Source organism: Haematobia irritans, chromosome 4 (genome assembly GCF_050003625.1).
Source record: "Haematobia irritans isolate KBUSLIRL chromosome 4, ASM5000362v1, whole genome shotgun sequence".
Lineage (NCBI taxonomy): Eukaryota > Metazoa > Arthropoda > Insecta > Diptera > Muscidae > Haematobia > Haematobia irritans.
The window spans coordinates 12,147,653-12,219,741 of record NC_134400.1 but is presented as its reverse complement, the minus strand read 5'-3'; the positions used below and the strand labels follow the sequence as shown (position 1 = coordinate 12,219,741).

The following is a 72,089-nucleotide window of genomic DNA, read 5'->3' as shown; positions in this document are numbered from 1 at the left end:
ATGGTAGCTCACCTCCATCCGACAGTCTAAAATTTCCAATAACTATAAAGCTTTGTTGAGATCTATGCCACTAATGGACTCGAATTATTGGTTGCATTGAAAAAAGAATCCACGATTCCCTTCTCATTTTGGCTCCCATACATCTAAGCCTGCATTCGGTTTATTGTGCTCTATAACTTCTTCTTTCTATCACATCCCTCTGTTAGCTAAGAAACTCGGTGTCTTTAAAGGATTTCCCAAGGTAACACCAATTCCTATTTCCAAGCTGGACCAAGTGTCGAATGACCTCTTCCCTGATATAATGGGCTCTCTATTTTAGGAAAGAAGTAGGACAGTGACATAGGCGTTGCCGTATCTAGACATTTTTAACCAGGGGGGCTATAGCCCCCCTATCTATACTACCGTAACAATATATAATGGAAAATCATATATAGGTTTTCACATTCTAGGGGGGGCTAATTTTTTTCTGGAGGGGGTTAAGACCTCCGCCCAGAGGTCTTACGACGCTTATGGACATAGGTAGTTCTACAGTGTTTCCTTCTCTCTCACTGCTCCTATTTTGCACAGATGTGCTCTCATCGGTAGGTGCCTGGTTATGATTCCCACGTTCCTTCTGATTGTCGTCTTATTGTCTTTCAGCGATTCTTCGGTATTAACGTCATCCTCCGACCGTCGCACTGGACCAGATCGTTGTATGTGACTCCAGAGCTTATTCATCCATTTCGGTTCTCAAAGTCTCTACAGCTAATGTAACTTCCCTTTGTGTCTGTTATAGCTTTTATTGTCCTGCAACTATCCTTGGAAAGGATTACGTTCTCCGATTCCCATGAGCGATCCCCGCTCAGTCCCGTACTCACATCTATCTTAGATCCATAGCAGTAATTTCTCTATCTATTTCTCTCCAGTATCTGTTCTGTTCTGTATGCATTCAGTCCCGTCCGCAAATTCATCTTCGACTCATAGAAGTAAGATTTATTTCCCTCCGGTTTCTGGATCGATCCATACCGATCCATAGGAGTAAGAGTTATTTTCCTCCAGTATCTGTTCTGTTCCGTATCAGTCCAGACCTGTCCGCACACCCATCTTCGATAGATAGGGTTGTTTGCCTCTGTTGTCCTCACACCCATCTTGGATCCATAGGTGTAAGAGCTATTTCCCTCCGGTATCTGTCCGATCTTTGTACGCCTAGTCCCGTCCGCACACCCATCTTCGATCACTAGTTGTGAGTTATTTTCCTCCGCACACCCATTTTCGATAAATAGGTCTATGAGTTTCTTCCTCTGGTATCTGTTCTCGGCTGTATGCGTCGACTCCCTTCCTCGTACCCATTTCCAATCCAAAGGAGTAAAAGCTGTTTTCCACCAGTATCTGCTCTGTGCTGTTATGTGTCAAGTCCCGTCCGCACATCCATATTCGATCCATAGCAGTAAGAGATATTTCCCTCCGGTATCTCTTATGTATGCGTCGAGTCCCATCCTCTGTATGTGTCGGATCCCTTCCTCACACCCATCTTCGATCCAAAGGTGTAAGAGTTATTTCCCTCCGGTATCTGCTCTGCTGTATATGCGCCCAGTCCCGTCTTCACACACATCCCCTTTCCCTCTGGTATCTGTTATGTTCTCTATGCGTCCAGCCCCGTCCTCACACCTATCTTCGATCCATAGGAGTAAGAGTTATTTCCTTCTATCCATAAGAGTAAGAGATATTTCCCTCCGGTATCTGTTATGTATGCCTCGGGTCCCATCTTCTGTATGCGTCGGGTCCCATCCTCAAACCCATCTTCGATCCATAGTTGTAAAAGTAATTGCCTCCTGTATCTGTTCAGTTCTATATGCGTCCAGTCCCGTCTGCACACCCATCTACGATCCGTAGGTGTAAGAGTTGTTTTCCTCTGGTGTACGCGTCGAGTCCGTCCTTACATCCATCTTCGATCCATAGGTGTAAGCGTTATTTTCCTTTGATATCTGTGATATCCGTATGCTTCCACTCCCGTTCGAATCTTTGGTATTTGTTCTGTAGTTGCTTTCACGCAGCACTGTCGTTTATGAGTCAGATGGTCACACTTGGCGGTCGGAATCACTTTACGTACGAAGTTATGAATTGTCTCTTTGCCCGCCGCTTGAGATAATATCCAACTTCTTATCTTGGAAAATAAATTTTAGACCTACGAAGTTTTCTTTTGTTGTTCAAAATGTTTGCCTGTATTGTAGCTGACTGCTGGAGTAATATGCCTGTATACAATATGACATTAAGGGAATCTGTACCTGGGATAAAAGCGGCGTCATTCGCTGAACTTTATGTAAAATCTTCGTATGCTGATGAAATGTCCTTAGGTGGAAAAACTGTTCATACCAACATTTCAACGTTGTAATGATAACATTCCTCTTTCGGGAGAAACTCTGTTCACATACCTTCGAAGGTAGGCTTGTCCTAGAGTGATTAAGATTTGTTACTTTCTTCCCTACCCTTCATTTCAATTGACGTTGGCATGATTAGGTTAAATGTTCCACAACCTTCGTTATTCCCTCTACGAAACCACTGTCCACTTCATATTACCTATTCAGTTTATGTGACCGTAAACGCGTAGAAAATCATCATAGAGATATGACCAAGCGGATAACATTCGACACATGCGTCGATTTCTTTTGATTTGACTCGAAGAGTCAAATTACCAGTCAGTACCTACTTTGGACTCATGCTCTGCAACAACTCCACAACATTCCACATAGACAAATGGATTTACTGGCTCTCTACTTGCCAAGATTCAATTGTGAATGGACAGCGAAATGTATTGCAAGGCGTGGCAAACTTAACATGAAGATGAAGGGAAAGACGACGATGGTTATTCTGATGGTGGAGCTAACAAGCATTTTTTGGATATTTGCAATAGACTTCAGTGCATATGATTTAGAGCGAATGAAACATTTCGCTTCTTGTAGTTTTGATTGGAGACCGAGCATAGGCTAGCTAGTCTGTTTCTGGCGAGTATGGCCATAACACATGCGTAACAGGATATAAGTTGAACATAATGCTTTCGATTAATGTTAGTTAGGTAGCATTTTTGCTTTTCTTCATACGTAAAAATGTCTACTAAACCTACTTACAATGGATTAAGCTGATGTCTAGGGTATTCAGTGGGCGAATAGTTATTCGATTAATCGATTGAAAGATTAAACGGGTCGAATTTTAATTTGGATTAGGTGGAAAAGAAGAGTCTGTCAGACTCTCTGCCTCAAAGGCCTAAGCCCTACGAGACTGGGAACATTCATTGTGGAGTTACCCTTAATATTTTTAAAAAGACATTCCTACGAGTTTGGGATACCAGATTCCATGGAGGTAAATTTTCTAGAGGACGACATTTGGAACATTCATTGTGGATCCAGACGCCGTGATCATATTCCGTTTGCCACAGAACAATCCAGCAGGCGGAAGTGGGGATGAGGTGAGAGGCCAAGGATGATGAAAATACCATGGAGTGGTCCAAACAAAAAAGACTAGGCTACTCTTTCCTAGTATTTTTCCCTTACGATGATTTTGCATTAGACGGTTATGTTTTTAATGGATTATTCTGGTATTTGGTACTCTGGGTATTTGGTACCCTGGGGCTCAGATACGAGAGGGAAATAACCATTACTCCTATGGATGGGTGAAGGACTGGAGGGCGCATTCAATGTGGATTCAGCCACCGAGACCCTATTCCGATTGCCGGACAAACACAAAACAATCCTCCAGACAGAAGCGGGGGTGATGACAGATCAAGGCTCTGCAACGAGTGGCCGTGGGAATCACGACAGGTACTCTGGGTATTTGGTACCCTGGGGCTCAGATACGAGAGGGAAATAACCATTACTCCTATGGATGGGTGAAGGACTGGAGGGCGCATTCAATGTGGATTCAGCCACCGAGACCCTATTCCGATTGCCGGACAAACACAAAACAATCCTCCAGACAGAAGCGGGGGTGATGACAGATCAAGGCTCTGCAACGAGTGGCCGTGGGAATCACGACAGGTACTCCGGGTATTTGGTACCCTGGGGCTCAGATACGAGAGGGAAATAACCATTACTCCTATGGATGGGTGAAGGACTGGAGGGCGCATTCAATGTGGATTCAGCCACCGAGACCCTATTCCGATTGCCGGACAAACACAAAACAATCCTCCAGACAGAAGCGGGGGTGATGACAGATCAAGGCTCTGCAACGAGTGGCCGTGGGAATCACGACAGGTACTCTGGGTATTTGGTTCCCCTGGGGCTCAGACACGAGAGGGAAATAACCATTACTCCTATGGATGGGTGAAGGATGCGCCATCCTATTCCGATTGCCGGACAAACACAAAACAATCCTCCAGACAGAAGCGGGGGTGATGTCATATAAAGGCTCTGTAACGAGTGGCCGTGGGAATCACGACGGGGTACCTAGAGTTGATGGTACCATTATATCAAATATGAGCAGCGGAACCCAAAAAAGAACGATCCTGGGAGTTTGAAACCCCAGAACTAATACCAGAGTGAAAATAACATTACTCCTATGGATAAGAGGAGGACTGGAGGTCTGGATTTAGACAGCGAGACCCTTTTCCTATTTTCGGAGCACAAAAAATTCTCGGAGGATTGAGCAGCGACCCTTGAAAACGATCCTGTGAGTTTGGGACCCCAGAACAGATACCACAGAGAAACAACTATTACTCCCATGGATGGGAGAAGAACTCGTGGACGTGACGGATTGCGCATTCAATGTGGGTTTAGACATCGAGACGATATTCTCATTGTCGGACCACAAGAAAATCTTGAAGTGGGTGTGACAATAGATAAGGGTTTTGCAATAACGGGTGGCCGTGGGAATCACCACCGGATTCCTAGAATTGAAGGTATCATTATATCAAATATGAGCAGCGGAACCAAAAAAAACGAACGATCCTGGGAGTTTGGAACCACACAACAGATAGCAGAGGGAAATAACTATTACTCCCATGGATGGGAGAAGGATTGGAGGAAGTGACGGAGGGCGTATTCAATGTGGATTCACACAACGAGAAATCTACCAAAAATGGTAGATTTGATACTGTTTGGTAGAATTCGTGATGTTTTGGTAGATTTTGCGTCTCCAACTAAAATGTCCTATCATTTTCAAATTTTGACAAAATTTTCTATAAAAATAAAATTTTGAAAAAGTTTTTTATAGAAATAAAATTTTGACAAAATTTTCTATCGAAATAAAATTTTGACAAAAGTTCTTTATAGAAATAAAATTTTGACAAAATTTTCTATCGAAATAAAATTTTGACAAAAGTTCTTTATAGAAATAAAATTTTGACAAAATTTTCTGTAGAAATAAAATTTTGACAATATTTTCTCTAGAAATAAAATTTTTTATAGAAATAAAATTTTGACAAAATTTTCTATAAAAATAAAATTTTGAAAAAGTTGTTTATAGAAATAAAATTTTGACAAAATTTGCTATCGAAATAAAATTTTGATACAATTTTCTATAGAAATAAAATTTTGATACAATTTTCTATAGAAATAAAATTTTGACAAAATTTGCTAAAGAAACAAATATTTAACAAAATTTGCTAAAGAAATAAAATTTTTACAAAATTTTCTATCGAAATAAAATTTTGACAAAATTTTCTCTAGAAATAAAATTTTTACAAAATTTTCTCTAGAAATAAAATTTTTACAAAATTTTCTCTAGAAATAAAATTTTTACAAAATTTTCTCTAGAAATAAAATTTTTTATAGAAATAAAATTTTGACAAAATTTTCTAGAAAAATAAAATTTTGAAAAAGTTTTTTATAGAAATAAAATGTTGACAAAATTTGCTATCGAAATAAAATTTTGACAAAATTTTCTATCGTAATAAAATTTTGACAAAAGTTCTTTATAGAAATAAAATTTTGACAAAATTTTCTATCGAAATAAAATTTTGACAAAAGTTCTTTATAGAAATAAAATTTTGACAAATTTTTCTGTAGAAATAAAATTTTGACAATATTTTCTCTAGAAATAAAATTTTTTATAGAAATAAAATTTTGACAAAATTTTCTATAAAAATAAAATTTTGAAAAAGTTGTTTATAGAAATAAAATTTTGACAAAATTTGCTATCGAAATAAAATTTTGATACAATTTTCTATAGAAATAAAATTTTGATACAATTTTCTATAGAAATAAAATTTTGACAAAATTTGCTAAAGAAACAAATATTTAACAAAATTTGCTAAAGAAATAAAATTTTTACAAAATTTTCTATCGAAATAAAATTTTGACAAAATTTTCTCTAGAAATAAAATTTTTACAAAATTTTCTCTAGAAATAAAATTTTATATAGAAATAAAATTTTGACAAAATTTTCTAGAAAAATAAAATTTTGAAAAAGTTTTTTATAGAAATAAAATGTTGACAAAATTTGCTATCGAAATAAAATTTTGACAAAATTTTCTATCGAAATAAAATTTTGACAAAATTTTCTATCGAAATAAAATTTTGACCAAAGTTCTTTATAGAAATAAAATTTTGACAAAAGTTTTTTATAGAAATAAAATTTTGACAAAATTTTCTGTAGAAATAAAATTTTGACAATATTTTCTCTAGAAATACATTTTTTTATAGAAATAAAATTTTGACAAAATTTTCTATAAAAATAAAATTTTGAAAAAGTTGTTTATAGAAATAAAATTTTGACAAAATTTGCTATCGAAATAAAATTTTGATATAATTTTCTATAGAAATAAAATTTTGATACAATTTTCTATAGCAATAAAATTTTGACAAAATTTGCTAAAGAAACAAATATTTAACAAAATTTGCTAAAGAAATAAAATTTTTACAAAATTTTCTATCGAAATAAAATTTTGACAAATTTTTCTCTAGAAATAAAATTTTTACAAAATTTTCTCTAGAAATAAAATTTTTTATAGAAATAAAATTTTGACAAAATTTTCTAGAAAAATAAAATTTTGAAAAAGTTTTTTATAGAAATAAAATTTTGACAAAATTTTCAATCGTAATAAAATTTTGACAAAATTTTCAATCGTAATAAAATTTGCACAAAATTTTCTATAGAAATAAATTTTGACAAAATCTTTTAAAGAAATAAAATTTTGAGAAAATTTTTTATAAAAATAAATAAAATACAATTTTGACAACAATTTCTATAGAAATAGATTTGTTTTTTTTTTAAAAATTTGGTAGATTTTTGGTAAAATTTTCTTCATTTTGTTCGGATGGCAGTGGAACCTAGAGTTGACGGCAACATTATAGCAAATAGGAGCAGCGGTACTCGGTATATTTTGAGGTGTTGTGAGACTGGGGAATCGAAAGGTAGTATGTGACCCGAATTTTGCATATTTAGCTCATATTCGAACAACAATTAATCGTATATTCCACAAATATGCAAAATTGGGCACCCTAGCATCAATTCTTCTGCAGTGGCATTCGAAGCCCCCTCCCCTCTCTTTGTAGTAAGATCTTCAGAGTTGGTTGCCACTATCATAGCTATCAGGTTGCTTTTGTGGCAGTATTGCGGTGGTTTCAGAAGTGTGGCTAGGAACACCACATTCGATTCGTTGGTCTCTCTTTCACTTCTCCTCCTCCTCCTCCTCCTCTATGTGGCTTATGTGATAGAATGTCGTGTGGCATAAGCGTGACTTTTGTTTTGGCGTGGTTTTGGTTGGACTTGTGGCCATGGATTAGTAGCAATTGCAAAGAGCTTGCGCGGCTTTCATTTCTTTAGCTTACCAAGAATCGCTAAGAGGGCCATTCGGCGGCGGTGGCAGAGGCGGAAAGTTAATGTTAACATTTTGTACTATTTCAACTTCACACAGAAACACATACAGACATACATGGCAGAATCCAAAGTAGTGGTTTCGCTTCAAAGTTAATAGTTTGATTGTCGTTGTTGTTCTTGTTATTTTAACTGACATTTGAGTTATGTTGCGGTTGCCGCTTTCCTAGGATGACTGGCCAAGAGATGGCCAAGCTTGGTGTTGTGCGTTTAGCGTTTGTTATCTCTGCATTGGATGATTGTAATCAGTTTGGCCCGAGGACTCATTAGCATATTAATGGGCATTTCTATCCATTGGATTCCAATTAAATGTGTGCTCATGTTTGGCCAGATGATAACAAACGCGGCTTTACAATTGATTTGCGTTTGCTTTGGGATTTTCTTGTGAATGTGTCATAATGTCAAGTGACATTAACCACTCGTGCATGAGGTAGGAAATGAGAATCGTGTTGAGGAGATTTCCGTTAAGGAAATTCCATGAAAATTTCCTATGGAGATAAACATGATGATAAAAATCTTACAAGGAAGTGATCATTGTATTCAGGCAGTAGAAAATTTTGTCAACATTTTATTTCTATAAACAACATTGCCAAAATTTATTTCTAGAGAAAATTTTGTCAAAATTTTATTTCTAGAGCAATTTTTGTAAAAATTTTATTTCTATAGATATTTTACTAAAATTTTATTTCTATAGAAAATTTTTGCAAAGTTTTATTTCTATAGATAATTTTTGCAAAATTTTATTTTTATAGAAAATTTTTGCAAAGTTTTATTTCTATAAATAATTTTTGCAAAATTTTGTTGCTATAGAAAATTTTCTCAAAAGTTTATTTCTATAGAAAAATTTCTCAAAGTTTTATTTCTATAGATATTTTCCTCAAAGTTTTATTTCTATAGAAGGTTTTGTCTAAAATTTATTTCTATAGACATTTTTTGTCAATATTTTATTTCTATAGGAAATTTTCTCAAAATGTTATTTTTATAGAAAATTTGATGAAGATATTATTTCTGTAGAATATTTTGTCAAAATTTTACATATATAGAAAATTTTATTTCTAAAGAAAATTTTCTGAAAATTTTATTTCTATAGAAAGTTTTCTGAAATTTTTATTTCTATAGAAAATTTTCTGAAAATTTTATTTCTACAGAAAATTTTATTTCTGTGGAAGATTTTGTCAAATTTATTTTTCTATAAAAAATTTTGTCAACATTTTTTTTCTATAGAAAATTTTGTTAAAATTTTATTTCTACAGAAAATGTTTGACAAAATTTTATTTCTATAGAAAATTTTTGCAAAATTTTATTTCTACAGAAAATTTTTGCAAAATTTTATTTCTATAGAAAATTTTTTGGAAAAATTTTACATCTATAGAAAATTTTATTTCTATAGAAAATTTTCTGAAAATTTTATTTCTATAGAAAGTTTTCTGAAATTTTTATTTCTATAGAAAATTTTCTGAAAATTTTATTTCTGTGGAAAATTTTGTCACATTTATTTTTCTATAGTAAATTTTGTCAATTTTTTTTTTATAGAAAATTTTGTTAAAATTTTATTTCTACAGAAAATGTTTGACAAATTTTATTTCTATAGAAAATTTTTGCAAAATTTTATTTCTACAGAAAATTTTTGCAAAATTTTATTTCTATAGAAAATTTTTGCAAAATTTATTGTGTTTAGAAAATTTTGTTAAAATTTTATTTCTGTAGAAAATATTGTCAAAATTTGATTGATATAGAAAATTTTGTCAATTTTTGTTTCTATAGAAAAATTTGTCAAAATTTAATGTCTATAGAGAATTTTGTCAACATTTCTATAGAAAATTTTATTTTTTTGAAAATGTTGTCAAATTTTTATTTCTATAGAAAATTTTGTCAAAATTTTTGTCTATAGAAAAATTTGTCAAAATTTTATTGTTATAGAAAATTAAAAAAAAAAAATCTATAGAAAATTTTGTCAAAATTTTATTTCTGTAGAAAATTTTTGTGAAAATTTTATTTCTATAGAAAATTTTTGTGAAATTTTTATTTCTATAGAAAATTTTGTCAAAATTTTATTTCTACAGAAAATTTTTATGAACATTTTATTTCTATAGAATGTTTATTGAAAATTTTATTTCTATAGAAAATTTTATAAAAATTTTATTTCCATAGAAAATTTTATGAAAAGAAAGTTGTGTCAATATTTTATTTCTACAGAAAATTTTATTTCTACAGAAAATTTTGTCAAAATTTTATTTCTACAGAAAATTTTGTCATAATTTTATTTCTATAGAAAATTTTGTCAAAATTTTATTTCTATAGAAAATTTTGTCAAAATTTTATTTCTGTAGAAAATTTTGTCAAAATTTTATTTCTGTAGAAAATTTTTGTGAAAATTTTATTTCTATAGAAAATTTTTGTGAAATTTTTATTTCTATAGAAAATTTTGTCAAAATTTTATTTCTACAGAAAATTTTTATGAACATTTTATTTCTATAGAATGTTTACTGAAAATTTTATTTCTATAGAAAATTTTATAAAAATTTTATTTCCATAGAAAATTTTATGAAAAGAAAGTTGTGTCAATATTTTATTTCTACAGAAAATTTTGTCAAAATTTTATTTCTACAGAAAATTTTGTCAAAATTTTATTTCTACAGAAAATTTTGTCAAAATTTTATTTCTACAGAAAATTTTGTCATAACTTTATTTCTATAGAAAATTTTGTCAAAATTTTATTTCTATAGAAAATTTTGTCAAAATGTTATTTCTATAGAAAATTTTGTCAAAATTTTATTTCTGTAGAAAATTTTTGTGAACATTTTATTTCTATAGAAAATTTTGTCAATATTTTATTTCTACAGAAAATTTTGAAACAATTTTATTTCTACAGAAAATTTTTATGAATATTTTATTTCTATAGAATGTTTATTGAAAATTTTATTTCTATAGAAAATTTTATAAAAATTTTATTTTCATAGAAAATTTTATGAAAAGAAAGTTGTGTCAATATTTTATTTCTATAGAAAATTTTGTCAAAATTTTATTTCTATAGAAAATTTTGTCAAAATTTTATTTCTGTAGAAAATTTTTGTGAAAATTTTATTTCTATAGAAAATTTTTGTGAAAATTTTATTTCTATAGAAAATTTTTGTGAAAAGTTTATTTCTATAGAAAATTTTGTCAAAATTTTATTTTTATAGAATATTTTGTCAAAATTTTATAAATAAAACTATGTTTTTTTTTTGTGTTAAAATTTCTAGATTTAATTTTGTCTTTTAATTAAATAATTTGGTGATGATGAATAACAAAACAATGCCAAATGGAAAATGAATAACAAAATGATGGAGAATTCCTCAATCATTTACCAAGCACGCAATTGTAGAGGAACTCCAGAGGTAATGGGGGCTAAAGTATAAGGTTGTTGGACAAACGTGGGCGTAGCTACAAAAGCGGCACTTGGTGTTGTGGGCAAAAATGCTTTAGGAGCTGCCAATAAGGCAGCTGCTTTGGGAGCAGCTACAAATGCAGCAGTAGGAGCAGCAGAAGCAACATAGGCTCCATTCACCGGTTGAACAAAACTAAAAGCTCCTGCTGGATAATAAGCAACAGTTGCTACTGCCTGCGGCTGGTCTGTAGCCTTTTTGGTTTCTTCCTTTTTATTGACAGTTTCTATATCGGCATTAGGATTTATGGTATCCTCTTCATCTTCTTCATCCTCACGATTATCTGTTAAACGAGAAGATTGTCCAGACACGACGGTTGTTAAACGTCCCGATTGTGAGCTTGTAAACATTCTAGGGAATTGTTGTAAGCGGGCGGGAGCTTGTCTTAGACGCGAAGGAGCTGCATATAGGATATTGGGACGTTGTTGTGTCTCTCCCAGATTGTCGAAACCAGCAGAGTTGCCTGCTTGAGGTTGCTCAAAATCTTCCTGTTGAGGATTACGGCTTGGGGTCTGGTAAAGGCCATTGGGACGTTGTCCTAATTCAGAGAAATTATCGAAACCATTGGAATTTTGATTTTGTCCTTGAAATGATGGATGAGCTACATTGTCCTGTTGTGGAGCAGCATATGTTTGCTGGGGAGCACGATAGACTTGTTGTTGCAAACGAGCTGGAGTAGCTTGTCGCAAACGAGCTGGAGCGCCATATGTATTTCTAGGTGTTTGGGGTTGAGAAAGCACTGCAGATCCTCCTTGACTATTATCGAAGAAATGGGGATTTGTATCCGCAGGAAAAACTGGTCTCTCACGTGGCAAACCAAATTCTCGATTGGGTCGATATCCTGCTGCTGGATATGGTGTAGGATTACTCTCGAGACGTTGCAAACGTGTCGTTGAGGGTCTTGTATAACGATTATAACCCAAATGCGATACATCGGCCTCAGCAAAGGAACCACTTAGGGCCAATACCAGAATTACTACAATAGCTAAGGAAGATGCCATGCTTGTTACGTTTTATGCCGTTCACCCACAATATTTGGTTTTTGGCGATTTTAGCCCGATACAGAAAATGTCAAACTAATATTCAAATTCAAAATGTGTGCGATTTTATAGCAAACTTTTATTTTCTTGATGGTTATCGATCGAAGCTTTTGACAAAAAAAAAAAAAAAACAAAAATAAATTAATAAAAACCCCCAACAAAAAATAATGGCAATTACAAGTTCAGAGGTTTTGGTGTAAAATCAAAAATAAAAAACCATCACAAAATTACAAAAAAAAAAACAAAAAAATAACTAAATTAAATTTAGAATTCAGGCTTCGTATTATAACTCAGCCTAACGTGATTTATAATATTCCCCTATAATATAAGAGGGTTAATAAAGAGAAAGAGAGAGCTAGAGCGAGAGAGCGCTTGTGAATCAGGGATGGAAAATCCAATTTTTAAGCAAATACAAAAAAAAAAAATAAACTTTTGACAAAATTTTCTACAGAAATAAAACTATGACAACATTTTTATAGAAATAAAATTTTGACAAAATTTTCAATAGAAATAAAATTTTTACAAAATTTTCTATAGAAATAAAATGTTCACAAAATGTTCAATAGAAATAAATTCTTGACAAAATTTTCTATTGAAATAAAATTTGAAAAAAAAATTCTATAGAAATAAAATGTTGACAACATTTCCTATAGAAATAACAACATTTCCTATAGAAATAATAAAATTTTGACAAAATTTTCTATAGAAATAAAATTTTGACAAAATTTTCTACAAAAATAAAATTTTTGACAAAATTTTCTATAGAAATAAATTTTTGACAAAATTTTCTATAGAAATAAAATTTTGACAAAATTTTCTATAGAACTAAAATTTTGACAAAATTTTCTATAGAACTAAAATTTTGACAAAATTTTCTATAGAAATAAAATTTTGGAAAAACTTTCTATGGAAATAAAATTTTGACAAAACTTTCTATAGAAATAAAATTTTGACAAAATTTTTTATAGAAATAAAATTCTGACAAAATGTTCTATAAAAATAAAATTTTGACAAATTTTTCTATAAAAATAAAATTCTGACAAAATGTTCTATAAGAATAAAATTTTGACAAATTTTTCTATAAAAATAAAATTTCGATAAAATTTTCTATAGAAATAAAATTCTGATAAAATTTTCTATAGAAATACAATTTCGAAAAAATTTTCTATAGAAATAAAATTCTGACAAAATGTTCTATAAACATAAAATTTTGACAAAATTTTCTATAAAAATAAAATTTTGACAAAATTTTCTATAAAAATAAAATTTTGACAAAATTCGATACAAATAAAATTTTGCGAAAATTTTCTATAGAAATAAAATTTTGACAAAATTTTCTATAGCAATAATTTTTTTAAAAAGTTTTCTATAGAAATAAAAGTTTGGAAAAATTTTCTATAGAAATAAAATTTCGATAAAATTCTCTATAGAAATAAAATTTTGACAAAATTTTCTATAGAAATACAATTTTGACAAAATTTTCTATAAAAATAAAATGTCGATAAAATTCTCTATAGAAATAGATAAAATTCTCTATAGAAAAATTTTTTATAGAAATACAATTTTGACAAAATTTTCTATAGAAATAAAATTTCGATAAAATTTTCTATTGAAATAAAATTTTGACAAATTTTTCTATAGAATTAAAACTTTGGCAAAAAGTTCTATAAAGATAACATTTTAACAAAATTTTCTATAAAAATAAAATTTTGACAATATTTTTTATAGAAATAAAATTTTGACGAAATTCGATAGAAATAAAATTTTGCGAAAATTTTCTATAGAAATTGGACTTCATAGTTTGCCAAACATTTTGAATGAATTTTATGAATTTGAATTTGAATTTTATTTCTATAGAGAATTTTATCGACATTTTATTTTTATAGAAAATTTTGTCAAAATTTTATTTTTGTAGAACATTTTGTCAGAATTTTATTTCTATAGAAAATGTTGTCAAAATTTTATTTCTATAGAAAATTGTTCCAAAATTTTATTTGTATATTTGCATAATTATCGATTTCTTGAATTGTTTATGAACTTATCTATTTTGAATTGTATTTACCAAAGTTCGCTGAATTGATATCGATAATACCTATTGTAAATATTATTGTTGTAAAATTTTAGTACACTAAGCCTTAAGATCCTAGCTCTTTTTTTCACTTCTTCTCCAACTACCCGACGGTAAGCATTATACTACTTTTACTGAGCTCTCTTCTCTATCGCTTTTCCCATAATATGCTTGTAAATAAATATTGTTAATTTGTACATTGAAACTGAAACCTCCTCTTTTTATTTGTTGTTCCTTTTCCGGTTGGGTTTCACTCCATCAACACTTTGTTTATTATTTCTCATTACTTTGAGAAATAATAAATCAAAGTACACACACACAACCTTATACAGTCCACTCATCTCATACAGGGGATCTCATCTATCACATTGGTTCTCTACTGTCATCTGTCGCAATACCCCCACAAACCTGTGCACAAATAAAATTTTGACAAAATTTTCAATAGAAATGAAATTTTGTATAGAAATAAAATTTTGACAAAATTTTCTATAGAAATGAAATTTTGTATAGAAATAAAATTTGACAAAATTTTCTACTGAAATGCAATTTTTTCAAAATTTTCTATAGAAATAAAATTTTTATAAAATTTTCTATAGATATAATATTTTGAGAAAACTTTCGGTAGAAATAAAATTTTGACAAAATTTTTTTATAAAAAATTAAATTTTAACAATATTTTCTATAAAAAATTAAATTTAACAAAAATTTTTATAAAAACAAAATTTTGACAAAATGTTCTATTGAAATAAAATTTCGATAAAATCTTTTATAGAAATAAAATTTTGACAAAATTTTCTATAGAAATAAAATTTTGACAAAATTTTCTATAGAAATAAAATTTTGACAAAATTTTCTATAGAAATTAAATTTTGACAAAACTTTCGTCACAAATAAAATTTTGACAAAATTTTCTATAGAAATAAAATTTTTCAAAATTTTTTGACAAATTTTCTATAGAAATAAAATTTTGACATAATTTTCTATATATCGAAAAAAGTACTATAGTACTGCATTTTCCATCTCTGTGAGAGTGCGTTTGTGAATGAGCATTTAACTCTTTGCTCTATTGCTTAGGGTTACCATCCCACTAAACTCAGTTTTATTACTATTGACATTGACCCTTATTGTTGTCATTCTCGGTAGAGGACAATCCTCTGGCCAGCCAAGTCATGTTAATCTATCAGACGATCGATATTTGTTTCGAATTTAAAAAAAAAAAAACTAAAACAAATAAAATTGTAACGATTATTTATGAATGTTATTCTTCAATTGTAAGATATTGTTTTGGACTTTATATGATTGCATTTATTTTATTATTGCTAGCTGGCTATAAAAATTTAGAATTCCCCCAACGTATTTGGTCATTTGGTATTCAATTGTGGCGTTGCGTTATCAAAAATTTTTTTTTTGTTTTGGCTTTTAGCCCAGACATGCCATAATATTAAATTGTTGGTGGTTAATGTTTTTGTAACCATTAGACGATTATGGCTTAAATAGACCACAAATGCAATGTAATTATTTTCTATATAAATTTTTTTGTATACCCTTCATCACAACTACGATAAAGAGGGCATTTCAATATGAAATCCCCATAGGGGAGGTCATCGAATCGTCTCGACATGCCCCTCTATACTAGAGTATGCAATAGGAATAAAAATAAACGAATTTCGACCATTTAAAACTTTGGAAAAAGTCGATTTATAAATTGCCCCCATATGAGAGGCGTCCCCTTTTACAAGTGTCCAACGTTGACAGGTTCCACTGTACTTCCAACCGGCCCATCCCACATAGTGACATAGGGTATTAAAATAACAAGAACATCAACATTACATCCAATACTGGACATAAACAACATCAACTCTTGTCACACTTTTGGCAGGGTTTGGCGTCAATTTGAGTGATTCACTACATTCTATGGCTATGCAATTTGGCAAGGCAATTGGATGGACTCAGTCCATCCAAGTTGGCAGGGTGTAAAGCCCCAATCGGGTTGTACAGACGACTCATTGGCTTCAATTAACCCGGTTTTTGTTAGTGGTATTATTTGTTTTATAGAAGAAATAAAAGTCAGCAATTTATTGATATTTTGATGGTCATGAATTGTTAAAGAAATTGAGGTGATAACATTTCTGTATGGCTGTCTATCTCTTGTATATCACACAGGCTTTTATTTCTATAAAAATTTTAGATTTTTTATAGAAAATTTTTGTAAAATTTCATTTTTACAAAAATTTTTGGAAAATTTGATTTCTATAGAAATTTTTGGAAAATTTGATTTCTATAGAAATTTTTGCAAAATTTGATTTCTATAGAAATTTTTGCAAAATTTGATTTCTATAGAAATTTTTGCAAAATTTGATTTCTATAGAAATTTTATTTTTTTGAAATATTAGTAAAAATTTAACCGAAATTTTATTGCATAGAAAATTTTTGTAAAATTTTAAATCATATAGAAAATATTGTCAACATTTTACTTCTATAGAAAAATTTATGAAAACTTTCAATTTTATAATTTTTTTAAATTTTATTTCTGTGAAAATTTTGTCAACATTTTTTTTTGCAAAATTTTGATTTCAATACATGTTTTTTACAAAATTTTAATTCTATAGCAAATTTTTGCACAATTTGATTTTTATACAAATTTTTTGGAAAATTTTGATATTAATAGAAATTTTTATTTCTATTGAAAATTTTTGCAAAATTTTGCAAAATAGGGCTTTGCCCAAATAAATTTGACAAACCTTATTTTCCTCTGTTGGTTAAGCTGCACTTGTAGTTTAGTCAATGCATGGTTTTAAGCTGAAAAAAAAAAACAACAACAAAGTTTCTGTAGAATGTTCTTGCAAATTTTTTTCTATAGGAAATTTTTGCAAAATTCTACTTCTATAAAAAAAAAAATATTTTAAAAAACTTTTTGCCAAATGTTATATTTGTAGAACTTTATTTCTTTAGAAAATTTTTATTTCAATAGAAAATGTTTGCAAAATTTTGATTTCTATAGAAAATTTTGTCAAAATTTTATTTCTATAGAAATTTTTTTCAAAATTTTATTTCTATAGAAAAGTTTTGTAAAATTTTATTTCTCTAGAAAATTTATGTAAATTTTTAAATCGTATAGAAAATTTTGTCCACATTTTACTTCTATAGAAAAATTTATGCAAAATTCTATTTTTATAGATTTTTTTTACAATTTTATGTCTGTAGGAATTTTGTCAAAATTTTATTTCTACAGAAAATTTTTTCAAAATTTTATTTCTATAGAAAATTTTGTCAAAATTTGATTTCTACAGAAAATTTTTGCAAACTTTTATTTCTATAGAAAATTTTCTCAAAATTTTATTTTTATAGAAAATTTTCTCAAAATTTTATTTTTATAGATAAATTTGTCAAAATTTTATTTCTATAGAAAATTTTCTCAAAATTTTATTTTTATAGAAAATTTTCTCAAAATTTGATTTCTACAGAAAATTGTTGCAAACTTTTATTTCTATAGAAAATTTTCTCAAAATTTTATTTTTATAGAAAATTTTCTCAAAATTTTATTTCTACAGAAAATTTTTTCAAAATTTTATTTCTATAGGAAATTTTGTCAAAATTTTATTTCTATAAGAATTTTTTGTAAAATTTTGATTTTTACAGAAAATTTTTGAAGATTCCATTTTTATTAAACTTTTTGCAAAATTTTATTTCTATAGAAGTTTTTTGTAAAATTTTGATTTCTATAGATATTTTTTATAAAAAAATGTATTTCTATAGATATTTTTATATAAAATTTTATTTCTTTTGAAAATTCTTCATAGATATGATTTCCATAGAAAAATAATTTGCAAAATGTTGATTCCTATAGAAAATGTTTGCCAACGCTTATTTCTATAAAGTGAGTCATTCCTTGTGCCGTATTCCTATATCCCATAAAAGATGATGGGTCGTTCTAGGCAAAATTAAGTTCCTTCATTTGCATTCACAAATTGTTTGAGCTTCCAACTTCCACAACTGCACCTCTCATCCCATTTTTCTCTTGGCCTTCCTCACCTTAGACAATGGCAATTGATTATACAAACAATGGATCATCATCATCATCGAAGTCATAGAGTGGAACAAAGATGAGTAGTATGACCATGGCCATACCTGAACCAACCTCAACAAAGAAAGAATGCCGGGAAATAAAAAGTGAGGGCATTGCAGGTTGCATCATTCGATTGTTACTCCTTTTGTTTATTTTGGCTTAGCAGCCTTAAGATAATTTCGTATTTAAACAATTTTTTAGGTGTTTGTAGAAAATAAGCTTGAGGAAAACATTGTCAGTTAGGAAATATTCATTGACCTAATGAATATGTTCCTTTATGTGAATGAAAAAAAAAATCGTTGTCTCAATTTCAATGAAATTTTCTTTGCTAGGTCCCATAAAACTAAATCTACGATCTAGAATCGATTTCAAAAACGCCGGCTGAATTCACCCTTTTTAATGTCTACTCATGTGAATCTTAGTGACCTCTTCTTTCTGGGCACTTTAATTTGTAATCAAATATCCAGTGGAATTCTTGTTATCATTTTCTTCACTCAATTGCTACACAAGTACAAGCATTGATGTCTGTGGAAGTGTGGAAAGTTACTTTAACCATAAGAATTCCAATCAACAATTAAAAGGAATGAGAATTTTTTATCTGGTAACTCTTCTTTACCAGTAGGCAAAAAAAAGTTAAACTCATCCTTGAGGGCCTTTATTAAAATAGAAGATTTAAACTAGAAGATTTCACTTATTCGCAATTATTTTTTATATAGAAACAAAATTTTGCAAACATTTTCTTTACAAATAAAATTTTGCCAAAATTTTCTATAGAAATAAAGTTGTGTCAAAATTTTCTATAGAAAAAAATTTTGACAAAATTTTCTATAGAAATAAAATTTTGACAAAATTTTCTATAGAAATAAAATTTTGCAAAAGTTGACTACATAAATAACATTTTGCAAAAACTTTCTATAGAAATAAAATGTTGACCAAATTTTCTATAGAAATAAAATTTTGACAAAATTGTCTATAGAAATAAAATGATGACCAAATTTTCTATAGAAATAAAATATTGACAAAATTTTCTGCAGAAATAAAATTTTGAACAAAATTTTCTATAGAAATAAAATTTTGACAAAATTTTCTATAGAAATAAAATTTTGACAAAATTTTCTATAGAAATAAAATTTTGACAAAATTTTCTATAGAAATAAAATTTTGCAAAAATTTTCTTTAGAAATAAAATTTTGCAAAAACTTTCTATAGAAATAAAATTTTGCAAAAACTTTCAATAGAAATAAAATTTTGTCAAAATTTTCTTTAGAAATAAAATTTTGCAAAAACTTTCTTTAGAAATAAAATTTTGCAAAAACTTTCAATAGAAATAAAATTTTGTCAAAATTTTCTATAGAAATAAAATTTTGACAAAATTTGCTATAGTAATAAAACTTTGACAGAATTTTCTATAGAAATAATATTTTGAAAAATTTTCTAGAGAAATAATATTTTGAAAAATGTTTTATAGAAATAAAATTTTGTCAAAATTTTCTATAGAAATAAAATTTTGACAAAATTTTCTATAGAAATAAATTTTTGATAAAATTTTCTATAGAAATAAAATTTTACAAATATTTTCTTTACAAATAAAATTTTGTCAAAATTTTCTATAGGAATAAAATTTTGCAAAAACTTTCTATAGAAATAAAATCTTGTCAAAATTTTCTGCAGAAATAAAATCTTGACAAAATTTTCTATATTAATAAAATTTTGACAAAAATTTCTGCAGAAATAAAATTTTGTCAAAATTTTCTATAGAAATGAAATTTTGTCAAAATTTTCTATAGAAATAAAATTTTGTCAAAATTTTGTATAGAAATAAAATGTTGACCAAATTTTCTATTGTAATAAAATTTTGACCAACTTTTCTATTGTAATAAAATTTTGACAAAATTTTCTATAGAAATAAAATTTTGACAAAATTTTCTGCAGAAATAAAATTTTGACAAAATTTTCTATAGAAATAAAATTTTGACAAAATTGTCTAACGAAATCAAATGTTGACCAAATTTTCTATAGAAATAAAGTTTTGACAAAATTTTCTATAGAAATAAAATTTTGACAAAAGTTTCTATAGAAATAAAATTTTGACAAAATTTTTTATGGAAATAAAAGTTTGACAAAATTTTCTTAAATAGAAATAAAATTTTAACAAAAACTTCTATAGAAATAAAATTTTGACAAAATTTTCTATAGAAATAAAATTTTGCAAAAATTTTCTTTAGAAATAAAATTTTGTAAAAACTTTCTTTAGAAATAAAATTTTGTAAAAACTTTCTTTAGAAATAAAATTTTGTCAAAATTTTCTATAGATATAAAATTTTGACAAAATTTGCTATAGTAATAAAACTTTGACAGAATTTTCTATAGAAATAATATTTTGAAAAATTTTCTATAGAAATAAAATTTTGTCAAAATTTTCTATAGAAATAAAATTTTGACAAAATTTGCTATAGTAATAAAATTTTGACAGAATTTTCTATAGAAATAATATTTTGAAAAATTTTCTATAGAAATAAAATTTTGTCAAAATTTTCCATAGAAAAACAATTTTGACAAAATTTTCTATAGAAATAAAATTTTGACAAAATTTTCTCTAGAAATAAAATTTTGACAGGATTTTCTATAGAAATAAAATTTTGACAGGATTTTTTATAGAAATAAAATGGTGACAAAATTTTCTATAGAATAAAATTTTGACAAAATTTTTTATGGAAATAAAAGTTTGGCAAAATTTTCTTAAATAGAAATAAAATTGGAGAATAAAGTTAACAAGTAATCAAAAATCGTAAAAAGGATTTTTTTTTTAAAAGGACCTCAAGCCGAAATAATAATAAAATAAAATAGAAATAAAATTTTGACAAAATTTTCTATAGAAATAAAATTTTGCAAAAATTTTCTTTAGAAATAAAATTTTGCAAAACTTTTGTATGGAAATGAAATTTTGACAAAATTTTCTATAGAAATGAAATTTCACAAAATTTTCTATAGAAGTACATTTTTTCAAAAATCTTCTACATAAAGAAAATTTTGCAAAATTTTCTATATAAATAAAATTTTGACCAATATTTTCTATAGATATAAAATTTTGACAGAATTTTCTATAGAAAAAAATTTCAGAAAATTTTCTATAGAAATAAAATTTTGTCAAAATTTTCTACAGAAATAAAATTTTTTCAAAATTTTCTATGGAAATAAAATTTTGACAAAATTATCTATAGAAAAAAAAATTTTGTCATAATTTTCTATTGAAATAAAATTTTGTCAAAATGTTCTATAGAAATAAATTTTTGCAAAAATTTTCTATAGAAATAAAATTTTGACAAAATTTTCTATGGAAATAAAATTTGGAAAATTTTCTGTAAAAATAAAATTTTGACAAAATTTTCTATAGAAATAAAATTTTGAGAAAATTTTCTGTAGAAATAAAATTTTGAAAAAATTTTCCATAGAACATAGATAGAAATAAATTATATTTAAATTCTATATAAATTTTGTTATTTTGGCATGGCGAGTAACTCTCCCTTTCAGGCCTTCTAAAAGGTCTTCACAAGACATCTTAATATTCACCACTGGATTGTTGTTCTTATATTCAAAGTGGCTATGGATAGTGTGGCGTTGGTTGGTTTCTTTGCTCTTTGCCTTTAATTGCTTATCAGCACGATTGTGGGTATGCGCTTGATTGGTTAAGGTCATTGTCTAGGAGCGCTTCAATAAATTTTAAACATATACATAAATGATTTATTCTTGTTTTTATTTTTTTTTTTTTTAGTAGGGACTTGGGGTATGTTTTGAAAGTTGAGTATGGTAAGTTACACGTTGTGGAATGAGTTTCCAAAGCGAAAGGGAAATAAACAAAAACTGACGATCAATAGACCTCACTTTTATTTTGGAAAAGCAAATAAAAAATGAATTAATGATAGGGTTTCATACATTTTCTACTTGATACTGATATCATTTTCGAACTGAAAATCGGATTCTATAGGTATATCTATCTTGCAAGGCTCTCCACCATGGTTTTTAACCTTTGGAAAATCTTCAATAATGAAAGAATGCAGGAACAAAAAACGTTAATCTGAACCGCTTCTCTGTGTGCCTATCTCTTGACTCTCAACCCGGTATCGTCCACCGAATTCCATGGGTGTATCTATCTTCAATTTTGTAAAAAAAAATATTTCTATAGAAAATTTTGTCAAAATTTTATTTCTATAGAAAATTTGGTTAACATTTTATTTCTATAGAAAATTTGGTTAACATGTTATTTCTATAGAATATTTTGTCAAAATTTTATTTCTATAGAACATTCTGTCAAAATTTTATTTCTATAGAACATTTTGTCAAAATATTATTTCTATAGAACATTTTGTCAAAATATTATTTCTATAGAAAATTTTGTCAAAATTTTATTTCTATAGAAAATTTTGTCAAAATTTTATTTCTATAGAACATTTTGTCAAAATTTTATTTCTATAGAACATTTTGTCAAAATATAATATTTTTACAAAATTTTGTCAAAATTTTGGAAATAAATATTAAAACAAATCAATAATCGATTGTTTCTATGACCTCAAGCCGAACAAAATTAATAATCAGAATAAATTTTATTTCTATAGAAAATTTTTACAAAAATTTAATTTCTATTGTTGTTTTTTTGTTTTTTGATCTCAGCTTAAAGCCATGCATTGACTAAACTACAAGTGTAGCTTAACCAACAGAGGAAAAGTATGCTTGTCAAATTTATTTGGGCAAAGCCCTATAGACTGCAAGATGGTTGGATGTACAGCTGTTTCGGAATTTCTATAGAAAATTTGGTTAACATTTTATTTCTATAGACAATTTTGTCAAAATTTCATTTCTATAGAAAATTTTGTCAAAATTTTATTTCTACAGAAAATTTGGTTAACATTTTATTTCTATAGACATTTTTGTCAAAATGTTATTTCTATAGAAAATTTTGTCAAAATTTTATTTCTATAGAAAATTTGGTTAACATTTAATTTCTATAGAAAATTTTGTCAAAATTTTATTTCTATAGAAAATTTTGTCAAAATTTTATTCCTATAGAAAATTTTGTCAACATTTTATTTCTATAGAAAATTTTGCCAAAATTTTATTTCTATAGAAAATTTTGTCAACATTTTATTTCTATAGAAAATTTTGTCAAAATTTTATTTCTATAGAAAATTTTGTCAAAATTTTATTTCTATAGAAAATTTTGTCAAAATTTTATTTCTATAGAAAATTTGTCAACATTTTATTTCTATAGAAAATTTTGTCAAAATTTTATTTCTATAGAAAATTTTGTCAAAATTTTATTCCTATAGAAAATTTTGTCAAAATTTTATTTCTATAGAAAATTTTGTCAGCATTTTATTTCTATAGAAAATTTGTCAATATTTTATTTCTATAGAAAATTTTGTCAACATTTTATTTCTATAGAAAATTTTGTCAAAATTTTATTTCTATAGAAAAGTTTGTCATCATTTTATTTCTATAGAAAATTTGGTTAACATTTTATTTCTATAGAAAATTTTGTCAAAATTTTATTTCTATAGAAAATTTTGTCAGCATTTTATTTCTATAGAAAATTTGTCAATATTTTATTTCTATAGAAAATTTTGTCAACATTTTATTTCTATAGAAAATTTTGTCAAAATTTTATTTCCATAGAAAATTTTTACAAAAATTTAATTTCTATAGAAAATTTGGTTAACATTTAATTTCTATAGAAAATTTTGTCAAAATTTTATTTCTATAGAAAATTTTGTCAACATTTTATTTCTATAGAAAATTTTGTCAAAATTTTATTTCTATAGAAAATTTTGTCAAAATTTTATTTCTATAGAAAAGTTTGTCATCATTTTATTTCTATAGAAAATTTGGTTAATATTTTATTTTGTCAAATTTTAATTTCTATAGAAAATTTTGTCAAATTCTAATTTCTATAGAAAAGTGTTGTCAAATTTTTATTTCTATAGACAATTTTGTCAAAATTTCATTTCTATAGAAAATTTTATTTGTACAGAAAATTTGGTTATCATATTATTTCTATAGACATTTTGGTCAAAATTTTATTTCTGTAGAAAATTTCGTCAAAATTTTATTTCTATAGAAAATTTTGTCAACATTTTATTTCTATAGAAAATTTTGTCAAAATTTTATTTCTATAGAAAATTTTTTCAAAAATTTAATTTCTATAGAAGTTTTTTTTCTATAGAAAATTTTGTAAAAATTGCATTTCTATAAAAAAATTCTCAAAATGTTATTCCTATCGAAAATTTTGTCACAAATTTATTTCTATAGAAAATTTTGTCAAAATTTAATTGCTATAGAAAATTTTGTCACAAATTGATTTCTATAGAAAATTTTGTCAAAATTTAATTTCTATAGAAAATTTTGTCAAAATTTAATTTCTATAGAAAATTTTGTCAAAATTTCATTTCTATAGAAAATTTTGTCAAAATTTCATTTCTATATATATTTTGCAAAATCTACCAAAACATCAAGAAGTCTACCAAATAGAAAAAAATCTATCTAAAAATCTATTTTTGGTAGAATTCTACCAAATGTGGTAACCGTGGTTGCATTCTCCCAGAATCGTCTTTCTGAAGTCAGAATATTACACTCGGTAGTCATGGTCACTTCTGGTATACGTTGGTAGATTGTTGCGACAATCCCCCATCGTATTTATTCCTTGATCAGATAATACCGTCTAACCTTCTCAGTCTCCTAATTTCTTATGCATGCGACATTGGAAGCAATTCAAGGCCTGTGAAGTGCATGTGTCCAGTTACCATCAAACAATTGATCGACTATACCAGTGAGGAGAGAATACAGGCGGCATTCTCTTATCCGCCAAATGATTATGCTGTGGTGCGTCAATCGGAATTCCATCGTGGTATCTGCTTCCACTAAATATGCATCCTCTCACTCATCTTCGGTTGAAATATCTTCCTCGAATGACGAATTTCAGAAATATAATGAAGCTTTTTCTATCAGTGCCTCATCTGTCCTATTATTCTTTGTTCGTTCGTCATACTTTGGGTTTCCGTTTATTCTCACAACATTTTCAAGCTCAAAGACGCCATCTTGTCCACGCTGTTCTTCTGTATCGCTAGAGGTCTATATTAGGTCCAGTATCATATCCAAAATACTGGTTGTGAAAAAATTTTCTATAGAAATTAAATTTTGACAAAATTTTCTATCGAAATAAAATTTTGACAAATTTTCTATAGAAACAACATTTTTTATAGAAATAAAATTTTGACAAAATTTTCTATAGAAATAAAATTTCGGTAAAAATTTCTACGGAAATAAAATTTCGAGAAAATTTTCTATGGATATAAAATTTTGAAAAAAAAAATTATAGAAATACATTTTTGAGATATACTTGCCCCGGTTATGGCATTGGATCGTTCTTAATCCTTACGATACGGACAAACTAAAAACGTTCGCCATATGACCATCATTTGCCATGGGACTTACTTAACCAGTACTTAGTTCACGTTTATTGAACCTTTGACAATACGCGATACACAAAGTTCTATACAATTGCTTATCTTTCCTATGTCCATTTACCATTATGGTGACAATTAAGTCCATAACCAATAGCGATGATGATCATCCCAAGGGTGCCATAAGAGAACCTAGTGTCCTACTATAGACTTTGCTAAAACACACAAAACTCATATAGCACCAATAACTGGCAGCAATATTCCATCGATCATAAATGGGAAAGCTTAATAGCAAAGGGGGAATATAAACAACAACGAGACAGCAATAAAAGATCCAAAGTCAATGAACGATCAATGAATACACAATTAAATGGCAATGCATTTTCCATGGTTGTAAACATGGTCGTGTTGTGTCATTGCCCGCGATAACGTTACTGATGAAGCTACTCCAACATCATAGTGGAAATGTCTATCTTTAACGATCAATATTCATTGTCAACTCATCAATTATTCAATATTTGGGGGACACAATCTATGGCAGAGCCACGAGGAGTATAGAAAAAAAATTGACAAAATTTTCTATAGAAATACAATTTTGACAAAATTTTCTATAGAAATAAAATAAAAAAAAACAACAACAATGTTTAAAGAACAAAACCAACAATAACAAAACAAAAAGAATAGAAAAATAAACCCAGCCAACTGAATTCAAATCGACGATTTGACAGTGGCATAGGAAAAGAGATATGTTTGTTTTGAATTTATTTCGGCATAAGCCGGCTATCAATGTAAAACCTTTTTTCGGAGGGTTCAAGTGTTGTTTATAGTTGGGTTTAATAAACTGCTTGAATTTATTCTGATAATTGGTTGATAGTTTTGCTGCAAGTAGAGGATGCTGATGAGGAATGTGGTAATTCCGAAACGTGCGTCCATCCAACCATCTTGCAGTCTATAGGGCTTTGCCCAAATAAATTTGACAAACATTCTTTTCCTCTGTTGGTTAAGCTACAATTGTGGTTTAGTCAATGTATGGTTTTAAGCTGCAATAAAAAACAACAACAATGCTTAAAGAACAAAACCAACAATAACAAAACAAAAAGATTAGAAATAAAATTTTGACAAAATTTTCTATAGAAATAAAATTTTTAAAAAATTTTCTATAGAAATAAAATTTTCCAAAATTTTTCTAGAGAAATAAAATTTTGCAAAAATTTTATCTAGAAATAAAATTTTGACAAAGTTTTCTATAGAAATAAAATTTTGTCAAAATTTTCTGTATAAATAAAATTTTGACAACATTTTGTATAGAAATACAATTTTGACAAAATTTTCTATAGAAATAAAATATTGACAAAATTTTCTATAGAAATAAAATTTTGACAAAATTTGCTGTATAAATAAAGTTTTGACAAAATTTTCTATAGAAATACATTTTTGACAAAATTTTCTATAGAAATATAATATTGACCAAATTTTCTATACAAATAAAATTTTGACAAAATTTTCTAGAGAAATAAAATTTTGCAAAAATTTTATCTAGAAATAAAATTTTGACAAAGTTTTCTAGAGAAATAAAATTTTTACAAAAATTTTCTATAGAAATAAAATTTTGTCAAAATTTTCTATAGAAATAAATTATTGACAAAATTTTCTATAGACATAACATTTTGACGAAAATTTTCTATAGAAATAAAAGTTTGACAAAACTCCAGAGCCACGAGGAGTATAGAAAAAACATTTTGACAAAATTTTCTATTCAAATAATATTTTGACAAAATTTTCTAAAGAAATAAAATTTTTGACAAAATTTTCTATAGAAATAAAATTTTTGACAAAATTTTCTCTAGAAATAAAAAATTTGCTGTATAAATAAAATTTTGACAAAATTTTCTATGGAAAGAAAATTTTGACAAAATTTTGTACAGAAATACAATTTTGACAAAATTTTCTATAGAAATAAAATATTGACAAAATTTTCTATAGAAATAAAACTTTTGACAAAATTTTCTATAGAAATAAAACTTTTGACAAAATTTTCTATAGAAATAAAATTTTTAAAAAAAAATTCTATAGAAATTAAATTTTGACAAAATTTTCTGTATAAATAAAATTTTGACAAAATTTTCTGTATAAATAAAATTTTGACAAAATTTTGTATAGAAATAAAATATTGACAAAATTTTCTATAGAAATAAAATATTGACAAAATTTTCTATAGAAATAAATTTTGCAAAAATTTTCTAGAGAAATAAAATTTTGCAAAAATTTTCTAGAGAAATAAAATTTTGCAAAAATTTTCTAGAGAAATAAAATTTTGACAAAGTTTTCTAGAGAAATAAAATTTTACAAAAATTTTCTATAGAAATAAAATTTTGACAAAATTTTCTATAGAAACAAAATTTTGACAAAATTTTCTATAGAAACAAAATTTTAATAAAATTTTCTATAGAAATAAAAATTTGACAAAATTTTCTATAGAAAGAACATTTTCTATAGAAATAAAATTTTGCAAAAATTTTATCTAGAAATAAAATTTTGGCAAAATTTTCTAGAGAAATAAAATTTTTACAAAAATTTTCTATAGAAATAAAATTTTGACAAAATTTTCTATAGAAATAAAATTTTGACAAAATTTTCTATACATATAATATTTTGACAAAATTTTCTAAAGAAATAAAATTTTTGACAAAACTTTCTATAGAAATAAAATTTTTGACAAAATTTTCTCTAGAAATAAAAAAATTGCTATATAAATAAAATTTTGACAAAATTTTCTATGGAAAGAAAATTTTGACAAAATTTTGTACAGAAATACAATTTTGACAACATTTTTTATAGAAATAAAACTTTTGACAAAATTTTCTATAGAAATAAAATTTTTAAAAAAAATTTCTATAGAAATTAAATTTTGACAAAATTTTCTGTATAAATAAAATTTTGACAAAATTTTCTATGGAAAGAAAATTTTGACAACATTTTGTATAGAAATAAAATATTGACAAAATTTTCTATAGAAATAAAATATTGACAACATTTTCTATAGAAATAAATTTTGCAAAAATTTTCTAGACAAATAAAATTTTGCAAAAATTTTCTAGAGAAATAAAATTTTGACAAAGTTTTCTAGAGAAATAAAATTTTACATAAATTTTCTATAGAAATAAAATTTTGACAAAATTTTCTATAGAAACAAAATTTTGACAAAATTATCCATAGAAACAAAATTTTAATAAAATTTTCTATAGAAATAAAAATTTGACAAAATTTTCTATAGCAATAAATTACTGACAAAATTTTCTATAGAAAGAACATTTTCTATAGAAATAAAATTTTAACGAAAATTTTCTATAGAAATAAAATTTTGACAAAAATTTTCTATAGAAATAAAATTTTGACAAAATTGCAAAGCCACGAGGAGTATAAAATAAAATTTTGACAAAATTTTCTATAAAAATAAAAGTTTGGCAAATTTTTCTATAGAAATAAAATTTTGCAAAAATTTTATCTAGAAATAAAATTTTGGCAAAATTTTCTAGAGAAATAAAATTTTTACAAAAATTTTCTATAGAAATAAAATTTTGACAAAATTTTCTATAGAAATAAAATTTTGATAAAATTTTCTATAGAAATAAAATGTTGACAATATTATATATAGAAATAAAATTTTTATAATATTTTCTATAGAAATAAATTATTGACAAAATTTTCTATAGAAAGAAAATTTTCTATAGAAATAAAATTTTGACGAAAATTTTCTATAGAAATAAAATTTTGACAAAATTGCAGAGCCACGAGGAGTATAAAATAAAATTTTGACGCTTGCAATGAATGACTCCAAGCGAGATGGGACAACCAATACTGAATTTAGTGGTTCCAGAGATCTATGAAAATGAATAACGATCAGTGGTGTGTTATTATTGCTGGATTTCTGTGGAATTGCACTGACATCGATCGTTTTTATTTGCGCTTCTATGTTACAGTGAGTAGGCGGTGTGACTCAGACACAGTCACGTACGTATTTTATTCAAATGTTTGCTTGGCTCCTGCATTTGTAATTCCTTTACAGTAAGCGCATGCGCAAACACATCGTTGCTTTTGCTGCATGCGTAAAAGGCTATTGTGCTGTTGCGGTAGACGCATTTTATGGCACAATATAATAAACGGCGGCTCGTAATTAAATGCATACGCAAATGTGAGCTCTTTCGATTTGTTGTTATTTTTATTTTGCATGACCAGCTTTAAAGTTTTTCAAGGTTATTTCGTGTGTATGTGCCAATGTGTGATTTTTTGCAAGGGGCTATTAAACTCTGCTGTCAACAAATAATAAATCAACATGACAGGACAGGGGAATATTAACAGTTGGACACATAAGAACTCTGATCAGCTATGGTTAAAGGCAAAATTTGAAGTCGTATCTGGGAATTTGGAAGGGAAAAATTTCACTTTCAATGGTAAGGAGTTGCCATAAGAACGTCTAACGAATATTTTAATACTTTTCACGGCCAAAGAAAAAACGAAAGCAGTTCATGAAATCGGGAACGCTCGTGGACAAATTTTATTTCTATAGAAAATTTTGTCAAAATTTTTTTCTATAGAAAATGTTGTCAAAATTTTATTTCTATAGAAAATTTTGTCAATATTTTATTTCCAAAGAAAATTTTTCTCAAAATTTTATTTCCATAGAAAATTTTTCTCAAAATTTTATTACTATAACACATTTTGTCAAAATTTTATTTCTACGGAAAATTTTGTTAAAATTTTATTTCTATAGAAAATTTTTTCAAAATTTTATTTCTATAGAAAATTTTTTCAAAATTTTATTTCTATAGAAAATTTTTTTAAAATGCTATTTCTATAGAAAATGTTGTCAAAATTTTATTACTATAGCACATTTTGTCAAAAATGTATTTCTATAGAAAAATTTTCAAAATTTTATTCCTATAGAAACAATTGTCTATATTTTTTTTTCTTAATTTTCTTAAAATTTTATTTCTATAGAAAAATTTGTCAAAATTTGATTTCTATGGAAAATTTTGTCATAAATTTATTTCTATAGAAAATTTTATTAAAATTTTATTTCTATAGAAAATTTGGTCAAAATTTTATTTCTACAGAAAATTTTATCAACATTTTATTTATATAGAAAATTTTATCAAAAATTTTATTTATATAGAAAATTTTATCAAAATTTTATTTATATAAAAAATTTTATCAAAATTTTATTTATATAGAAAATTTTATCAAAATTTTATTTCTACAGAAAATTTTGTGCAAATTTTGTTTCTATAGAAAAAGTTGTCAGAATTTTATTACTATAGCACATTTTGTCAAAAATTTATTTCTATAGAAATAAAATTTGTCAACATTTTATTTCTATAGAAAATTTTTCAAAATTTTATTTCTATGGAAAATGTTGTCAAAAATTTATTTCCATAGAAATATTTTCTCAAAATTGTGTTTCTATAGAAAATTTTCTCAAAATTTTATCTCTATAGAAAATTTTATCAAGATTTTATTTCTACAGAAAATTTTGTGCAAAATTTTGTTTTTATAGAAAATGTTGTCAAAATTTTATTTCCATATAAAATTTTGGCAAAAATTTTATCAAAATTTTATTTTTATAGAAAATTTTGTCAAGATTTTATTTCTACAGAAAATTTTGTGCTAATTTTGTTTTTATAAAAAATGTTATAAAAATTTTATTTCCATATAAAATTTTGGCAAAATTTTATGAAAATTTTATTTTTATAGAAAATTTGGTCAAAATTTTATTTCTATAGAAAATTCTATCACAATTCTATAGAAAATTTTCTTCCTATAGAAAATTTTGTCAAAATTTTATTTCTATAGAAATTTTTTTCAAAATTTTATTTATATAGAAAATTTTATCAAAATTTTATTTCTACAGAAAATTTTGTGCAAATTTAGTTTCTATAGAAAATGTTGTCAACATTTTATTACTATAGCACATTTTGTCAAAAATTTATTTCTATAGAAAAATTTTCAAAATTTTATTCCTATAGAAAAAAATTGTCTATATTTTTTTTTCTTAATTTTCTTAAAATTTTATTTCTATAGATAATTTTGTCGAAATTGGATTTCTATGGAAAATTTTGTCATAAATTTATTTCTATAGAAAATTTGGTCAAAATTTTATTTCTATAGAAAATTTTATCAAAATTTTATTAATATAGAAATTTTTATCAAAATTTTATTTATATAGAAAATTTTATCAAAAATTTTGTTTATATAGAAAATTATATCAAAATTTTATTTATATAGAAAATTTTATCAAAATTTTATTTATATAGAAAATTTTATCAAAATTTTATTTCTATAGAAAAATTTGTCAAAATTTTATGTCTATAGAAAAATTTTTCAAAATTTTATTTCTATGGAAAATGTTGTCAAAAATTTATTTCCATAGAAATATTTTCTCAAAATTGTGTTTCTATAGAAAATTTTCTCAAAATTTTATCGCTATAGAAAATTTTATCAAGATTTTATTTCTACAGAAAATTTTGTGCAAAATTTTGTTTTTATAGAAAATGTTGTCAAAATTTTATTTCTATAGAAAATTCTATCACAATGTTATTTCTATAGAAAATTTTCTTTCTATAGAAATTTTTGTCAAAATTTTATTTCTATAGAAAATTTTTTCAAAATTTTATTTATATAGAAAATTTTATCAAAATTTTATATCTATAGAAAATTTTATCAAGCTTTTATTTCTACAGAAAATTTTGTGCAAATTTTGTTTTTATAGAAAATGTTGTCAAAATTTTATTTTTATAGAAAATTTGGTCAAAATGTTATTTCTATAGAAAATTCTATCACAATGTTATTTCTATAGAAAATTTTCTTTCTATAGAAAATTTTGTCAAAATTTTATTTCTATAGAAAATTTTTTCAAAATTTTATTTATATAGAAAATTTTATCAAAATTTTATTTATATAGAAAATTTTATCAAAATTTTATTTCTACAGAAAATTTTGTGTAAATTTAGTTTCTACAGAAAATGTTGTCAAAATTTTATTACTATAGCACATTTTGTCAAAAATTTATTTCTATAGAAAAATTTTCAAAATTGTATTCCTATAGAAAAATTTGTCTAAATTGTATTTCTTAATTTTCTTAAAATTTTATTTCTATAGAAAATTTTGTCAAAATTTGATTTCTATGGAAAATTTTGTCATAAATTTATTTCTATAGAAAATTTTCTTTTTTGGTCAAAATTTTATCAAAATTTTATTTATATAAAAAATTTTATCAAAATTTTATTTATATAGAAAATTTTATCAAAATTTTATTTCTACAAAAAATTTTGTGCAAATTTTGTTTCTATAGAAAAAGTTGTCAGAATTTTATTACTATAGCACATTTTGTCAAAAATTTATTTCTATAGAAATAAAATTTGTCAACATTTTATTTCTATAGAAAATTTTTCAAAATTTTATTTCTATGGAAAATGTTGTCAACAATTTATTTCCATAGAAATATTTTCTCAAAATTGTGTTTCTATAGAAAATTTTCTCAAAATTTTATCTCTATAGAAAATTTTATCAAGATTTTATTTCTACAGAAAATTTTGTGCAAAATTTTGTTTTTATAGAAAATGTTGTCAAAATTTTATTTCCATATAAAATTTTGGCAAAAATTTTATCAAAATTTTATTTTTATAGAAAATTTTGTCAAAATTTTATTTCTATAGAAAATTTTTTTAAAATTTTAATTATATGGAAAATTTTATCAAAATTTTATATCTATAGAAAATTTTATCAAGATTTTATTTCTACAGAAAATTTTGTGCTAATTTTGTTTTTATAAAAAATGTTATAAAAATTTTATTTCCATATAAAATTTTGGCAAAATTTTATGAAAATTTTATTTTTATAGAAAATTTGGTCAAAATTTTATTTCTATAGAAAATTCTATCACAATTCTATAGAAAATTTTCTTCCTATAGAAAATTTTGTCAAAATTTTATTTCTATAGAAATTTTTTTCAAAATTTTATTTATATCGAAAATTTTATCAAAATTTTATTTCTACAGAAAATTTTGTGCAAATTTAGTTTCTATAGAAAATGTTGTCAACATTTTATTACTATAGCACATTTTGTCAAAAATTTATTTCTATAGAAAAATTTTCAAAATTTTATTCCTATAGAAAAAAATTGTCTATATTTTTTTTTCTTAATTTTCTTAAAATTTTATTTCTATAGATAATTTTGTCGAAATTGGATTTCTATGGAAAATTTTGTCATAAATTTATTTCTATAGAAAATTTGGTCAAAATTTTATTTCTATAGAAAATTTTATCAAAATTTTATTAATATAGAAAATTTTATCAAAATTTTATTTATATAGAAAATTTTATCAAAAATTTTGTTTATATAGAAAATTTTATCAAAATTTTATTTATATAGAAAATTTTATCAAAATTTTATTTATATAGAAAATTTTATCACAATTTTATTTCTATAGAAAAATTTGTCAAAATTTTATTTCTATAGAAAAATTTTTCAAAATTTTATTTCTATGGAAAATGTTGTCAAAAATTTATTTCCATAGAAATATTTTCTCAAAATTGTGTTTCTATAGAAAATTTTCTCAAAATTTTATCGCTATAGAAAATTTTATCAAGATTTTATTTCTACAGAAAATTTTGTGCAAAATTTTGTTTTTATAGAAAATGTTGTCAAAATTTTATTTCTATAGAAAATTCTATCACAATGTTATTTCTATAGAAAATTTTCTTTCTATAGAAATTTTTGTCAAAATTTTATTTCTATAGAAAATTTTTTCAAAATTTTATTTATATAGAAAATTTTATCAAAATTTTATATCTATAGAAAATTTTATCAAGCTTTTATTTCTACAGAAAATTTTGTGCAAATTTTGTTTTTATAGAAAATGTTGTCAAAATTTTATTTTTATAGAAAATTTGGTCAAAATGTTATTTCTATAGAAAATTCTATCACAATGTTATTTCTATAGAAAATTTTCTTTCTATAGAAAATTTTGTCAAAATTTTATTTCTATAGAAAATTTTTTCAAAATTTTATTTATATAGAAAATTTTATCAAAATTTTATTTCTACAGAAAATTTTGTGTAAATTTAGTTTCTATAGAAAATGTTGTCAAAATTTTATTACTATAGCACATTTTGTCAAAAATTTATTTCTATAGAAAAATTTTCAAAATTGTATTCCTATAGAAAAATTTGTCTAAATTGTATTTCTTAATTTTCTTAAAATTTTATTTCTATAGAAAATTTTGTCAAAATTTGATTTCTATGGAAAATTTTGTCATAAATTTATTTCTATAGAAAATTTTCTTTTTTGGTCAAAATTTTATCAAAATTTTATTTATATAGAAAATTTTATCAAAATTTTATTTATACAGAAAATTTTATCAAAATTTTATTTCTACAGAAAATTTTGTGCAAATTTTGTTTCTATAGAAAATGTTGTCAAAATTTTATTACTATAGCACATTATGTCAAAAATTTATTTCTATAGAAAAATTTGTCAAAATTTTATTTCTATAGAAAAATTTTTCAAAATTGTATTTCTATGGAAAATTTTGTCAAAAATTTATTTCTATAGAAATATTTTATCAAAATTTTATTTATATAGAAAATTTTGTCCAAATTTTATTTCAATAGTAAATTTTGTCAAAATTTTATTTCTATAGAAAATTTTGTCAAAATTTTATTTCGTTAGAAAATTTTGTCAAAATTGTATTTCTGCAAAAAATTATGTCAACATTTTATTTCTATAGAATATTTAATATGATAAAATATTAATATTAATTAAGTAAATTATTAAATATAAAATAAAATTCATGTAGAATATTTAAAATTAATTTCGATTTACCGTATGTTAGCCTTTTACTTGTGTTATTTTTTCGTATTTAATTGTCATTGCCATAAAGTCATTGGCGACACAGCTAACCCACACTTGAGAGTTAACACACCATAATGCCTATGACAATTGCATTATGACACGTGCCAACTTATTATATCTGTTTTGCTTATCCCTCAAACCTTCGTTGAGCACGTCATTTTTTATAATTTCTTTCCTACGCCAATGTACAAATGCTGATTTGGTTTCTGGTTTTGCAAAAATCTTGCAGTAGAGGAACCCTCTTTTAAACCCTTACGCAAGAGTTAATAGTCACAAACTGCTTTCAAGGGTGTAAGTGCTGGTTTAAATGCATAAAATTGTGAATTGTATATAATTAAAAGCACTTATATACATGGCCTATTGAGCTTAATTCCTTTCTAAAGACGAAACAGATTTGGGGGTGGCTGAGAAGTACTCTGCCTAATTATGCCATAGATAGGATGTTCTATACTTCCGCTCTTAATAAGATGCTGATAGTGAAAGGAAGGTGCAATGAGCCAAGACTCGCCTCCCTCTACTTTTGGCTAGTCGTTCCTGACGGTAAAAACTAACTATCAACCTTCGCCGAAATAAATGGGTCGATTTCATTCTCTGTTTGCGACTTTTCTATGTCTAAAGGAGCTCCTCGATCCGCCATTACTGTTTATACTATGCAGATTTAATTTAAGAATTACTGTTAATCACTAAAGGAAATGGATATTGGTTTCAGTTTCGTCACTATTCTCCGCTAGAGGCGCTGATGTGTTATTTATATATTAATAGCTTGTTTTCTTTGCTATTATTGTTGGTGTTAGTGAAGCTTTATCTCGCCACTGTAGCAAAAATGTTCTCCTTGGTTTCCTTCATTTCAAACGCTGAGGCTAATTACTTATAAGACTACCCTCCTGGTGGTATGGTGAAAAACAATAAAAACTAATTAATGGCAGAGAACATTTGCCAAACAAACTTTGATGGCGAACACTTCACACATGGATGATTTTATACATCAGTAATTGTTGGTTACAAAAAAAAGAGGAAAATAGCTTAAGTTAATTATTAGATTATCTATTTTATTTTCTTACACGTACAGAAAAATTTGTCCAAATTTTTCTAATTTTATTTCTATAGAAAATTTTCTCAAAATTTCATTTCTATAGAAAATTTTGTCAAAATTTTATTTCCATAGAAAATTTTGTCAAAATTTTATTTCTATAGAAAATTTTTGCTAAATTTTATTTCTATAAAAAATTTTTGCAAAATTTTATTTCTATAGAAAATTTTTGCAAAATTTTATTTCTATAGAAAAATTTGTCAAAATTTTATTTCTATAGAAAAATTTGTCAAAATTTTATTTCTATAGAAAATTTTTGCAAAATATTATTACTATAGAACATTTTTGCTAAATTTTATTGCTATAGAAATTTTTTGCAAAATTTTATTTCTATTTGGAATTTTGTCAAAATTTTATTCCAATATAGAAAATGTTGTCAAAATTTTATTTCAACAGAAATTTTTTCAAATTTTTATTTCAACAGAAATTTTTTTCAATTTTTTTTTTTATAAAAAAAATATTGTTAACAATTTATTTCTATAGAAAATTTTATAAAAATTTTATTTATCTAGAAAATTTTGTCAAAATTTTATTTCTCTAAAAAATTTTGTCAAAATTTTGTTTCCATAGAAAATTTTGTCAACATTTTATTTCTATAGAAAATTTTGTCAAAATTTTATTTCTGTAGCGAATTTTTTTTTAAATTTTGATTTCTATAGAAGATCTATAACTGCTACTGACTAAAAATTGGTATACGAAATAAAAATTCCGCAGTCGGTAGGATTCGAACCTACGCTCCCAGAGGGAATCTGATTTCTAGTCAGACGCCTTAACCGCTCGGCCACGACTGCTTATAAATAATCAATTTTTTGTTTTCTTTTTGAGAAAAATTAAAGCGAATTTGAAAATTTTCTATGGGAATAAAGTTTGACAAAATTTTCTATAGTAATAAAATTTTGACCAAATTTTCTGTAGAAATAAAATTTTGACAAAATTTTCTATAGAAATAAAAATTTTGATGAAATTTCTATATTGTGTCGCCTGAAAATAGGCAAAGAAACTTAAATGGTTCAACGGTTACCAAATTGATATACGATATAAAAATTACTGATTTCTAGTCAGACGCCTTAACCGCTCGGCCACGACTGCTTATAAATAAACGATTTTTTGTTTTCTTTCTACAGAAATTAAAATTTTGGCGAAATTTTCTATTGAAATAAAATTTTGACCAAATTTTCTGTAAAAATAAAATTTTGACAAAATTTTTTATAGAAATAACTTTTTAACAAAATTTTCTATAGAAATAAAATTTTGACAAAATTTTAATAAAAATTTCTAATGAAATAAAATTTTGAAAAAATTTTCTATTGAAATAAAATTTTTAAAAGATTTTCTATAGAAATAAAATGTAATATTGTGACGCCTGAAAATAGGCAAAGTAACTTAAATGGTTCAACGGTTACCAAATTGATATACGGTATAAAAATTCCGCAGTCGGTAGGATTCGAACCTACGCTCCCAGAGGGAATCTGATTTCTAGTCAGACGCCTTAACCGCTCGGCCACGACTGCTTATAAATAAACGATTTTTTGTTTTCTTTCTACAGAAATTAAAATTTTGGCGAAATTTTCTATTGAAATAAAATGTTGACCAAATTTTCTGTAAAAAAAAAAATGTTGACAAAATTTTTTATAGAAATAACTTTTTACCAAATTTTTCTATAGATAAAATTTTAATAAAAATATCTGATGAAATAAAATTTTGACAAAATTTTCTATTGAAATAAAATTTTTAAAAGATTTTCTATAGAAATAAAATGTAAAATATTGTGACGCCTGAAAATAGGCAAAGAAACTTAAATGGTTCAACGGTTACCAAATTGATATACGGTATAAAAATTACGCAGTCGGTAGGATTCGAACCTACGCTCCCAGAGGGAATCTGATTTCTAGTCAGACGCCTTAACCGCTCGGCCACGACTGCTTATAAATAATCGATTTTTTAATTTCTTTCTATAGAAATTAACATTTTGATTAAATTTTCTATAGAAATTAAAATTTTGATGAAATTCTCTATTGAAATAAAATGTTAACAAAATTTTCTATAGGAATAAAATTTTGACAAAATGTTCTATAGATAAAATTTTAATAAAAATTTCCAATGAAATAAAATTTTGACAAAATTTTCTATTGAAATAAAATTTTTAAAAGATTTTCTATAGAAATAAAATGTAAAATATTGTGACGCCTGAAAATAGGCAAAGAAACTAAAATGGTTCAACGGTTACCAAATTGATATACGGTATAAAAATTACGCAGTCGGTAGGATTCGAACCTACGCTCCCAGAGGGAATCTGATTTCTAGTCAGACGCCTTAACCGCTCGGCCACGACTGCTTATATATTACTGATTTACAAAAAGAAAAATAATAAATAAATTCACTAAAAATCAAGCCACAAATAATGTACTATCAATAATATATAAAAACAATTATTTAAAATTAATCAATAAATTATTGAAGAGAAAATTAAATAGGACTATATAGATTAGATAATTTTTTATTTGCAACCAAATAAAAATAAATCACAAATTTGTTTTCTCTGTAAGAGATAACAAAACACTTTTAATATTTAAAAATTATGGCAAAATATTTATCATTAATAGGGAAATCTGATATAATGATTATAATCTCCCAGAGTAGGGAAGCACAAGTCGGAACATCAAATTTTCTTTTCTTCGTTACAAGAAAAAATCATCGACCAAACAAAGGTGACCATGTTTGGAAGAAATCTCACTGATTGCAAAGCCTATATAGGCCTTTGAAGTAAGCGCGCATATATTGGAAAATTGCGACAATTTCTGTTGGTATGCTAGACGTGTGCTACCATGGCTGGTAATTTTAATGGTGGAGCTGGGGAGGTTGATGTTTGAAAAACATCTTCCCATCCATGCTTAAGCATTGCTAAGGAAATGCATAGGAATGAATGCCATATCAGAAAAAATAATAAAGCTTCAAGTGCCACAAACCTAACCATCAATTCCTTCTTGGTATGCATTGCTTGGCCCACAATGATCAATGCAGAAAAGGCTTTTTCTTCGTCACCATCGAGGTGGAGTAAAATGTATGATGACTTGCTCACTGTAGCAAACATCCGACTATTTGACCATTATTGTACTGACAACATTTCTATCATACCTGTTTAAGTTTTTTTCCCCCTCCAGTTTTTTGCCTCATCATTTCGTGGGGCTATGGACAAATGCCAAGTATCCATTTGTTGCTCTAAGTGTCAATTTGCAATACGTTGCTAATTAGTTGGCAATTGTTTTCTGAGGCACATTACAATCATTCGCCTCTGGGGCCAAAGGCACGCATACTCCATAGGTAGCAACTGAATGACAATGAAAATAACCAACTGGTCATTTGAGTAGTAGACAACTACGATTGCACATTGGTTTCTATAAAAATAAAAATTTTAACAAAATTTTCTATAAAAATAAAAATTTTAACAAAATTTTCTATAAAAATAAAATTTTTATAAAATTTTGACAGAATTTTCTATAGTAATAAAATTTTAACAAAAATTTCTATAGAAATAAAATTTTTACAAAATTTTCTATAGAAATAAAATTTTGACAAAATTTTCAATAGAAATAAAATTTTAACAAAATTTTCTATAGAAATAAAATTTTGCAAAAAGTTTCTATAGAAATAAAATTTTGCAAAAAGTTTCTAACGAAATAAAATTTTGACAAAATTTTCTATAGAAATAAAATCTTGACGAAATGTTCTATAGAAATACAATTTTGGGAAAATTTTGTATTGAAATAAAATTTTGACAAAATTAACTATATTTTGTATAGAAATAAAATTGTTACAAAATTTTCTATAGAAATAAAATGTTGACAATATTTTCTAAAGAAATAAAATTTTGGCAAGATTTTTTTATAGAAATAAACTTTTGCAAAAAGTTTCTATAGAAATACATTTTCTGACTAAATTTTATATAGAAATAAAATTTTGACAAAATTTTCGATAGAAAAAAAAATGTGACAAAATTTTAAATAGAAATAAAAGTTTGAGAAAATTTTACATGGAAATAAAATTTTGAGAAAATTTTCTATAAAAATTAAATTTTGACAAAATTTTCAATAGAAATAAAAATAATGACGAAATTTTTAAAAGCAATAAAATTTTGACAACATTTTCTATAGAAATACAATTTTGACAAAATTTTCTATACAAATAAAACTTTGACAAAATTTTCAATAGAAATAAAATTTTGACAAAATTGTCTATAAAAATAAAATTTTGACGAAATGTTCTATAGAAGTAAAATTTTTGGGAAAAGTTTCTATTGAAATAAAATGTTGACAAAATTTTCTATGAAAATAAAATTTTGACAAAATGTTGTATAGACAAAAAAATATTATCTAAATTTTCTATAGAAATAAAATTTTGACAAAAATTTTTATAAGAATAAAATTTAGACAAAATTTTCTATAGAAATAAAATTTAGACATACTGGTTGTATAGTGAAAAGCAATAAAAACTAATTAATGGCAAAGAACATTTCCCAAGAAAACTTTGATGGCGAGCACTTCACACATGGATGATTTTGTACATGAGTAATTGTTGGTTACAAAAAAAGAGGAAAATAGCTTAAGTTAATTATTAGATTATCTATTTTATTTTCTTACACGCACAGAAAAATTGGTCCAAATTTTTCTAATTTTATTTCTATAGAAAATTTTGTCAAAAATTTATTTCTATAGAAAATTTTGTCAAAATTTTATTTCCACAGAAAATGTTGTCAAAATTTTATTTCTATAGAAAATTTTTGCAAAATTTTATTTCCACAGAAAATGTTGTCAAAATTTTATTTCTATAGAAAATTTTTGCAAAATTGTATTTCTATATAGAAAATTTTGTCAAATATGTATTTCAACAGAAACTCTTTTCAAATTTTTATTTCAACAGAAAATTGTTTCAATTTTTTTTATAAAGAATGTTGTTAACAATTTATTTCTATAGAAAATTTTGTCAAAATTTTATTTGTATAGAAAAATGTTATCTACATTTTATTTCTATAGAATATTTTGTCAAAATTTTGTTTCCATAGAAAATTTTGTCAAAATTTTATTTCTATAGAAAATTCTGTTAAAATTTTATTTCTATAGAAAATTTTGTCAAAATTTTATTTCTGTAGAGAATTTTGTTAAATTTTGATTTCTATAGAAGATTTATAACTGTTACTCATTAATGATTGGTATACGAAATAGAAATTCCGCAGTCGGTAGGATTCGAACCTACGCTCCCAGAGGGAATCTGATTTCTAGTCAGACGCCTTAACCGCTCGGCCACGACTGCTTATAAATAATCGATTTTTTGTTTTCTTTTTGAGAAAAATGAAAGCTGCCTAATTATGCCATAGTTAGGATGTTTTATACTTCCGCTCGTAATAAGATGCTGATAGTGAAAGGAAGGTGCAATGAACCAAGACTCGCCGCCCTCTACTTTTGGCTAGTCGTCCCTGACGGTAAAAACAAAATTTTCTTTAGAAATAAAATTCTGATTCTTAGAGAATAAATAAAAAATATTAACATTTTTTATTAAAAATACCAATTTGAAACCACTGTTTGATGTTCTACGCAAGTGTCCGTGCTGTTGGGTTGAAGTTATTCGAAAAGTGTTGATTAATGCCATAAAATATTTCACTTATGTGATGACTATGACTATCTGTCCTCTGTGGGTTCACAGGAATATAAAGGTCTACAATTTAAATAATTACAGGTGAAATAACATGGACCAAAGAAGTATTCCATGATGATTTTTTTCGTTAAATGAAAAAGAAGTAGAAATTTGTGGAGAGTTGCCTAAGTGACCGGCGATCTTATATTACTTTCCTGTGAGGCAAGGATTTGCAAGAGGTGCCCTTTTATAATAAGGTAGATATACCTCAAACTCTAAAGGTAGTAAAGAATAGCTTGTTAGACGCATAATGAATATTATTGTCATTAGCATGGGTGGATTTTTCCGCAATGGGGTTGAACTATTCAATTGTTCCCTTTTGGTTAAATGGCCTTTGCATATCGGCGACTTTAACCATTCACGTTAAGTATTTTAAATTGTTTAAAATTTGAAAAAGCCGACATGCGACAAAAGTCAACTTTTCGACAAGTCGCTTTTCCATGTTGAAAATATGAAAAGCTACCTTTTTAAACTATTCTCCTTTTCCAAAATTTTAAATGTCGACATTTTACAAAACTGCATTTTTTATATTGGCTACTATCGAATAATTGCATTTTGATAGTGTTAGTCACTGATTTTCTGTACAAACATTTTAAAAAGTCAGTTATCAAGTGTGAGTGATCGACTATAGTGAATTTTGTACACATTTTATTTCTATAGAAAATTTTGACAAAATTTTATTTCTATAGAAAATTTTATTTCTATAGAAAAATATGTCAAAATTTTATTTTAATAGAAAATTTTTGCAAAATTTTATTTCTATAGAAAATTTTGTGAAAATTTTACTTCTGCAGAAAATTTTGTCAAAATTTTATTTCAATAGAAAATTTTTGCAAAATTTTATTTTTATAGAAAATTTTTGCAAAATGTTATTGCTATAGAAAATTTTGCAAAATTTATTTCTATAGAAAATTTTTGAAAAATTTTATTTGTATAGAAAATTTTATTTCTATAGAAAATTTTTGCAAAATTTTATTTCATTTATTTTATTTTATTTCTATAGAAAATTTTGTGAAAATTTTATTTCTATAGAAAATTTTGTCTAATATGTATTTCTATAGAAAATTTTTGCAAAATTTTATTTCTATAGAAAATTTTGTCAAAATTTTATTTCTATAGAAAATTTTTGCAAAATTTTATTTCAATAGAAAATTTTGTCAACATTTTTTTTTTTCTATAGAAAATTTTGTCAAAATTTTTTTTCTATAGAAAATTTTTGCAAAATTTTATTTCAATAGAAAATTTTGTCAAAATTTTTTTTCCATAGAAAATTTTTGCAAAATGTTATTTCTATAGACAATTTTTGCAAAATTTTATTTCTATAGAAAATTTTGTGAAAATTTTATTTCTATAGAAAATTTTGTCTAATATGTATTTCTATAGAAAATTTTTGCAAAATTTTATTTTTATAGAAAATTCTGTCAAAATTTTATTTCTATAGAAAATTTTTGCAAAATTTTATTTCAATAGAAAATTTTGTCAAAATTTTTTTTCTATAGAAAATTTGTGCAAAATTTTATTTCAATACAAAATTTTTGCAAAATGTTATTTCTATACAAAATTTTTGCAAAATGTTATTTCTATAGAAAATTTTTAGCAAAATTTTATTTCTATAGAAAATTTTTGCAAAATTTTGTTTCTATAGAAAATTTTTGCAAAATTTTATTTCTATAGAAAATTTTTGCAAAATTTTATTTCTATAGAAAATTTTTGCAAAATTTTATTTCTATAGAAAATTTTTGCAAAATGTTATTTCTATAGAAAATTTTTGCAAAATTTTATTTCTATAGAAAATGTTTGCAAAATTTTATTTCTATAGAAAACTTTGTCAAAATTTTATGTCTATAGAAAATTTCTGCAAAATTTTATTTCTATAGAAAATTTTTGCAAAATTTTATTTCCATAGAAAATTTTTGCAAAATTTTATTTCAATAGAAAATTTTGTCAAAATTTCGGCATACGATACAAAAACACAAGAGAAAGTAATCACCAGTAGAAAAACAGACAGCGAAGTAACAAGACAGCGGAGAAAATGTAAAGTACAATAGATAGTTTGATTTTATTTTGTGAATTTTGTAAATAATTTTTGTACAATTTTGTAATTGGTAGCCTTGAAAACGGTCCTGACGAAGTCAACCGAAATATCGGAAAATAAAAAAACAAGAAACAAACAATTTCAAGTTTAATTTATAGACCTATAGCCGAGATTATGAGATAAAAAATCATAATTTTTTTTTTCTATAGAAAATTTTTGCAAAATTTTATTTCTATAGAAAATTTTTGCAAAATGTTATTTCTATAGAAAATTTTGTCAAAATTTTTTTTCTAAAGAAAATTTTTGTAAAATTTTATTTTTTTAGAAAATTTTTGCAAAATTTTATTTCAATAGAAAATTTTTGCAAAATTTTATTTCTATAGAAAATTTTGTCTAATATGTATGTCTATAGAAAATTTTGTCAAAATTTTATTTCTATAGAACATTTTTGAAAAATTTTATTTCTATAGAACATTTTTGAAATTTTGTCAAAATTTTATTTCTATAGAAAATTTTCTGAAAATTTTATTTCTATAGAAAATTTGCCAAAATTTTATTTCTATGGAAAATTTTTGCAAAATTTTATTTCTATAGAAAATTTTTGCAAAATTTTGTTTCTATAAATATTTGCAAAATTTTATTTCTATAGAAAATGTTTGCAAAGTTTTATTTCTATAGAAAATTTTTGCAAAATGTTATTTCTATAGAAAATTTTTGCAAAATTTTATTTCTATAGAAAATTTTGCCAAAATTTTATTTCTATAGAAAATTTTGTCAAAATTTTATTTCTATAGAAAATTTTGTCAAAATTTTATTTCTATAGAAAATTTTGTCAAATTTTTTTTTCTAAAGAAAATTTTTGCAAAATTTTATTTCTATAGAAAATGTTTGCAAAATTTTATTTCAATAGAAAATTTTTGCAAAATTTTATTTCTATAGAAAATTTTGTCTAATATGTATGTCTATAGAAAATTTTGTCAAAATTTTATTTTTATAGAAAATTTGTGCAAAATTTTATTTCTATATTTCTATTTTGCAAAATTTTATTTCTATAAAAAATTTTGTGTTAGATCTACCTTTTTAGTGTTTTCCCTGGGGTCTAATGTTGGGGGCTTGTAACCAACTGGAATTTTTGGTGAACCCGCTTATAGCCTTTCGGATTGTTCCAGAGAGCCTATTATCCTATGGTCCTCTTATTACCTTCACCGTTATGTAGTTTTATTAACACTTAATTTTTATCACTTAAATAAAAATTAATTGAAATTATACCTGATATGTAAAAAGTCCTGATTGTCGATAGAATAAAAAAATGCTCAATTTACCAGTTAGCCATGCACCATGCACGTTATGCAGTACATAGGCCTCAATCACCATCATTATGTTCTAAATAGAATCAGAATACTCTAGAAGATAACCAACCAACAGATGGACAGACAGACAGAAATACTGCAGACATCATCATCATCACCACCATCCTCATCAATTGGTTGCTTGTCATTGCCACTGCTAGGTAGCTGTTGACTAGCCTACCAGTTTGCTGTCGGTCGTTGTTACCATGTCCATCGCCAACATAAATCTCTCTCTCTCGACAACATTGAAGTGTTCAGAGTTAAGTTTCAATTACTGGTTGTAACAATTAGCAACATTGTAGTAAATAGTATGTTGTTGGCTCCTAGGGAACAGACAGACAATCAAATTTCAATCCGTCTGTCCATTTATTCATATCTTTCGGTCCATTAGCTTCTGTATGGGCCATGGATCTTACCCTCATTTTGATATCGATACTCCCTTGCAAGTATGTTGCATGATGGTAAATATTCATTTGTAATTTAATGGCCTAATGAAATCTGATGGGTGGGTCGAATTTAGGATACCCTTCGCTAAACGATATAGGGAGAATAACCACATTTCGGTCATTCAGGGGCGACAACTAAGTGTTGGGGAACCTAGGCCCATTATGGGAATAGGCCTTCTTCCTTCAGGCCTTCTTGTCTCGTTGAATTGGCACCATAAGCCTCGAGGTTTGAGTTGAGAGACTGTACTTTTGACATCCAGCCTTTATTTTATTTCTTGATGCGTTACAAACGGTATAGGTAAGCCAATATACATTTCCTCCATTTTATGGTAATGTCTATAAAAAAAAAATTCTTCTCCTTTAGGTCCACCATCCATATGATTTACTTTACCCCCAACAGTTTCCAATGAAAATTTGTCTGTTAAAACTTCATTTGATTTATGGGTGATTAGCTGACAAGATATTTAAGACATTGTCATTTGTATGGTATATGGGTCCTGGTGTTGTCGTTGTTATACTTTGAAGAATATTCCTTGCAGTCCTAGGACTAGTTTCCTCAGGGTTTCGGGTGTGTTTTAATTAAAACCGATAATAAAGACGACAAATTTGTTAAAAACACAACCTGTGATAAATATTCCCATACTCGCATTGGCTCTGGAGAGTAGCTATGCTAATGATAGCAAAAAAAGGAAAGAAAAATTGATGCGATTATAAAATGATGAAATTTTAATAGAGATCAATTGAATTATAATTAATACACAGTTCAGAAGGACTGAAAAACGAACAAACAAAATCTTCGAGAATAAAAAGGAGAAATGTGAAGAGTTCAACATTCACACAACAAAATTTCTATAGAAATAAAATTTTAACAAAAGTTTATATAGAAATAAAATTTTGACAAAATTTTCTATAGAAATAAAATTTGATACAATTTTTTATAAAAATAAAATTTTAACCAAATTTTTCTATAAAAATAACATATTGAGAAAATTTTCGTAGCAAAAAATTTTTAATAAAATTTTCTATAGAAATAAAATTTTGAAAAAAAAATTTCTATAGAAATAACATTTTTGACAAAATCTTCTATAGAATTAAACTTTTGACAAAATTTTCTTTAGAAATAAAATTTTGACATAATTTTTTATAGAAAAAATTTTCAAAAATATATTTTCTATAGAAATAAAATTTTGAGAATTCAAATTCAAATTTTGAAAAAAATTTCTATAGAAATAAAATTTTGATAAAATTAAAAAAAAAAACAATTCTATTGAAATAAAATTTTGCAACAATTTTCTATAGAAATAAAATTTGAGAAAAATTCATTCGCCCGAACCGAAAAATATATACAGTCTAGGCGTGTATAGATTTGTATCTGGCGTTTTCTTTTCAACGACTATTAATCAGGTTCCTTAATCTAATTTGTCCATAAAAGCTCGAATAATAATTGTAAAATTAAAATATCATGCATTTTGACGTTAATTGCCTGTTTTAGTATCAGGCTAACATGAAAAATAATAGAAAAAAAATTAACGAAATTTTCTATAGAAATAAAATTTGGACAAAATTTTCTATGGAAATAAAATTTTGCCAAAATAGAAATAAAACTTTGACAAATTTTCAATAGAAATATATTTTTGACATAATTTTTTAGAGAAATTAAATTTAGAAAAAATTTTCTATAGAAATAAAATTTTTACAAAATTTTCTACAGAAATAAAATTTTCAAAAAAATTTTCTATAGAAATAAAATCTTAAAAAAAATTTTTCTATAGAAATCAAATTTTGAAAAAAATTTCTATAGAAATCAAATTTTGAAAAAATTTTCTATAGAAATCAAATTTGAAAACAATTTTCTATCGAAATAAAATTTTGATAAAATTTTCTGTAGATATCAAATTTTGAAAAAAATTTTCTATAGAAATAAAATTTTGATAAAATTTTATGTAGAAATAAAATTAAACAAAAACAAGTAAGGAAAGTCTAAAGTCGGGCGGGGCCGACTATATTATACACCACTTTGTAGATCTAAATTTTTTGATACCATATCACATCCGTCAAATGTGTTGGGATCACTCGATCTGGACAGAATTTGATAGACTTCTACAAAATCTATAAACTCAAAATTTAAGTCGGCCAATGCACTAGGGAGGAACACGATGTTAGTAAAAAAAAAATACAGTAAACATTTAAATCTGAAGCAATTTTAAGGAAACTTCGCAAAAGTTTATTTATGATTTATCGCTCGATATATATGTATTAGAAGTTTAGGAAAATTAGAGTCATTTTTACAACTTTTACAAGGAAAATGTTGGTATTTTGACCATTTTTGTCAAAATTAGAAAAACATATATACGGGAGCTATATCTAAATCTGAACCGATTTCAATTAAATTTGGCACGCATAGCAACAATGCTAATTCTACTCTCTGTGCAAAATTTCAGCTAAATCGGAGTAACAAATTGGCCTCTGTGGTCATATGAGTGTAAATCGGGCGAAAGCTATATATGGGAGATATATCTAAATCTGAACCGATTTCAACCAAATTTGGCACGTATAGCTACAATGCTAATTCTACTCTCTGTGCAAAATTTCAGCTAAATCGGAGTAACAAATTGGCCTCTGTGGTCATATGAGTGTAAATCGGGCGAAAGCTATATATGGGAGATATATCTAAATCTGAACCGATTTCAACCAAATTTGGCACGTATAGCTACAATGCTAATTCTACTCCCTGTGTAAAATTTCAGCTAAATCGGAGTAACAAATTGGCCTCTGTGGTCATATGAGTGTACATCGGGCGAAAGCTATATATGGGAGATATATCTAAATCTGAACCGATTTCAACCAAATTTGGCACGTATAGCTACAATGCTAATTCTACTCCCTGTGCAAAATTTCAACTAAATCGGAGTTAAAAATTGGCCTCTGTGGTCATATGAGTGTAAATCGGGCGAAAGCTATATATGGGAGCTATATCTAAATCTGAACCGATTTCAACCAAATTTGGCACGTATAGCTACAATGCTAATTCTACTCCCTGTGCAAAATTTCAACTAAATCGGAGTAACAAATTGGCCTCTGTGGTCATATGAGTGTAAATCGGGCGAAAGCTATATATGGGAGATATATCTAAATCTGAACCGATTTCAACTAAATTTGGCACGCATAGCTGCAATGCTAATTCTACTCTCTGTGAAAATTTTCAACTAAATCGGAGTTAAAAATTGGCCTCTGTGGTCATATGAGTGTAAATCGGGCGAAAGCTATATATGGGAGATATATCTAAATCTGAACCGATTTCAACCAAATTTGGCACGTATAGCTACAATGCTAATTCTACTCCCTGTGCAAAATTTCAACTAAATCGGAGTTAAAAATTGGCCTCTGTGGTCATATGAGTGTAAATCGGGCGAAAGCTATATATGTGAGCTATATCTAAATCTGAACCGATTTCAACCAAATTTGGCACGCATAGCTACAATGCTAATTCTACTCCCTGTGCAAAATTTCAACTAAATCGGAGCAAAAAATTGGCCTTTGTGGTCATTTGAGTGTGAATCGGGCGAAAGCTATATATGGGTGCTATATCTTAATCTGAACCGATTTCAACCAAATTTGACACGCATAGCTACAATGCTAATTCTACTCCCTGTTCAAAATTTCAACTAAATCGGAGCAAAAAATTGGCCTCTGTGGGCAAATGAGTGTAAATCGGGCGAAAGCTATATATGGGAGCTATATCTTAATCTGAACCGATTTGGCTGATATTTTGCAAGTTTTTCGAGACTTATAAAATATTCGGATGTACAGAATTTGAGGAAGATCGGTTGATATACACGCCAATTATGACCAGATCGGTGAAAAATATATATGGCAGCTATATCTAAATCTGAACCGATTTTTTCCAAAATCAATAGGGAACGTCTTTGAGCCGAAACAGGACCCTATACCAAATTTTAGGACAATCGGACTAAAACTGCGAGCTGTACTTTGCACACAAAAATACATCAACAGACAGACAGACGGACAGACAGACAGACAGACAGGCGGACATCGCTAAATCGACTCAGAATTTAATTATAAGACGATCGGTATACTAAACGATGGGTCTCAGACTTTTCCTTCTTGGCGTTACATACAAATGCACAAACTTATTATACCCTGTACCACAGTAGTGGTGAAGGGTATAAAAAGCACTTCTATAGAAATAAAATTTTCTGTAGAAATAAAATTAAAAAAAGACCACTTCTATAGAAATAAAATTTTGCAACAATTTTCTATAGAAATAAAATTTGAGAAAATTTAAAAAGCACTTCTATAGCAATAAAATTTTGAGAAAATTTTCTATGGATATCAAATTTTGAAAAAATTTTCTATAGAAATAAAATTTTCACTTCTATAGAAATAAAATTTTGCAACAATTTTCTATAGAAATAAAATTTGAGAAAATTTTCTATAGGAATAAAATTTTGAGAAAATTTTCTATAGAAATACAATTTTGAGATTTTTTTTGTTTTGGAAATAAAATTGTGAGAACATTTTTTATAGAAATAAAATTTTTGCAAAAAATTTCTATAGAAATAAAATTTTGACAAAATTTTCTATAGAAATAAAATTTTACAAAAAAATTCTATCAAATTTTGAGAAAGTTTTCTATAGAAATAAAATTTTGACAATTTTTATTTAAAGAACTAAAATTTTGACAAAAAAATTCTATAGAAATAAAATGTTGACTAAATTTTCTATAGAAAAAACATTGGCAAAGTTTTCAATAGAAGTACAGAAATAAAACTTTGACTAAATTTTCTATAGAAAGACAATTTTGAGAAAATTTTCTATAGAAAAAAATTTTCTATAGAAATAAAATTTTTACAAAAATTTCTACAGAAATAAAATTTTCAAAAAAAAAATCTATAGAAATAAAATTTCCAAAAAATTTTCTGTAGAAATAAAATTTTGAGAAAATACTCTATAGAAATAAAATTTTGATAAAATTTTCTGTAGATATCAAATTTTGAAAAAATTTTCTATAGAAATAAAATTTTGAAAAAATTTTCTGTAGATATCAAATTTTGAAAAAATTTCCTATAGAAATAAAATTTTGAAAAAATTTTCTGTAGAAATAAAATTAAAAAACACTTCTATTGAAATAAAACTTTGAGAAAATTTTCTATGGATATCAAATTTTGCAACAATTTTCTATAGAAATAAAATTTGAGAAAATTTTCTGTAGAAATAAAATTAAAAAAAAACACTTCTATTGAAATAAAACTTTGAGAAAATTTTCTATGGATATCAAATTTTGCAACAATTTTCTATAGAAATAAAATTTGAGAACATTTTCTATAGGAATAAAATTTTGAGAAAATTTCTATAGAAATACAATTTTGAGATTTTTTTTTTTTTGAAATAAAATTTTGAGAACATTTTTTATAGAAATAAAATTTTGACAAAATTTTCTGTAGAAATAAAATTTTACAAAAAAATTCTTTCAAATTTTGAGAAAATTTTCTATAGAAATAAAATTTTGACACTTTTTATTTAAAGAACTAAAATTTTGCCAAAAAATTTCTATAGAAATAAAACGTTGACTAAATTTTTTTCTACACCCAGAGAAGGAATATGATCACCTCAAACATGTTTCAAGAGCAAAATGTTATTTTTGGATGGTGGCCATGTAACATGTTCGCTGCAACCATGTTATTTTATCGGAAATTATGTATCTGTTTTCGGAAAGCATGTTATGTTTGGGAAGAAAACAATATTTTTGCGACAAACATGTTACATGGTCACCATCCAAAAATAACATTTTGCTCTTGAAACATGTTTGAGGTGATCATATTCCTGCTCTGGGTGTAGAAAAAAAATTGGCAAAGTTTTCAATAGAAGTATAGAAATAAAACTTTGACAGAATTTTCTATAGAAAAACAATTTCTATAGAAAACAAATTGAGAAAATTTTTTATAGAAATTAAATTTTGACATTTTTTTTAAAGAACTAAAATTTTCTCAGAAGTTTTCTAAAATTTTTCAAAAGTTTTCTATGGAAATAAAATTTTGAGAAAATTTCCTATAGAAATAAAATTTTGACAAAATTTTCTATACAAATAAAATTTTGCAAACATTTTCTATAGAAATAAAATTTTGACAAAATTTTCTATAGAAATAAAATTTTCTGTTACAGTTTCTTTTTTCTCTGCCATCCCTTAAAAGAGCCCATCGCGGAAACCAACGTAAATACGCAGACAATTTTGCCGAAACAATGACATATTGTTGAAGCTTAATCGAATAATGTATGTTTAACATGATAACAAAGCAGGATATGCACTCGAACATTCAGGCAGACATACTTCCTGCAGACATAGGCTCAAACCATCATCATGGAAACTCGACACATGTCAGATACTTTTTTCCTTTTTACCGTCATCAGGCATGAAATCAAAAGCAACAATTGGTGGAGGAAAAAAGTAAAGCCAGAATGCAGGCAAGCAATCAGGGCCCAAAAAATATCTGAGTGGACTTAAGGGTAGATCCAACGGAAGGTAGCTGAGGCTTTTAGTAAATGATGACGTCGCCGCCGTATGGGCAAAGTGAAAAGCACTTTACCAAAAATAAAAATCTGAAGTATATTAATTAAAAAATATTTTTGGGGTTTTGTTTTTTTTTTTTTTTTTTTTGTTGGCACAGCCATGCAGGCATATTTCCCAAAGGGAAGTCAAGTTAATTTGAACCATAGCAAAAATCATCATTTTCCTTGGGTCCAACCTGGTTGGCTATTAATGCTAATGGAGAGAGTATAAAATCAACAATGAATGCACTTCTCTGTTAACGAGTATGGATGAGAGTGTATTTGAGTATGAGTGAGTGTGGGAGAATGTGTTGCATTATCTTGCGGTTAAACAATGAACCTGAATGCATTTTGCAAGCAAATGATGATGATTCATTCATTTCCAAATAGCAAACAAATAACAACTCTCGTTCGTAGAGTGGCAATGAGAGAATCGTTTTTTGTCTCTAACTTGATTTCATATCGGAGTGAAATCTAGCGGCACTGTTTACATGAATAAGGAAACAAGAGGAAGAGAAATACATACGAGCTTCGTTCGAGTACCCGATCATTTTTGTTGATTATCACAAAATTTTACTGAAAGCAGTTCGTTTACTCCAAAAAGACAGCAAAATAAAGCCAGAGAGGGAGAGAGATAAAATTTGATATTTGAGAAATAGAGAAGTGGATAAAACATGCGATGTCTAGAATTTTATATCCAGGTCTAGGAAATTTTATTTCCCTAGAGACTTTTATCGAAATTTTATTTCCATAGAAAATTTTGTTAAAATTTTATTTCTATAGAAAATTTTTGCAAAATTGTATTTCAATAGAAAATTTTGATAAAATTTTATTTCCATAGAAAATTTTGTCAACATTTTATTTCTATAGAAAATTTTGTCAAAATTTTATTTCTATAGAAAATTTTGTCAAAATTGTATTTCTATAGAAAATTTTGATAAAATTTTATTTCCATAGAAAATTTTGATAACATTTTATTTCTATAGAAAATTTTGTCAAAATTTTATTTCTATAGGAAATTTTGTCAAAATTTTATTTCTACAAAAAATTTTGTCAAAATTTTATTTCTATAGAAAATTTTGTCAAAATTTTATTTCTATAGAAAGTTTTGTCAAAAATTTATTTCTATAGAAAATTTTGTCAAAATTTTATTTCTATAGAAAATTTTGTCAATATTTTACTTCTATAGAAAATTTTGTCAAAATTTTATTTCTATAAAAAAATGTTGTCAAAATTTTATTTCTGTAGAAAATTTTGTCAAAATTTTATTTCTATAGAAAATTTTGTCAAAATTGTAGTTCTATAGAAAATTTTGTCAAAATTTTATTTCTATAAAAAATGTTGTGAAATTTTTATTTCTGTAGAAAATTTTGCAAAATTTTATTTCTATAGAAAATTTTGTCAAAATTTTATTTCTATAGAAAATTTTTTCAAAATTTTATTTCTATAGAAAATTTTGTCAAAATTTAATTTCTATTGAAAATTTTGTCAAAATTTTATTTCTATAGAAAATTTTGTCAAAATTTTATTTCTATAAAAAAATGTTGTCAAAATTTTATTTCTATAGAAAATTTTGTCAAAATTTTATTTCTATAAAAAAATGTTGTCAAAATTTTATTTCTGTAGAAAATTTTGCAAAATTTTATTTCTATAGAAAAGTTTGTCAACATTTTATTACTACAGAAAATTTTGTAAAAATGTTATTTCTATAGAAAATGTTATCAAGCATTTTAACTCTATACAAAATTTTTGCAAAATTTTATTTCTATATAAATTTTTTTCAAAATTTTATTTCTATAGAAAAATTTGTCGTCTATAGAGCTTTGCCCAAACAAATTTGACAAACATTCCTTTCCTCTGTTGGTTAAGCTACAAAACAACAAATATGATTGATGTACAAACCAACTACAAAAAACAAAAACGAATGAAGTAAGAGGAAGCACGCTCAATATAAACCCAGCCAACTGCACTCACATCGATGATGTGACGGTGGCAAAGGAAAAGAGAAATGTTTGTACAAAGATTTATTTAGGCAAAGACCAACTATCATAAACCTTTTTTCGAAGGGTTCGAGTGTGATTCACTTTGGGTTTAGTGAACTGCCTGAATTTATTCTGATAATATGTTGATAGTTTTGCTGCAAGTAGAAACGTGCGTCCATCCAACCAACTTGCAGTCTATAGGGCTTTGCCCAAATAAATTTGACAAAAATTCTTTTCCTCTGTTGGTTAAGCTACTCTTGTAGTTTAGTCAACGCAATGGTTTTAAAGCTGAGATCAAAACAACAAATATGATATTTTATTTCCATAGAAAATATTGTCAAAATTTTAGTTTTATAGAAAATTTTGTCAAAGTTTTATTTCCATATAATTTTTTTGCAAAATTTTTGTTTCTATAGAAAATTCTGTCAACATTTTATTTCAATTATTTTTTTTCAAAAATTTTTTTTTTCTATAGAAATTTTTTTCAAAACTATATTTCTATAGAAAATTTTGTCAAAATTTTATTTCGATAAAAAATTTTACGAAAATATTGTTTCTATGGAAATTTTTGTCAAAATTTTATTTCTATAGAAAATTTTGTCAAAATGTTATTACTATAGAAAATTTTGTCAAAATTTCATATCTACAGAAAATTTTCTCAACATTTTTTTTCTATAGAAAATTTTCTCAAAATTTTATTTCAATAGAAAATTTTCTAAAAATTTTATTCGAATAGAAAATTTTTGCAAAATTTTATTCCCATAGAAAATTTTTGCAAAATTTTATTTCTATAGAAAATTTTTGCAAAATTTTTTTTCTATAAGAAATTTTTGCAAAATTTTATTCCTATAGAAATTTTTTGTAAAATTTTATCTATGCAAAAAATTTTGTCAAAATTTTATTTCTATATAAAATTTTGTCAAAATTTTATTTCTATAGAAAATTTTGTCAAAATTTTATTTCTATTGAAAATTTTCTCAATTTTTTTTTCTATAGAAAATGTTCTCAAATTTTTTTTCTGTAGAACAATTTCTCAAAATTTTATTTCTAGAGAAAATTTTGTCAAAATTTTGTTTTATAGAAAATTTTGTCAAAGTTTTATTTCCATAAAAATTTGTTGCAAAAATTTTTGTTTCTATAGAAAATTCTGTCAACGTTTTATTTCTATAATTTTTTTCAATTTTTTTTCTATAGAAATTTTTTTCAAAACTCTATTTCTATAGAAAATTTTGTCCAAATTTTATTTCAATAGAAAATTTTACGAAAATATTGTTTATATGGAAAATTTTGTCAAAATTTTATTTCTATAGACAAAAGAAATAAAATATTGCAAAAATTTTCTATAGAAATAACATTTTGACAAAATGTTCTATAGAAATAAAATTTTTCAAAAATTTTCTATAGAAATAAAATTTTGACAAAATTTTCTATGGGAATAAAATTTTGCAAAAATTTTTGAGAAAATTTTCTATAGAAAAAAAAATTGAGAAAATTTTGTCAACATTTTGTTTCTACAGAAAATTTTCTCAATTGATTTTTTCTATAGAAAATTTTCTCAAAAATTTTATTCCAATAGTAAATTTTTGCAAAATTTTATTCCCATAGAAAATTTTGTCAAATTTTTATTTCTATAGAAAATTTTTGAAAAATTTTATTTCTATAGAAAATTTTGTCAAAATTTTATTTCTATAGAAAATTTTTGCAAAATTTTATTTCTATCGAAAATTTTTGCAAAATTTGTTTTTCTATAGAAAATTTTTGTAAAATTTTGTCTATGCAATAAATTTTGTCAAAATTTTATTTCTATAGAAAATTTTCTCCATTTTTTTTCTATAGAAAATGTTCTCAAATTTTTTTCTATAGAACAATTTCTCAAAATTTTATTTCTAGAGAAAATTTTGTCAAAATTTTATTTCTAGAGAAAATTTTGTCAAAATTTTGTTTTATAGAAAATTTTGTCAAAGTTTTATTTCCATAAATTTGTTGCAAATTTTTTTTTCTATAGAAAATTCTGTCAACGTTTTATTTCTATAATTTTTTTCAATTTTTTTTCTATAGAAATTTTTTTCAAAACTATATTTCTATAGAAAAATAAAATGCAATAAAAAATTTTACGAAAATATTGTTTCTATGGAAAATTTTGTCCAAATTTTATTTCAATAAAAAATTTTACGAAAATATTGTTTCTATGAAAAATTTTGTCAAAATTTTATTTCTATAGAAAATTTTGTCAAAATTTTATTACTATAGAAAATTTTGTCAACATTTTATTTCTACAGAAAATTTTCTCAAAATTTTTTTTCTACAGAAAATTTTCTCAAAATTTTATTCCAATAGAAAATTTTTGCAAAATTTTATTCCCATAGAAAAATTTTGTCAAAATGTTATTTCTATAGAAAATTTTTGCAAAATTTAATTTCTATAGAAAATTTTTTCAAAATTTTATTTCTATAGAAAATTTTTGCAAAATTTTTGTAAAATTTTATCTATGCAAAAATTTTGTCAAAATTTTATTTCTATAGAAAATTGTGTCAAAATTTTATTTCTATAGAAAATTTTGTCAAAATTTTATTTCTATAGAACACTTTGTCAAAATTTTATTTCTATAGAAAATTTTGTCAAAATTTTATTTCTATAGAAAATTTTGTCAAAATTTTATTTCTATAGAAAATTTTGTCAACATTTTATTTCTATAGAAAATTTTGTCAACATTTTATTTCTATAGAATATTTTAACAAAATTTTTATTTCTATAGAAAATTTGGTCAAAATTTTATTTCTATAGAAAATTTGGTGAAAATTTTATTTCTATAGAAGATTTTTTAACATTTATTTGCGAAATACTTATTTACTTATTTTGATTTTTTATGAACAATTCCATCCCCCATACTATCATCAATGCTTTTTGTACAATTTTTGAAGAACCCTATTCCTTTTTCTTTATTTGTCCATTCAGCCAATCCAAATTTAATTTTCATATTGACATCCACCATCGCAAACGCAGGACATACATCAAACACCCCTTATAATAAAATTTTCTTTTGGATGGAGGTATATGGGATGTATGCTCTTAACTCTATTAGTATCTCAATTTTAAATCATTTTTTTGGACATTGTCTCTTATATAATGAACGCTATTCATTTAATTTACTTATGAACTTTTTTTTCGATTTTTCTAGGTAGAGCCCGGTATGCTAGACGCTAAAATCAACGAATAAAAATATAATGGGAATTTTAAGAAGAATCAAAAATTCTACTTTTTTGAATTTTTCAAAATTTTGAAAAGTCGATTTTAATAGTAAAATAAAATGAGCATAACAACTCTTCATAACAAATAAGAAAAACAAATAAAAATAGTAGACCGAAGACAACTACATTTATAGCGTTTTCACTTCAAATCCTATGAAACCTTTTTGTGTGGAGGATGGGGAGAATATTAACTTTGTCATTCCTTTGGTAAAACATCGAAATATTGGTCTCAGATCGTGGTTAAATTCTGAGGGGTTTTCGTCATGTCCGTCCACCAGCTTCTTTGCCATTCCTACCTCCCAAGCAATCGATTTAATTTAATCAGACATAATTTTATGTGGGCGAGGGTCTGGGACCAAAAATATACATGAATGTCATGATGACTGTCAACAGATTCTCAATGTCCTTTCATCATAATTTGGGTACCATATAGGATTGAATGTTGTGGGTGATGAGTGAATACATATCATTGGCAATGCATTCCCAATAATCTGTGTCTGAGTAAGAGTGGCTGTCGTTGAGAGTATTGATTGAGTATGGCAAGATTTCCATTCCCGATAAGAATGGACGAAATACATTAAAATACATTTCCAGTCCAATAATAACAATGAATATTAATGGAAATTATGTCCGTTTGTCATCCATACATGCAGATATCCTTTTGCCACTTATGTTTGTATGAACCTTCACTTTACCCTTCTTTTTTTCGGGTATAAGAGTACACTGAAATAAATTATGACAAAATTTTCTATAGAAACAACAATTTGAGAAAATTTTCTAAATGTTGACAAAATTTTCTATTAAAATAACATTTTAACAAAATTTCCTATACAAATGAAATTTTTTTATAGATATAAAATATTGCTAAAATTTTCCATAGAAACAAAAATTTTGGCAAAATTTTCTATAGTAATAAAAGTTTAACAAAATATACTAAAAAAAAATTCACAAAATTTTCTATAGAAATAAAATTTTGACAAAATCTTCTATAAAAAAATATTTAAAAAAAAATGTCTAAAGAAAGAAAATTTTGACAAATGTTTTATACCGAAAAAACTTTTTGACAAAATTTTCTTTAGAAATAAAATTTTGACAAAATTTTTTTTAGGAATAAAATTTTTTAAAAAATTTTCTATTGAAATGAAATTTGTGAAAATTTTCTATAGTAATAAAATTTTGGCAAAACTTTCTATAGAAATAGCATTCTTATTACATTCTAATGTTGTATTTAAATAAAATTTCGAAAAAATTTTCTATAGAAATGAAATTTTGGTAAAATTTTCTATAGAAATAAAATTTTGACAAAATTTCTGCTAGAAATAAAATTTTGGCAAAATTTCTTATAGAAATAAAATTTACCACAAATTTTCTAAGAAATAAAATTTTGTATAAGTAAAATTTTCCACAAATTTCCTATAGAAATAAAATTTTGACAAAATTTTCTTTTGAAATAAAATTTTGACAAATATTTTTTTAGGAATAAAATTTTTTAAAAAATTTTGACAAAATTTTCTATTGAAATGAAAATTGAGAAAATTTTCTATAGTAATAAAATTTTGGTAAAATTTTCTATAGAAATAAAATTTTGACAAAATTTTCTATAGAAATAAAATTTTGACAAAATTTTCTATAGAAATAAAATTTTGACAAAATTTTCTATAGAAATAAAATTTTGAAAAAATTTCTTCTAGAAATAAAATTTTGACAAAATTTCTTATAGAAATAAAATTTTCCACAAATTTTCCAAGAAATAAAATTTTGTATAAGTAAAATTTTCCACAAATTTCCTATAGAAATAAAATTTAGACAAAATTTTATTTAGAAATAAAATTTTGACAAAATTTTCTTTTGAAATAAAATGTTGACAATTTTTTTTAGGAATAAAATGTTGACAATTTTTTTTAGGAATAAAATTTTTTAATAAAATTTTGACAAAATTTTCTATTGAACTGAAATTTGAGAAAATTTTCTATAGTAATAAAATTTTGGTAAAATTTTCTATAGAAATAAAATTTTGACAAAATTTTCTATAGAAATAAAATTTTGAAAAAATTTTCTATAGAAATAAAATTTTGAAAAAATTTTCTATAGAAATAAAATTTTGACAAAATTTCTGCTAGAAATAAAATTTTGACAAAATTTCTTATAGAAATAAAATTTTCCACGAATTTTCTAAGAAATAAAATTTTTTATAAGTAAAATTTTCCACAAATTTCCTATATTTCATTCTAATGTGGTATTGAAATAAAATTTCGACAAAATTTTCTATAGAAATTTTGACAACATTTTCTATAGAAATAAAATCTTGACAAAATTTTCTATAGAAATAAAATTTTGACAAAATTTTCTATAGAAATCAAATTTTGACAAAATTTCTTCTAGAAATAAAATTTTGACAAAATTTTCTATAGAAATAAAATTTTGACAAAATTTCTGCTAGAAAAAAAATTTTGACAAAATTTCTTATAGAAATAAAATTTTCCACAAATTTTCTAAGAAATAAAATTTTTTATAAGTAAAATTTTCCACAAATTTCCTACAGAAATACAATTTTTACAAAATTTTCTATAGAAATAACATTTTGTCAAAATTTCTTATAGAAATAAAATTTTGACAAAATCATCAATAGAAATAAAATTTCTTATAGAAATGAAATTTTGACAAAATTTCTTATAGAAATAAAATTTTGACAAAATCTTCTATAGAAATAAAATGTTTGCAATATTTTCTATAGAAATAAAATTTTGACAAAATTTCTTATAGAAATAAAATTTTGACAAAATTTCTTATAAAAATAAAGTTTTGACAAAATTTCTTATAAAAATAAAATTTGGACAAAATTCAATTTCGACGCATAATAACGATGACCACCTTCAAACTGATAATAACATAAAGACCAGTATAAAAACTTATTTAACCTTTATCCTTATGTACAAAAATGAGTATATTACCACGCATAGGCTGGTGTATTGAACCGAAAATTGTTTGTATGCCAATAAAAAATCCTTTTTTTATTTTTGCACAGCACAAACAGATAAAATTCGTAAATGTAAATTTTTATATTCGAAAAGGGCGCATGATCATTCACCAATTAAAAAAAAAATAAATATATTATGAAACAAAAACACAAAAACCTTTAATATCATACATGAAATGAATGAGGTAAAAAAATTTGGGGCTGTGGAAGCGCCCAATATACCATACTCCTCACACTAGATCCAATAATCATGCATTCCACTTTGCACCCAGCCAACGGATGATGAGGAAATATTACAAAAAAAAAACGCACGGGAGTATTATGAAGCAAACAAAATATTATCAGTGTCATCATGGTCTTTACTTGAATTCTGATGGCAGCCATATATCCTGGTAGCTCTACCAATTCATAGCTGAACAGGCCAGGATAAAGGACAACAAGGAATGAAGCATTTTTTTTAATGCGTATGTTATGCTGCTGGCTATTAAAAACCGGCTGAGCAAATAAAGTGTGCTGTATGCTGGACCAGTGGTGCTACGTATGCTCTGTGTTTGGTTCACCCATTAGTAAGTGCGTTATTTTGAACGCGAGCGTCATCAGAGTTTCCCCTCCGCAAAGAAATGGACTGGCAGACGGTTGGACAGCCGGACATTGATTTTCAATTTTGAGAATACAAACAATAGCCGTAATGGTGAATGATAGGAAAATGTTTCGTATATACCAGACATACATTTGTACTTAAAAAATTAAATTTGGAAAAATTTGCATTTCAATCCAGCATGGTATGAATCCCAATAGGATGACAGTATTTTTGAAAAAAATTTTATCTTTAGGAAATTTTATTTTTATAGAAAATTTTAGGAAAATCTTATTTCTATATAAAATGTTGGGAAAATTTTATTTCTATAACAAAATTTGGCCAAATTTCATTTCTATGGAAAATTTTGTCAACAGTTATTTCTGTTATTTCTGTAGAAAATTTTGTCAAAATTTTATTTCTATTGAAAATTTTCTCAAATTTTTTTTTCTATAAATGTTTTTTATAATTTTATATCTATAGAAATTATTTGCAAAATTTTATTTCTTTAAAAAATTTTTGCAAAATTTTATTTCTCACAATTTTTTTCTACAAATTTTTTTATAATTTTTTTTCTATAGAAATTTTTGTCAACATTTAATTTCTATAGAAAATTTTGTCAAAATTTTATTTCTATAGAAAATTTTCTCAAAATATTATTTCTATAGAAAATTTTTCCAATTTTTTTTTTCTATAAAAAATTTTGACAAAATTTTATTTATATAGAAAATTTTGTCGAAATTTTATTTCAATAAAAAATTAGAATGTAATAAGAATGTTATTTCTATAGAAAGTTTTGCCAAAATTTTATTACTATAGAAAATTTTCTCAAATTTCATTTCAATAGAAAATTTTGTCAAAACTTTTTAAAAAATTGTATTCCTAAAAAAATGTCAAAATTTTATTTCAATAGAAAATTTTGTCAACATTTAATTTCTATATAAAATTTTGTCAAAATTTTAATTCTATTGAAAATTTTCTCAAAATTTTTTTCTATAAATTTTTTCTATAATTTTATTTCTATAGAAATTATTTGGAAAATTTTGTTTGTTTAAACATCTTTTGCTAAATGTTATTTCTCAAAAATTTTTTTCTACAATTTTTTTTATAATTTTATTTCTATAGAAAATTTTTTTATAATTTTATTTCTATAAAAAATTTTGTTAAATTTTATTTCTATAAGAAATGTTGTCACAATTTTATTTCTATAGAATATTATGTCAAAATTTTATTTCTATAGAAAATTTTGCCAAAATTTTATTTCTATGGAAAATTTTTGTAAAATTTTATTTCTATAAAAAAATTTTATTTATATACGAAATTGTTTCAATATTTAATTTCCATAGAAAATTTTTTCAAAATTTTATTTCTATAGAAAATTTTTGCAAAATTTTATTTCTATAAAAATTATTTGCAAAATTTTATTTCTATAGAAAATTTTTGCAGAATTGTTATTTCTAAAGAAAATTTTGTCAAAACTTTTTAAAAAATTGTATTCCTGAAAAAATGTCAAAATTTTATTTCTAAAGAAAATTTTGTAAAAATTTTATTTCAATAGAAAATTTTGTCAACATTTAATTTCTATAGAAAATTTTGTCAAAATTTTATTTCTATTGAAAATTTTCTCAAAATTTTTTTCTATAATTTATTTTTTTATAATTTTATTTCTGTAGAAATTATTTGCAAAATTTTGTTTGTTTAAAAATTTTGTGCTAAATGTTAGTTCTCAAAAATTTTTTTCTACAAATTTTTTTTTTATAATTTTATTTCTATAGAATTTTTTTTATAATTTTATTTCTATCAAAAATTTTGTTAAATTTTATTTCTATAAGAAATTTTGTCAAAATTTTATTTCTATAGAATATTATGTCAATTTTTTTTTATAATTTATTTCTATAGAAAATTTTTTTTATAATTTTATTTCTATAAAAAATTTTGTTAAATTTTATTTCTATAAGAAATTTTGTCAAAATTTTATTTCTATAGAATATTATGTCAAAATTTAATTTCTATAGAAAATTTTGTCAACATTTTATTTCTATGGAAAATTTTTGCAAAATTTTATTTCTATAGGAAAATTTAGGAAAATTTTATTTCTATAGAAAATTTCTGCAATTTTTTTTGTCTATAGAAAATTTTGTCAAAATTTTATTTCTATAGGAAAATTTAGGAAAATTTTATTTCTATAGAAAATTTCTGCAATTTTTTTTTCTATAGAAAATTTTGTCAAAATTTTAGTTCTATAGAAATATTTTGCAAAATTTTGTTTCTGTAGGAAATTTTGACAAAATTTTATTTCTATCGAAAAATTTTATTTCTGTAGAAATTGTTTGCGAAATTTCAGTTCTATAGAAAATTTTGCTAAAATATTATTGCTATATAAAATTTCGTCAAAATTTGAAAAATTTTATTTGTATAGAAAATTTTCAATGTATGGTTTTAAGCTGAGTTCAAAAATAACAATAAAGTTTATTTCTATAGAAAATTTTAGGAAAATTTTATTTCTTTATAAAATTTCTGCAAATTTTTTTCTATAGAAAATTTTGTCAAAATTTTATTTCTATCGAAAATTTTTGCAAAATTTTATTTCTGTAGAAAATGTTTGCAAAATTTCAGTTCTATATAAAATTTTGCCAAAAGGTTATTGCTATATAAAATTTCGTCAAAATTTGCAAAATTTTCTTTCTATCGAAAATTTTGTCAAAATTTTATTTCTTTAGAAAATTGTTGCAAAATTTCAGTTCTATCGAAAATTTTATGTATTTAGAAAATTGTTGCAAAATTTTATTTCTATAGAAAATTTTTAAAAATTTTATTTCTATAGAAATTATTCTCAAAGTTTTATTTATATAGATTTTTTAAAATTTTTATTTCTATAGATTATTTGCAAAATTTTCGCCGAGTTTTATTTCTAAAGAAAATTTTCTCAAAATTTTATTTTTACAAAAAATTTTGTCAAAATTTTATTTCAAAAGAAAATTTTGTCAAAATTTTGGAAAACTTTATTTATTTTAAAATTTTATTTCTATAGAAAATTTATGGAAAATTTTATTTTTATTTCTATAGAGTTTTTTTATAATTTTATTTCTATAGAGTTTTTTTTTATAATTTTATTTCTATAAAAAATTTTGTTAAATTTTATTTCTATAAGAAATTTTGTCAAAATTTTATTTCTATAGAATATTATGTCAATTTTTTTTTATAATTTTATTTCTATAGAAAATTTTTTTTTATAATTTTATTTCTATAAAAAATTTTGTTAAATTTTATTTCTATAAGAAATTTTGTCAAAATTTTATTTCTATGGAAAATTTTTGCAAAATTTTATTTCTATAGGAAAATTTAGGAAAATTTTATTTCTATAGAAAATTTCTGCAAGTTTTTTTGTCTATAGAAAATTTTGTCAAAATTTTAGTTCTATAGAAATATTTTGCAAAATTTTGTTTCTATAGAAATATTTTGCAAAATTTTGTTTCTGTAAAAAATTTTGACAAAAATTTATTTCTATCGAAAAATTTTATTTCTGTAGAAAATGCGAAATTTCAGTTCTATAGAAAATTTTGCTAAAATATTATTGCTATATAAAATTTCGTCAAAATTTGAAAAATTTTATTTCTATAGAAAATTTTCAATGTATGGTTTTAAGCTGAGATCAAAAACAACAATAAAGTTTATTTCTATAGAAAATTTTAGGAAAATTTTATTTCTATATAAAATTTCTGCAAATTTTTTTTCTATAGAAAATTTTGTCAAAATTTTATTTCTACCGAAAATTTTTGCAAAATTTTATTTCTGTAGAAAATGTTTGCAAAATTTCAGTTTTATAGAAAATTTTGCCAAAAGGTTATTGCTATATAAAATATTATGTCAATTTTTTTATAATTTTATTTCTATAGATTTTTTTTTATAATTTTATTTCTATAAAAAATTTTGTTAAATTTTATTTCTATAAGAAATTTTGTCAAAATTTTATTTCTATAGAATATTATGTCAAAATTTAATTTCTATCGAAAATTTTGTCAAAATTTTATTTCTATGGAAATTTTTTGCAAAATTTTATTTCTATAGAAAAATTTAGGAAAATTTTTTTTCTATAGAAAATTTCTGCAATTTTTTTTTTCTATAGAAAATTTTGTCAAAATTTTAGTTCTATAGAAATATTTTGCAAAATTTTGTTTCTGTAGGAAATTTTGACAAAATTTTATTTCTATCGAAAAATTTTATTTCTGTAGAAAATGTTTGCGAAATTTCAGTTCTATAGAAAATTTTGCTAAAATATTATTGCTATATAAAATTTCATCAAAATTTGAAAAATTTTATTTCTATAGAAAATTTTCAATGTATGGTTTTAAGCTGAGATCAAAAACAACAATAAAGTTTATTTCTATAGAAAATTTTAGGAAAATTTTACTTCTTTATAAAATTTCTGCAAATTTTTTTTCTAGAGAAAATTTTGTCAAAATTTTATTTCTATCGAAAATTTTTGCAAAATTTTATTTCTGTAGAAAATGTTTGCAAAATTTCAGTTCTATATAAAATTTTGCCAAAAGGTTATTGCTATATAAAATTTCGTCAAAATTTGCAAAATTTTCTTTCTATCGAAAATTTTGTCAAAATTTTATATCTTTAGAAAATTGTTGCAAAATTTCAGTTCTATCGAAAATTTTGTCAAAATTTTATGTCTTTAGAAAATTGTTGCAAAATTTTATTTCTATAGAAAATTTTTAAAAATTTTATTTCTATAGAAATTATTCTCAAAGTTTTATTTATATAGATTTTTTAAAATTTTTATTTCTATAGATTATTTGCAAAATTTTCGCCGAGTTTTATTTCTAAAGAAAATTTTCTCAAAATTTTATTTCTACAAAAAATTTTGTCAAAATTTTATTTCAAAAGAAAATTTTGTCAAAATTTTATTTCTGTAGGAAATTTGTGGAAAATTTTATTTATGCAAAATTTTATTTCTATAGAAAATTTATGGAAAATTTTATTTTTTATAATTTTATTTTATTCTTTTGAAATAAAATAAAATTATAAAATTAGTCAAAATTAAAATAAAAAATACCTTTCCATTAATTTGAACTACAAACAGTGTCTATAGGCACAACTTCTCTTCAGTATACACTGATGATGTTTATGTGTGGGATGCAGAGAATGCTAGAGAGAGACAGTTTTAAATTAATAGTGGTGAAATAGGATTGCTGTGCTGTGTGCTGCTCTCTTATATTCAATACAATATAAGTAAGTATTGGTAGAGAGTATCTCTTGTGAGTATTCTTTGTTATTCTCTTGTAACAAATGATCAGAGTAATCTCTTCAACTTTCATCTGTGAGAAGCATATCTCATTTCCGGTTTTTATGATGGTGTTCTTAGCTGAAAGCAGTGTTACGGTTACGAATTTCAATTTCAGTTTTTCACCATATTTTATATCAATCCCCAAACCACTGTGCAAAACCCCCCAAATGAATTTTTTTTACAAAAAATGCATTGCATTGCCTACTTTTGATATGGCGTTTTTGTGGCATTTTTTCAGCTATTGTCCTTTATATTCAAATCATTTTTTTTTGTCCGTGGCCATATTAAAAATATAATCGAAATCGGATATCTATATAGTATATAGGACGGGTGGTAGTCCGGTGGTTTAAGGCTGCAAAACTGCTGTCACCCATAGGTTTGTTGTTGTATTGTCCTCTGCAATGTGCGTGTGCAGATACAATTGCCGAGCAAAAGTACAGTTTTTTCCAATAATCGTTTTGAACGGAAATGAAATGAAATGAAATGCCTATATATCCATTCGGATCAGTTGTGAATTTTCGATATACGAATCCTGGCTGTAGCCTCAAGGCATCATGACATTGGGATGATAAGGTAGGTGACGTTAAGTGCGTATAGCAATATGGGTGTACATGTGCTGTTGTTGTTTCCCCGTTTTTCCCCTCTTCCATATCCTCTGTCCAATGAGCTATTGTCATATACCAATGTGGTTAATAAAGTGTAGTGAACAGGAACCATCCAACCACGACAACAAGGCCAAGTGTGACCTGAGAGAAATAAAAATAAATGATAGTATGGCAGAGTAAATTGCCATGTACTCATCGTTTATTGATGAGGGGGGATTTCGGTTTTATATTCGTTAAAAAAAATAAATTTATAATTTTTTTATTTTTATTTTTGTTTTGTTTTTATTTTTTTTTTGTGCCGACAAGGAGTTGGGGCTTATAATTAATCTCATTTTAATGATTTATACTTATATTCCATTTTTATTTGATTTATGCGATTTTTCTTCTTTGGTAATGACCTGCAGGATGTTGAAAATTTTAACGGGATGAATAGTTGTAGGGTTTTTTTGAAGCTTTATACAGGAGGAGGAGTCCGTCCAGGCACCTAAGGAGGGGCTCCCGCCTTTTTGACTTTTGCATCATTTCAAGAAGTTAACCAAGTCGAGGTTAACCAAAGTCGAGGTTAACCAAAGTCGAATATTAAAATTAAAATCTATCTATATATAAAATTCAAAGTATGTTTGTTTGTACGTTCCGGGTAAGCTCGGAAACGGGGGCGATCATGTGGTGAATATGGGTACCTTATTTTTTGATACCTGATCGCTTTGTCCAACCTTTTGAAAATTGGACCAAAGTTAACCAATTTGCTTGAAATTGTTAGTGAAGGTTGGCGTTGGCATCTAGACAAAGATCCGCTACTTTATTTTTCGATATTTGGTCGCGGAGGGGGACCTCTCCTTTGTCCGATTTTTTTTTTTAAAGTACAGTAAATAAACTAAAATTCTCTGATTTACTTGAGATTTACAGAAAACGTCCGGTGAGTTTATGAAATTAATATGGGGTACCTGATATGTTCATATTTGGATGGGGATGGGGGAACTCCCCTTGTTCGATTTTTAGAAAATTGGACCAAATTGTCCGATTTGCGTGAAATTTTCATGGAAGGTTGAAGAGGGCGTCTAGACAAAGAACAGTTACTTTATTTTTCGATGTTTGGTCGGGGACGGACACCTCAAATTTTTCAGTGAAAACAAAACTAAAATTCTCCGACTGATATTTTACGGAAAAACTGGGTGAGGCTATGAAATTTACATCAGGTTCCTGAATTTTGTAATATTCATTTGGTCGGGGAAAAATAAGAGGGTATACGTTTCTCCTTAAGTACATACAGAGAAACAACTAAACCAATTTACTTGACATTTACAGAGGACGTGGTTATGAAATTAATATTGGATACCTGATTTTGTGATATTTGGACGGGATGTGGGGCCCCCTTGCCCTGCTTTTTGAAAATTAGTCTTATAATTTGGTTGATATTTTCCTGGGGCGTCTACACAAGATACGCTACATCACTTTTCGATATTTGGTCGGGCAGGGGCACCTCCTCTAAAACTGAAAAAATTAAAATTCTCAAGTTTTCTTGAAATTTACAAAGGTCGTGGGGGAAGGTTGTGAAATCAATATAATGTATCTGATTTTTGAATATATGGACGGGGAGGAACCTTCTCCGTACCACACACTTGAAGGAAAGTTTCTAGATTTTCTTGGAAAAAACATAAAGCAAAAATTAACCTTCTCCGATCTACTTGAAATTTACAGGGAACGTGGGAGGAGGTGATTAAATTAATACAGGGTACATGGCTTCAATAACTGGCTGGGGAATACTGAAATAAACTTGGTCGATTTACATGGAATTTATAGGGACATTTGGGTAGATTGTGAAATGAATGTAGGGTATGGACTTTTCCGATTTCTGGTCGGGGTGGAACGAATCTGGGGAGAAGGTTCCCTTTTGTCCGATTTTTTGAAAACTGAAAGTAGTGGTTTGTCCGTAAATAGGCACTCGGTACATAATTCTATGATTTTTGCACAGGCTTCTGCCAGACTTTTTTAAGTTAATTAGCGTAGAGGGTGCATCATTTTTCGGTATATGTTCGGGAAAGGCATGTTCTCCATGTCCAACATTTTAATAAATGTTAATGTGGTAAATTTATTGGACGGTAAACAGTGACTCTTTGTACGTTGTTGAAATATAATCCTTAATTTTCGGATACCTTTCCTTAAAAAACCACACTTAAAATTCACAGGAAATGTAGAAGAATACCCAACTACTTGCATATAGAAAAATCAAGTTGTCCGATTTGTTTGAAAGAATTCAAATCTTTACGAATTTGTTTTCAGCTTGAAGGATATGGCTGACTAAGTTAGACAATTTTGTCAAAAATTTATTTCTGAAAAAAAAATTGCCAATTTTTTTATTTTTATAGAAAATTTTGTCAAAATTTTATGTCTTTAAAAAATTATGTCAAAATTATATTTCCATAAAAAATTTTGTCAAAATTGTGTTTCTATAAAACATTTTCTCAAAAGTGATTTCTTTAGAAAATTTTAACAAAATTTTCTATATAAATAACATTTTGGCAAAATTTTCTATAGAAATAAAATTTTGACAAAATTTTCTATAAAAATAAAATTTTCTATAGAAATAAAATTTTTTGCAGAAATAAAATTTTGCAAAAATTTTCTTCTTGACATAAATTTCTATAGAAATAAAATTTTGACAAAATTTTCTATAGAAATAATATTTTGACAAAATTTTCTATAAAAATAAAATTTTGAGAAAATTTTTCATAGAAATAAAATATTGACAAAATTTCCTATAGAAATAATATTTATAGAATATAGAAATAATATTGTGAGAGAATTTTCTATAGAAATAAAATTTTAACACAATTTTCTAGAGAAATAAAATTATGACAACATTTTCTATAAAAATAAAATTTTGAGAAAATTTTCTATAGGATTTAAATTTTGGAAAAATTTCTATAGAAATAAAATTTTTATCAAACCTTAATTTCTATAGAAAATTTTTGCAAATTTTTATTTCTATAGAAAATTTTGTCAAAATTTTATGTCTATAGAAAATTATGTCAAAATTATATTTCTATACAAAATGTTATCAAAATTGTATTTCTATAGACAATTTTGTCAAAAATTTATTTCTGAAAAAAAAATTTGTCAATTTTTATAGAAAATTTTGTCAAAATTTTATGTCTTCAGAAAATTTTCTATAAAAATAAAATTTTGAGAAAATTTTCTATAGAAATAAAATATTGGCAAAATTTTCTATAGAAATAATATTTATAGAAAATAGAAATAATATTGTGAGGGAATTTTCTATAGAAATAAAATTTTAACACAATTTTCTATAGAAATAAAATTTTGATAAAATTTTTTACAGAAATAAAATTTTGACAAAATTTCTTCTAGAAATAAAATTTTGACAAAATTTCTTCTAGAAATAAAATGTTGACAAAATTTCTTATAGAAATAAAATTTTGACAAAATTTTTTATAAAAATAAAATTTTGACAAAATTTCTTGTAGAAATACAATTTTTACAAAATTTTCTATAGAAATAAAATTTTGACAAAATTTTCTATAGAAATAATATTTTGACAAAATTTTCTATAGAAATAAAATTTTGAGAAAATTTTCCATAGAAATAAAATATTGACAAAATTTTCTATAGAAATAATATTTATAGAATATAGAAATAATATTGTGACAGAATTTTCTATAGAAATAAAATTTTAACACAATTTTCTATAGAAATAAAATTTTAACAAAATTTTCTATAAAAATAAAATTTTGAGAAAATTTTCTATAGGATTTAAATTTTGACATAAATTTCTATAGAAATAAAATTTTTATCAAAACTTAATTTCTATAGAAAATTTTTGCAAAATTTTATTTCTATAGGAAATTTTGTCAAATTTTTATTTCTATAGAAAATTTTGTCAAAATTTTATGTCTATAGAAAATTATGTCAAAATTATATTTCTATAGAAAATGTTATCAAAATTGTATTTCTATAAACGATTTTGTCAAAAATTTATTTCTGAAAAAAAATTTGTAATTTTTTTTATTTTTATAGAAAATTTTGTCAAAATTTTATGTCTTTAGAAAATTATGCCAAAATTATATTTCTATAAAAAATTTTTTCAAAATTGTGTTTCTATAAAACTTTTTCTCAAAAGTGATTTCTTTAGAAAATTTTAACAAAATTTTCTATATAAATAACATTTTGGCAAAATTTTCTATAGAAATAAAATTTAGACAAAATTTTCTATAGAAATAAAATTTTGACAAAATTTTCTATAAAAATAAAATTTTCTATAGAAATAAAATTTTTTGCAGAAATAAAATTTTGCAACAATTTTCTTCTTGACATAAATTTCTATAGAAACAAAATTTTGACAAAATTTTCTATAGAAATAATATTTTGACAAAATTTTCTATAAAAATAAAATTTTGAGAAAATTTTTCATAGAAATAAAATATTGACAAAATTTCCTATAGAAATAATATTTATAGAAT

At 24.7% G+C, this 72,089-nt stretch overlaps 5 non-coding genes across 5 annotated transcripts; all 5 read right to left on the bottom strand.

The window, feature by feature from the left end:
* Nucleotides 1-37,550: 37,550 nt before the first annotated feature.
* TRNAS-AGA (transfer RNA serine (anticodon AGA)) lies at nt 37,551-37,632 on the bottom strand. Its single transcript has one exon. It is a non-coding gene; the product is annotated as a tRNA-Ser (tRNA).
* A 638-nt stretch (nt 37,633-38,270) lies between these two features.
* Nucleotides 38,271-38,352, bottom strand: TRNAS-AGA (transfer RNA serine (anticodon AGA)). Its single transcript has one exon. It is a non-coding gene; the product is annotated as a tRNA-Ser (tRNA).
* Nucleotides 38,353-38,682: 330 nt separating this feature from the next.
* Nucleotides 38,683-38,764, bottom strand: TRNAS-AGA (transfer RNA serine (anticodon AGA)). Its single transcript has one exon. It is a non-coding gene; the product is annotated as a tRNA-Ser (tRNA).
* A 330-nt stretch (nt 38,765-39,094) lies between these two features.
* On the bottom strand, nt 39,095-39,176 carry TRNAS-AGA (transfer RNA serine (anticodon AGA)). The gene has a single exon. It is a non-coding gene; the product is annotated as a tRNA-Ser (tRNA).
* A 2,890-nt stretch (nt 39,177-42,066) lies between these two features.
* TRNAS-AGA (transfer RNA serine (anticodon AGA)) lies at nt 42,067-42,148 on the bottom strand. Its single transcript has one exon. It is a non-coding gene; the product is annotated as a tRNA-Ser (tRNA).
* Nucleotides 42,149-72,089: the final 29,941 nt, after the last annotated feature.